The sequence below is a fragment of the Oreochromis niloticus genome, linkage group LG17 (assembly GCF_001858045.2).
Source record: "Oreochromis niloticus isolate F11D_XX linkage group LG17, O_niloticus_UMD_NMBU, whole genome shotgun sequence".
NCBI classification, from domain to species: Eukaryota; Metazoa; Chordata; class Actinopteri; order Cichliformes; family Cichlidae; genus Oreochromis; species Oreochromis niloticus.
The window spans coordinates 6,047,662-6,119,750 of record NC_031981.2 but is presented as its reverse complement, the minus strand read 5'-3'; the positions used below and the strand labels follow the sequence as shown (position 1 = coordinate 6,119,750).

The window sequence follows — 72,089 nt, the reverse complement described above, 5'->3', positions numbered from 1 at the left end:
GCAAAAGACCCTCAAAGCGGGAAGTGTAGATGATGACATGAAACAGCAATGATCCCCATGGGGAGATTGGTTTACCTCATCTACTAATCTATATGAGAGACATGGATTTTAATACAGCATTAGAGGAATAAAAAAATATAATGATAGTGAGGAATATCACAGCATAGGTCCAGTATAGCAAAGAGCATGTTAGAAAAAAACAAAAAAGATAAGGCTGACATGAAAAAATACCTGCTCTAACCATTCCCTCCCTTCTCTTTCTTTTTTCTCCGATGTAGTGAAGAGAATACTTGACTTTCAGCTAATTGTTGCCACTAGTTCTTTAAATGGTTTTACACACTGCCTTGTGACAGCATGGAGCTTTTTTGTAGATGCAAATAAACAGAATTCATTACAAAAACAATGGGAAAGCAGTAATTAGCCAGATCCACTACCCTAACAGAATGGTGTTGCATGTTAATATATTCAGCTCATGAATTACAAACAGCGAGGGGGTGGGCTAAAAATATCATCAAAATTCCTGCTTGAGTTCTAATCTGAATGACAACATCCTGATTGTCTGTGTGTTTAAAGACAAAATAGAAATATGTGGTAATAATTATTAGCTTATTTCTGAAAAGCCTTCTATTTTCTTATTTACGTGGAGAACAACTGACACATTTGCATATTTCTTCTTTTGGTCTGCATGTAATTTTCCATGTATTTAATAATATTGCTCAGATTTCCAATGAGCTGCAATCTACCACCTTTATTTTCCTCCCCTGCTGGTACTCATACATAAATTACAACACTACCTACAAGAGTTTTTCTGATTTATGTCTGGTAAAGGCTGGGCGCTGTCAGTTATTAGCAAAGTAAAGCAGATCATTACCATGACTGTATGAGATCCGTCGGATACACGGAAATCTTAATATTCTGCTGGTCTTGAATTTAATTAAAAGGCAGCACTGTAAAAAAGATACTTTTCGCTTTAACATAATAAGGTTAGCACAGGGCTGCCTTAAAAAATGTGTTAGCTGCACTTTGGTTGATTAGTTAGTTCAATGTGATTATGAGTTTTTAAATTATAAAGCTAGTAAAGTTACGTTAAATGACCGGGAGGGGCCTTCTTCAGTCATAAGTCAGTTTTCTTCTCTTCAGTGAATAAATGTATTTGAAACGATTGGGGGTTTTTCTCCCCATTTTTTATTAAGTAAACTACAAAAGAACATGTGGTTAAATTAAACACGTGTATAAGGTTTTACAGTGAATGCATTTGAAAACAGGGCTCAGCGTTTCCCTCATATGCAATTTTATGCAAAGTATGCAATAATGTAACCTGTCTGCTGCGCATGTGATTTCTATTTCGGTGCTGCAATAGAAGTGATATTTACGTTTCAATAAAAATCAGCAACACACAAGCACTTTTAGGTTTATAGTCCACATGGACCAATATGAGCCCCCGATATAATTTATTATTATGCCAATAAATGTGTACTATACAATAACCTGAGATCTTTGTAATCACAAGCACGGGGTTGATGGCTCTCATTTCAATTGCAACCCATCAGAGGATATTAGCACCCACATAATATTATGATGTGAGAGCTACACCCCAGGTCCTATAAAACTATTAGGAGGGTATCATGCTTATGATGCCTGCACCCCAAGGGGTGACAACATCTGTTTATATTTGTGTGTGTGTGTGCACTTGTGTTACTGACATTGTGGGGACATAAACCCAGTTAAACATCATTGTGAGGACCTCCCTCCCTTTGAGTGACAAAAAGCAATTTCCCCCAAAATTGAAATCATTACATTTTAGTGTAAACCAGATTTATTAATATACAATTTACAGTTATATAATTAGTATTTATGGTTGGGTTAAAGATAAGTCTACAGCAAATTAGTGTAAATCAGTGTAATGCTCTCTGAAGTGGTGTGTGTCAGGAAATGGGCAGAAGAAGGCAGACTGAAATAATAAAAGGCAAGCCTTTATTTAAGCTGTTAACAAAGCCCCAAAACCACAGGAGCTGTTGGAGGACAACACAGGGAAACATATCAGACACTGCAAACAGACAAACGTGAGACAAGGCTGTATATACACAGAGGGCTGATTAGACAACAGGTGACAGGTGGGGAATGAGGCACCACTAAACACAATTAACACGTGAGAATAATCGGGGAAGACCGACAAGAGGAAGTAAAACTAACACAGGCCATGAAAGAAACAAACCTTCAAATTAAAACAGGAAATAACCAAAGGAAACCGAAAATCCACATGATGACAAACACTTAACAGGTACGAGACAGAGAAGAAGCCAAAGGAAATGTCCTGAAGATGGACACAAGAAGTCTCACATTAAACAGAGAGAAGAGAACACTGGAGGAGAGGAAAGAGAAGACAGAGGGAGGACGAAATAGGGAAACACTTAAACCTGTACTACAACAACTAAACTGGGACATGAACCAAAACACTGAATGCAAAACTAAAACTCATCGCTAAAATAACCAACACAGGTCAGGGGTGTCATGGGACATAAAGCAGATAATCTGCTAGATTAAAAATAAACAACAATAAAAAAAAAAATACAGAAATTAAAAGTTGGAGGATGCCCAATCTCAAATAAATTCATGAAAATTTCAAAACACAATGGCAACAAAAATCCTAGGACCATGACGGGGGTGTGTGTGTGTGTGTGTGTGTGTGTGTGTGTGTGTGTGTGTGAGGCAAAAAGACAAAATGATAAAGCATCAAACAGACAGTGTGTGAAACAATGGAAGAAATTTTTCACATAGTAACTAATATTGGTCATGTCAGAGCTGGTGTCAACATCTGCACATGTGCAAGTATGTGAGACACACACACACACACACACACACGTGGAGGCATCTAGAGAAAGCCACATGGTTCCAAGCCTATTAAACTGCTCATTAGAGAGCTACTCACAGATGGTGCTGCTCTTTATACCACAGTGGAAATGGCCATAGAAAGCGTTTCATAGTGCCCTATGGCTATACAGTCACTACTCCACCCCCTACCACCACCAATCCTGAAACCTACTGCAAGATACAGCACAATAGGTACGCATGTTTGCAGGAGTGCATTCATACACATAAAGTGTGCCTCTGTAAAGAGAGTTTGCTATCTTTGACTTCAGTCTTACTGGCACTCGGCATGTTAATAACACAGCAGTCCTCGCTTTGTCAACCTTGTAGCGAACCTTGTAGGCATGACATCACCCAGGATTAAGTCTCTTTTTACTGGATTAAAGTTGATATCGGAACAGATTTTCTCCTTACTTTTAAAATACTCCTTACTCTGGCTCCAGCATTCATTTGTGTTCCTTTGAAGCCACACATAACTGCTCTTAACTTAAATCCCTGCAGCAGAACCCCATTAGCATTCCTAAAACACGAGGAGGCAGTGCATTTTCTGTGAGGAATAACACAACTCTGAAATAAAATGGTAATAGCAGAACACACCGATTGTTTGGCTGGTCTGTGACAGGCACCCTGTCACATGCACTGACATGCACTCTTTTCTGTTAGTATTACTGCATCTGAACCTGTCAGCTTCACACCTGAATGAGCACTCCCAGTTACTGTGATGGAACTCTTACTTAGTCTTATTCTGAAATATTTGCATATGACTGCACAAATCTGACCAGTGACACTAACGGTACTTTTCTCTTCAGCTCTCACGAATATTACCTTAAATAGCAACATATGTATACAGTAATACCATCTAATGGTATTCTAATTTGCAAAAGACCTTTTTCTGGGATGCGTTTTTGTTATTTCCAGTCCAGAAGAAAAATTTCTCTCAGTTCCTTTCTGCAAGGGGCAGGGTCAGCTCTCCCACATGCTGAAGCATCTTGCGGCACACATGCACCCACACACACCTAGACCTTTGTATAGAGTGAAAGGTGACATGCCTGTTGTTCCAAGCCAAAAAAAAAAAAAATAAGAAAAAATAAGAAAAACAACAGGGTCCTCAAAAGGCCTTAAAATTAGGTGAATACAGTCTCAGGTGAACTCCAAAAGATGGCATATTACAGAATGTCAAAATTAGGCCAAAATACAAAAGCAGTGTTTGAAAAATTAAGTACACCCCACTTTTACTAGCTATAACATGAAGGAATTTGAAGTAATGACTTTCTGTGTGACTATATCAGTCGCTCAGTTCGCCCACTCTTCTTTGCAGCACTGCTTCAGTTCACTGAGGTTCATGTACAGCTCTCTTAAGGTCCTGTCATAATCTGGAGCTTTATAGGGTCATTCCAACTCTTTGATTCTTTTCTTTTTTTCAGCCATTTTTTGTAGATTTGCTGCTATGCTTGGGATCATTGTCATGTTGCATGACCCAGTTTTGGCCCAGACTTAGCTGTTGGACAGACGGCCTCACATTTGACTCTAGAATACTTGGGTAATTCAGGGGACTTCATGGTCAACCACGAGATGCCCAGGTCCTGTGGCTGCAAAAGAAACCGTCACCTTTCCAGCACCGTGCTTACTATGAGGTGTTTTGTAGCGCTTTGCTGGTGCTGTGCATTAGAGCCAAACATGGCTCTAACATTCTTGAACCTTGCAGTTGTGAATAATCTTTCTTACTTCAGAATAATGGACCTTAAATGTACTAATATATACTGATAATTAACTGTTTTCTTTTTACTATGAATGCACCACACTCTTACTATCACATTACATTAGGCTGAAGCTATCAGGAGCATCAATATGTGATATAGGTTTAAATTTCTGACTTTACAGCACGTCTAAAAAGACCTATTGATTGGATTTATCTTTGTGTGTCTTTATTTGTATCTATTACACAAGATAATTTGGTTATTATATCATCTCTAAATGGCGAGAATAAACATGCTTAAAAAAGGATTAATGCATTTTATTTTGATAGTATCCTTCAGAGTCCTCAACAGATCCTCAAGTTGTTAAACTCTCGTGGCAGTTTAACTTAAATGCTAATACTTGTGAGTGGAAATGTGGTGCCGAAAGGACTTTGACAGAAGGAGAAAAAGAAAAGAGCTGTCAAGGGCTTAGAGGAGAAAATGGGACTAAACATCTTAACCTAGATTATTCCAGAGCCAAACAGCTGGCACCCGGTCTGCTGGCAGATTCCACTAGAATGGACGTACGCTCTCATTTATGTCACTGGCTGCTCTGTAGAGTTCGTCTATTGTTTTAGGGTTTGTATTTTGTTTAAATTACATGTTTTTTTTATGATTGTGCTCAGCTAAAGAGCTCTTCTGACAATACGGTATTCGGCTGTATTAACTTATCCACATGAATTTAAAAAAAATGCACTGTCAGAGTCCCTAAAAGGACTCAGGTGTGGACCGTGGGGAAAAGGAAGGGATCCAAACACGCTCCACTCCTCTCAAAATTACCCTCCACTCTCCCCTGCAGCCTCTCATCCTTCCCCACACTCGTTTGTGGGGTTTTCAGGTTTGCAGGGACAGGTCCAGGAAAGATCTACACACACAGAAGCTTCAGTTAGCAACAGACTCAAACGATAACTCACGAATTCAAGTTTTCAAGTAACAGGTTGACTGACGCAGATTGCTCAATGATCCAGCGATGAGTAACGTAGGACCATCGTCTTAAGTAGAACTCAGGATTACTGGGGATCAGCAGCAGGTGTGGTGATTGAACACAGGTGCGTGGGCCAGGGGCGGGAGCCCATAATGAGCACCGCCCCAGCAGAGGAGAGAGAGAGAGGGAGCAAAAAACAAAATAAAACATGTTGCCTAGCACGGGGTCAGCCGGCGAGGCACGGGGACCATGACATGCACGAAGAAATGTGAGAAATATAACAGTCACGCCACAAGAAGCAGACAACCATATGTGACAAACCTAAGCAACAAATTCCGTCAATTTTTCGGGTAGGGCTAACATGTTTGAGCTAACAAACACCAGGGTTTCCTTTCACTGTTAAAAAAAAAATCTCCATTTTGACCAGGCAGTGACCAGGGGGCAGTCTCAAAAATATGTGGAAGAATAGGTCTGTGAGCTGCCCATGCTAGCTCTGCTTTTTATCCTCCAGTCAACAGCTCAGGAGACCAAAGTCATATCTGAAGTGAAACCAAGTCTTTAAAAAATGAAAAGTTTTAGCGACTGTTTATACTTTTCACCCTGTTGTTTTAATCTTGATGTTTTTTTCCAGCTTCTCCCTTTATATAGTGAGCTTCCCTATTGCTCCGGTTCAAAATTCGACCCATGCATAGCGCCATCCTCTGCTGGTTTTGTAGGGGACCGCACACAAGCACATCTGTGTAAACTGCACTCCCATAATCCTTCAATTATGCAAACATGGTACCACGAATTCCTCACAAAGGGTGATGCGGTACAATTTTGCAAATTCACAGATTTTATACTTAACGAGGCAAAGGTGTGGAGTTACGCCTAAGCCACTGTAGGGCGTAGGGCATACAGATTATTTTAAATTATTATTACAAAATATTCTTTTAATTACATAATTTTGATGAACAGAAATGTTTCAGAAGAGAGACTCTTCTGAAATACTGAAGATTGTACAAGGTTGTTTCATGACTGTATTATAGATCCATCTTTTCTTCTTCTTCGTGTGTCAGAAATGAGACATTAAATGTTTTGATGAGACAATGAAGGGCTGATGTATGGTTGTCTGCCCTATGAGGAATGAAATTCCAATTTTGCTGCAGTTCTCCGCTTGAGAGCTCAGCAGTCGACTCTCTCTCTTATTTCATTGCCCCATATTTTCCTTCAGAGCCCCACCCTCTCTCAACCTGACCCATCTGCTCCCTTTTCTGTGATTGCCAGTTGTTTTCTTAGTTTTATTTACATTCTGTTCGTTTTTCTTCTTCTGTCTCTCTCCATTCTACAGGATTTTCTATGATTTTCCTGCCCCTTTCTCTGTCTCTCGCTTTCTTAATCAATATATCCATCACCGTCTCTTTCTCCACCTGTCTGTCTCTTTTCCAGTGTGAAAGAAAGGTCTAGAGAGCATTCTCAGCCCTCTGCTCCTCTTGTCTGTCTCCAGGGCAAGCAGCTGTGATGGGGCTTAATGCACTATTGATCCCTGTCATCCTTTAGAATTTACCTGCTGATGCACACATGGCACACCCACACACAAACACCCACCCATAGATACTATGATAATGCTATGTATACTTAAATGCATGCATATTCAATTCAATTCAATTGTATTTATATAGCACCAAATCACAACAACAGTCGCCTCAAGGCGCTTTATAATATATAATCACTTGCACCTCTAAGGGCAGAAACATACAAGGATACAGGTTTAAAAAGCCACATACACACAGAAGTGTCAAAGCACTTGACCCCACAAGTGCTTTGACATGTCACAGCAACAATAGCAGGACAACATTGCTCTTTAAAGTACATTAGCACAGCCACAGAGCTAAGAGCTTCTTAGAGAAAGTGAGAAACCATCAGATGTGTGAAGACTGCTATTGCTTTCCTTTTATCATTTCATTTATTTCTACTCTGTGTTTGCAGCCAGGAGAGAAGTGACTGGCAAAAGCATCAAGGCACATGCTAACATTAGCAAGCTATATAGCAGCACAGCAGCTACAGTAGACCACAATAAAGGTGGCATTGGTTTGGATTTTAATTCCTTTTGGAACTTGTCTTTTTATTCATTTATTTTTTTATTAATGACTCCATTTCCATCTTCTAACAGAAAAGATATTGGAAATGGTTTTCCCAATATCTTTCCATCAGTACCATCTTGGTTGTCAGTGACTTGTGATTAGCCGATGAGTTTGCAATTTCATACCACAAATAATACATGATTTCGAAACATGGTATGACTTAGCTTTCTAAAACAGATTTTTTAATCAGTATGACCCAAACTCAGTGACAGAGACCATAAACACATCAGGAAAGTGTTTGCTGCTTTCTCATAAACTTCTACAGGACTAGAAGACTTTAAGCAACCACAGCTAATCTAGTGGCTTTCAGACAGAACACAGCTTTAAGGAACTTTAGCATTAGCTTAATTTTCCTGACCTGGAGGGTATGTTTATGTTTTTATATTGTCTATGATGTCAATATATCTAGTAAGATAGTATAGTAAGAAAAACAAATGCACAAGTTGTAGTTTAATGCAGGCTTTCATATTGTGAAACTTCACTTTCTGAAAGCTTATTGCATTCTTGCCAACCTTGAGACCTCAGAATTAGGGAGACATTGAAAAGGGCTGTTGGCGGGGGCGGGGGGAGTGGTATACATATACATATATATAGAAAAAACTTGAATTTTACAGTGTTTATTTATCAGATAAAATAAGTTAATTGTAATAAGTGCACCGTTATTATTGTCCGGCCAGAAAACGTGGGGGTGTCCAAATTCAGAGGTTGGATCCGGCCTTCGCGGTCTAAGTGGGCGGGGTCCTCTGAAAGCCAGGTAGACCGGAAATGAGCGACTGTGAAATTGGACGGTCAGAATTACGTTATGAGCTCTCTCGGTGGAGTGAAACTCAGCTGTCTGCTCCTTGCTATCTAAAATATAACCGGCCACTGACGTAAATTTTCAACCATCTCACACTTCTGTTTAATCAGTTTTCTGTTTGACGTTTATTCAGCTGTGTGAAAACCCCTGGAGGAACCCTCCCGAGGGAAAGTTTTATTTAATCTAATCTAATAACTTTAATCTCAGCCAAACCGATTTACTCACGAACAAATAAAACACTGAAAAAAGCCAAACAATAACATGTTTAAGTTATCAAAGTGACCTATATATCATGTTTAACCTGAGTAGCGAAAGACAGCGAGGGTTTGAAACGATGTGCCGGGAGTTCGCTGTTCTCGCCGGCTCAGATATTTGAAGTTTACAAAGGGTTGGCATGTTTGGCTTATTGTGACATTTGTTTTCAATCGTTTAGCCTCAATAGCTGCCAAAACAGTTAACCTTGAAAAAGTATATACCTTTTTTTCCAACTATGGGAAATTTATGTAATTTAGTTTTATATTTTCTATCAGATTAATCTAATCTGATAATCATCAGATTACCTAAAATGTTATGGAGATATTTCCAGAAAATCTTTTTTTTTTTTTTTTTTTTTTCCCAGAAAATCTTTAAAAGGGGTGGAGCTAGGCATAAGTGAGAAGTGATTTACTTTTGGAGTCGATCCAAAGCCCAAAGTTGATGTAGTTCTGGGAATTTTTTTTCTTTTGGAAGTATTCCTTACTATTATGAGACTGGACAGAACTGGACATTTTGCATCAGGTCTTCAGAAGTATATATGAAATTGACACAAGATACAATTTGTGAGACATGATCTTAAAGTTCTTAAGGAAATATCACAAACAAGGACGTGACTGATTATTGTGTGAAGGGAATTTTCAGTCTTTAATGAAGTTATGCAATCAAACGTGCTTTTGTAGCACAAACCACCATTTTTTTCCTCAACCTAACTAAAATGTTACCTAAAGCTTACAAAACTGCAAATAATATAAATGAAAATAAATATTTCTGGCAGAGAAATCCTCCCTGTAGCTGTTTTCACCCCAAAACAGTGCTGTAGAAATACATTACATTAATAAAGAATACATGAAATCACAAAGATGATTCTATAAACCAGACAATTAGCTTACATCATTTAAAAGTCCATCATAGGAACACCTAATGTGCCATATGATCATTTTATATTCATTATAGCTTTGTGCTTAAACTGAAGTATAACCAATTTAAGGCTCCCTCGTAGCTACCCCAGGCTGATAAATTATTTCTCTAAACACCCCTCCAGTTAAAGAAACTATTTATCCATACAGAATGGTATCCATTTGCCTCATAGTGTATACAATAAAGGGGTATAGCTTCCAGAAAATATAAAACCTTGTGAAATTTGATGTGCTTGAGATTTACTGTGCTTTACTATTGTATGTTAAACATCTTTGATGGAGGCTGAATGCATAACTCCCGGTTAGGGAATAGGAGGTATATTAATTTTTGTCAGCACGCTGCTGTGCTGGTGAATGTAAGGCAAAGCCTGAGGTGCCTATGAAAGATATAGGGTTGAGAATCTAAACTGAACTGCAAGCTACAAGAAAATATAGCACAATGTCCCAATGCATTTCTTTGAATACCCCAGAGCTCACTGTAACATCTTAAAATTATTTGTTTTGCTTGACCAAGACATATAGCTGATATAGCGCAGCATCTGGACCAGAAACCACATTAAATGTATTGTTAACTTTTCTTAAATGTAGCAAATCGTTAAAAATAAAGTTTTGCGATTTTTGAATTCATGTGTTATGTGTTAATCAAATTTAAGGCTGATAAATACTATGTTGGTTACGTACTAGTGGGATTGGTGTGATTTTTTTTTATGCTGTTTTAAACCATTGCTGCAATTTCTCTCACAACACGTCACAACATGTAAACGAGCATTGCTTCATCTTTTTGCTCCCATAATGCTGTAAGTGTGCATTCTTATGTTTAATTAGAATCTGAAAAATAATGAGACTCGTTGTTTTGTTGCACTGTAGCATTATGACGAGGCCGCTAATGCACCCTGTTTGAGTAAAGTGCCTTTTTACATTTACAAGGAGTCTTTGTGTGATTATAAGACTCTAAGATTAGATTTTTATCTCACATACCGTTGCGTATTCTATCTCTGCTCTGTTACAGTTAAATACTTCTAAAATACATTCTTTATTCTTGTCTACATGTAAAATTTTAAAAGGATTTGTTTCTGTATGATTTATTTCTTTATTTCTGATTTGAGGGAACTTGGATGGCTGCAGTTACAGCCACACAGTGGTAATATCAGTGTAGAGGCTTACACATAACACTGCATTCACATTTGTCTTTCTTTAAATATAAGGTTTAATTTACAGGACAATAAATAACTGGTTTTGGTTTAGAATTAATTCACATACTCACATAACACTGTATTCTAAAATAAGTCCGCACATTTTAGTTTACAGTGTTATGTATGCTTTAGTGTCTTTGTTTTCTGAGTTACCTTAGTTGCAGCTGCTCCAGTCCATAATTGAGGAGCCAAGAGGTGGAAAATGGGCGGACCAAGCCTAGATGGAAAACTGCAAATTGGCTCATTCCATAACTCGGGATCATGGGGGGGAATTGGAGTTTGTTATATTAGCTCCAGTTAGGTTTTGTGTGTTTTACCGCTTTTTGTGTTTTTGTGGGCTGATCAGCGATTATTTAAGTTTCCCCTTTGTCTTGTTCAGGCAGGTCAGTTTGTTTGAGTTATCAGTATTATTTGTTGTTAACTTTGAGTAGAGTTCTGTTATTTTGGCCTCTTTTATTGGCCCAAGATTTTGATTTTTTTTTGTATGATTTAACCAACTGTGTTTTGGGGTTAAATAAAAAAATCTTTTTTTTGGACTTTAACCTGTGCCTGAGTTTCCTTTGCTGCTCGGTCCATCACAGGAACTTAAATATTAAAAACCATTAATAATCGTAATAATTTTCTTGTTGTGTTTTGGCAGGGAATACAGAACACAACTAATGCGATTAATACTGGCTTTATGTGACTGTGCTCCAGTAATCGACATCAGCAGGTCAGCGGATAAACAGAAATTGGTTGTTTGTTAGTGTCTTCTATGGGAAAGACTTCTCATTGAGGCGTCATACTGAAACAATACACTAAGGATGCCTTCTATCATTCTAGTTTGAACCATGTTACTTTTTATTATTTATAATTAAATAATTCATCTTGTGCATTGGCAGAAGAATAACGTTGAACTTGCTCTTTGAAATTATACCACATTGATGGGCCCCAACCCCATGTTAAAAAAAAGGCGTGAAATTCAGTCATACATGCATGTGAATATCTGTCTGGTCATGTGATAATTGGTTTAATTATGTATCATCTACACTCTCAGTATGTCTGTTTTTCATTCCCTGTCTGATGAATGACGCTTAGTCATCATCCGCAGAGATGCGTATACAGTCTGTTCCTCCCTTTGACTCAGTGAATTAATGGCTGCTGGGAGTGTAGCAGCAAAGCTCTGGGATCGATACATCAGGCCAATAGAAGACCCCCCCTCCCACCCCATGTTTGTGCTTCAAACTGTGTGAATATTTATTTGTCCCATCCTCTGCGCTTGTGTGTCTGCACTTATGTCTCTGGTCTGTAAATTTATGGGTGTGCTTGGATATCGCTGCATATCTGTGGTTTTGCGAGCCTATTGCAGGTCGAGACTGTTGACACAGACAAATCAAAAGCCTTGACTTCTCCTAATGCCTCCTTTCCCTCGTCAGCGTCTTCCAGGCAGTGACTGCAAATCATTACCTCTCTGTTTTTCTGCCCTCTCCTCTGCTGTTCGTCCTATTCTGCATTGCCAAAGTGCTGCTGCAGCAGTATGTGGGATTAATTAGTAAACACAAAGTGCTAAGTGGAAAATCTTTGCAACAACAGGAATAGTTTGGTTACAATGATTGATGGAGAAGAGGAAACCCACAAGACGTTTGCTTGTTAATGAACTTCAGAGATGACGCTGGGGGTGGATCGTGGAGCAAAAGATTTAATATTTTCCACTGAAAACACACTGGGGACCTGTTCATGACTACTGTTTATGGTTAGCAGAGCATTTAAAACCCACCAAAAAACAGGAGTCTAAGAAGAGCAAAACTGTTAAAATTCTAAAACAAAACTTTGCACTGAGTTCGCTTGGATAGACCATTAACTCCTTGCGGAAGAAATCTTTCATGATTTTACTATGGCTATGCATCGCATGTTTTCTGATGAGTAAATATGCAGCCATATTTACTCATCAAAAAAACAAAACAAAAAACAAACATTAAAAATGTTCGATAGACTCACAAATTCACCTAAGGCAAGCAAAACTGTTTTCTGAGGGTCACAGGCAAAACACAATGTATTATACAACCCCCTTGCTTTATAATGTGTGCTCAGGTAAGAAAGTTCTCGGCTTATTGATTTCTCTACAGCAGCCGTGAAAGAAAAGATGCAAGCAAACAGAATCCGTGGGGGACTTTTAAAGGTTTGAGAGAAATGTGATGTAGAAATGTATTCAGCTGAGTATGAACTCAATTTTTATCCATGAGAAATGGACCTTTGGTTTCACACATTAGTCTCATGTTTGATCAGATGTTACCACTAGACTCTAAGTTTCATTTCTGTGCTTTACAGTTAAATGTCTCAACGGTTACGGTAACAATTTGCTTAAAACATCATTGATCTTTTTACTTTTCATGTTGTACTTTAAATGATCTATAGCCAAATGTCTACAGCATTGAGAACCCATCATCTTCAAATATGCACATTTACACCCTAAACAGAAGAACTCTCTGTCATGTGTAACTTGTATTTATGGGGAATTCTGAATATGACTCCTTCATAGGAGTCAACATGTGTTTTTGTTTCTTTTTAATCATTGTGGGGTAACACTTTACTGTGGTAAATCCAGTATTTACATTACAGTTTGATTCACGTCAATGGGCTGATGGGCTGATAGAAATGGGCTGATAGAAAAACATTCAACATGATGTTTTTTTCACCACATTTGCAACAATTAGGTGATTTGAGGTTATGTACAGGAAATTGGGAAACTTGTGGATGGTCTACAACTTTTGAGGAGTGGAGATGCGAACTAAACTTTTATATTTATTGCATAAAAGGACAATGCCATGATGGTGTGTCCCGGACAGAAACAACTGCAGTGTGCAGCTAACAAAACGTGGGCTCTTTGGAAGCATCTGCACAGACCGCAAGCTAAGTCAAAGCTAGCAAAGAACCCACAGTGATGGTACAGTAAAGTTGAGTGCATGCCAATGCCAGCCCAGCAGCCTGAGTCTGATCTTCAGCGGGTAACAAAGGCAGTGATGTGGAGTCAGGCTTGTAACACTGTAACCTCAAATTTGACCTGCACATTTTTCTACATTAGCGTCACAGTGGCAATCTCATTGAAATTTCTTTGTGGTTTAAAACTTTGCTTTGTGTTGTCAGCTTGTGTTTTTATGCAAAGACTAAAAGAAAGATTACATGTCTGTCATCATTAGGATAGGGATTTGTGTCAGTGTGTGGGACTGTGACCTATGGTTATCTGGTAATCCTGTAAATCATATGTATCAGGACTTGTTACAGAGTAACACAACAGTAACTTTACAAGCAGTGTAACAAGTTAATTTCTCCAGACAGTAATTATGTAACCTAATACAATACTTTAAAAAGAACAGAAACAGATAATGTGCGATTAGCTACTTTTTTAAGTAACAAGTGCAGTATTGTCAATACATTAGAAAAAGATTCATTTAGATTTTCATGGGGTTTGGTTATATTTTATACTTTTTATTATCGTTTGTAATTTTTTGGAATATCATAGCATCACAAGCCACTTGGCTTTGAGCTCTTGGCTCAAGAGCTTGCTTACATTTTGAGTTCATGCACCAAACAAACAGTAGCCAGTTGATAACTATGAAACTGAACCACCACTACCAACTCTCTATTTACTTTGTTGGACCATCTAAATTACATGAGTATTTAGCAATTTCAGCTTAGACAATTAATCAATACCATATTTGAAAAAAACTAAAGAACAAAACTATGAGTTTTTTAATCTAGAGGGTGTATAAATCCTTCAACCATTTAGCTGAGCTCACTTATATATATTCATGACGCCTATCTTGTCAACACTATCTTCAAGAATTGCAACCAGGTTGAGTAGAGTAAGAGACGACCAGCCTCTGTAGATACTGAACCTAATAAAACCCTATAATTACTAAATGTGAGCACATTAGCTGTGTTATCGTTAGCATGTTAGCAAGCTAACATTAGAATCTAACTTTACGGTGCCATTTCTATATCTCACTTTCTCAAAGCCACTGCAGTGGGTTTGGACGCGTTAAATTCATAGTTTCAATTTTGGCAAGTTCCCCCTTATGACATGAAAATTTGTTGAATGCCTTTAATGTATCACTCCTGTGCTCCAGACAGCAAAAAATACATTACTGAATGATTAAATTTATCAATCAACTGTTGTCACTAATTCAGCCAGTTGACAACACTTGTTTGACTTTTTATGATTACTGTTTCCACTGTTTTCCAGCTAGCATTTAAGCAAAGCAATAGGTTTTATATATATATATACATAAAAACAACAACACCCAGCACACCCCTGCAGGCGGTTTTATCCTTCAAGCTCGGGTCCTCTACCAGAGGCCTGGGAGCTTGAGGGTCCTGCGCAGTATCTTAGCTGTTCTCAGGACTGCGCTCTTCTGGACAGAGATCTCCGATGTTGTTCCCGGGATCTGCTGGAGCCACTCGCCTAGCTTGGGAGTCACCGCACCTAGTGCTCCGATTACCACGGGGACCACCGTTACCTTCACCCTCCACATCCTCTCGAGCTCTTCTCTGAGCCCTTGGTATTTCTCCAGCTTCTCATGTTCCTTCTTTCTGATGTTGCTGTCATTCGGAACCGCTACATCGATCACTACGGCCGTCTTCTTCTGTTTGTCTACCACCACTATGTCCGGTTGGTTAGCCACCACCAATTTGTCCGTCTGTATCTGGAAGTCCCACAGGATCTTAGCTCGGTCATTCTCCACCACCCTTGGGGGCGTCTCCCATTTTGACCTCGGAACTTCCAGGCCATATTCGGCACAGATGTTTCTGTATACTACGCCGGCCACTTGGTTATGGCGTTCCATGTATGCCTTGCCTGCTAGCATCTTGCACCCTGCTGTTATGTGCTGGATTGTCTCAGGGGCATCTTTACACAGCCTGCACCTGGGGTCTTGCCTGGTGTGATAGACCCCAGCCTCTATGGATCTTGTGCTCAGAGCTTGTTCTTGTGCTGCCATGATTAGTGCCTCTGTGCTGTCTTTCAGTCCAGCTTTGTCCAGCCACTGGTAGGATTTCTGGATATCAGCCACCTCCTCTATCTGCCGGTGGTACATACCGTGCAGGGGCCTGTCCTTCCATGATGGTTCCTCGTCTCCCTCCTCTTTCTTGGGTTTCTGCTGCCTGAGGTATTCACTGAGCACTCGGTCAGTTGGGGCCATCTTCCCAATGTATTCTTGGATGTTCGTTGTCTCATCCTGGACTGTGGTGCTGACACTCACCAGTCCCCGCCCCCTTCCTTCTGCTTAGCGTACAGCCTCAGGGTGCTGGACTTGGGGTGAAACCCTCCATGCATGGTAAGGAGCTTTCTTGTCTTTATGTCAGTGGCTTCTATCTCCTCCTTTGGCCAACTTATTATACCAGCTGGGTACCTGATCACGGGCAGGGCATAGGTGTTGATAGCCCGGGTCTTGTTCTTACCGTTCAGTTGACTCCTCAGGACTTGCCTGACCCTCTGCAGGTACTTGGTGGTTGCAGCTTTCCTAGCTGCCTCTTCATGGTTCCCATTCGCCTGCGGGATCCCCAGGTACTTGTAACTGTCCTCTATGTCTGCAATGTTGCCTTCTGGTAGCTCGATCCCCTCAGTTCTGACTACCTTCCCTCTCTTTGTTATCATCCGACTACACTTCTCCAGCCCGAATGACATCCCGATGTCATTGCTGTATATCCTGGTAGTGTGGATCAGTGAATCGATGTCTCGTTCACTCTTGGCATACAGCTTGATGTCATCCATGTACAGGAGGTGGCTGACAACTGCTCCGTTCCGTAGTCGGTATCCGTAGCCAGTCTTGTTAATGATCTCACTGAGGGGGTTCAGGCCTATGCAGAACAGCAGTGGGGACAGAGCATCTCCTTGGTAGATCCCGCACTTGATGGTGACTTGTGCTATGGGCTTGGAGTTGGCCTCTAGTGTTGTACGCCACATCCCCATTGAGTTCCTGATGAAGGCTCTTAGGGTCCTGTTGATCTTGTACAATTCTAGGCATTCCAGTATCCAGCTGTGGGGCATTGAGTCATAGGCCTTCTTGTAATCAATCCAGGCAGTGCACAGGTTGGTCAGCCTGGTCTTGCAGTCTCGGCTGACTGTTCTGTCTACCAGTAGCTGGTGTTTTGCGCCAGCTACTGGTAGCTGGCATACATATATAAAAACACCCAGCACGCCCCTGCGGGCGGTTTATCCTTCAAGCTTGGGTCCTCTACCAGAGGCCTGGGAGCTTGAGGGTCCTGCGCAGTATCTTATCTCTGCCTCCTGACATCTGACCCACGTTAAACTCATGGACTGAACATAAACACACCCACAACCACTAGCACTTTACCACTACTGTATAGTTCTGTGTAGATAATCATTCTGTACATACGATAATTTTTAATCCCACAACTGTTTATAACTTATACAGTTATACAGAATGTGAACTATGTATCTCAGATTTCTGTATAGTTTTTATTTCATATTTATATCCTGTTCATAGCCTGTACATAGCTTGTACTCACTACAGCCTGTACATACTTATAGTTATAGAATATTCATAACATACTTCACACTGTGTACATTATGACATACCATAATAGACCCATTTCTGTAATATACTTACACATCTCTATTATTGCTAATTTATATTGTAATATATCTATATCACGACTGAAGCACTTTCTGGATGGATGCAAACTGCATTTCGTTGCCCTGTACCTGTGACATGTGCAATGACAATAAAGTTGAATTCTATTCTATTCTATCTTAGCTGTTCCCAGGACTGCGCTCTTCTGGACAGAGATCTCTGATGTTGTTCCCGGGATCTACTGGAACCACTCGCCTAGCTTGGGAGTCACCGCGCCTAGTGCTCCGATTACCACGGGGACCACCGTTACCTTCGGTGGTATATATATATATACAAAAATACAGCACATGCGTCTCCTTAATCTTTTGGTTTATATGTCATTTGTATATTAATGTTGTGCCATACTATGTAAAAATTAAAGAAACATCAGGTATCTCACACATTTGGGGCCATAATAAAAACTTAATGCTTGTACGGTGGAGACACACCCACAGTTGTTCTAATATAAACTGCTATTGAGATGCTAGAGATATGACTCAGAGGACCCAGAGGGAGGGTCAGTATTTTCTCATGCGCCTCCTTAGTTGTTCCAGTGCTTGGAGAAGGGATATCCTTGTACACGAGCATACTGGCAAACACACAAGTATTTGAATGTGAGGTGCAAGTGTGTTTACATTTCCACTTTCCAAGTGTTTGTGCACTGCTGCTCTGTGAAGCTTCCCGGTGATGAGGGAGTGGCGGAAAATGCTACTGAGCACGTGCAGTAGTGTTTTCTCTCTTTCTGTGCTTACTATCTCACTCCTATAGATACACAAACAGATGCATCCCAGAAGGGAGTTTGGATGCTTGGATAAATACAGGCTTCTTAAACATGCACAAAAGTAATTAATGCACACAAATGCACACATACGCCTCCGCCCGCTGCCTGGTAGAGCGCTCGGGTTCCAGCTACAATGGGCTTGTTTGTTTGATTTCCACTGCAGATTAAATCAAGTTCAAATGCTAAGAGGTGCTGATTGTTTAACTGCACACATGTTCAAACACAGGGGAGAAGAAATGTGTGTAATTATCCATACACACATACATGCACACAAAGGCAAACACATATTTTATATGGTCAGTGAACCTGAACTACTATTAAGCACGGCTGCTATGAGGGGGGCTTTTGTCTGAAAAACTGAATAATTAGGAGCCGTTTGAATTTTAGAAAAATCGTATAGAAAATGAAAGAAACTAAAAATGCAGTGTGGCCTGACGTCCTGAAGATCACGGTCATCCAACAGTGAATTTTAGCCTTGCCTCTTGCGCACAGAGATTTCTCTCTCTGAATCTATTGATATTATGTACTGCAGATGACGAGCTATTCAAAGTCTTCAAAATTTGATGTTTGATGTTGATGTTTTCTTCTGCCTTTCTAAGCTGCTCTAACCTAATAACTGCAATGTGTCCCTGTAGCTGTTTCCTTTAGCACCACTTACTTTTTTTCAGCCTTTTGTTGCCCCCGTCCCAACTTTTTTGGGGGCCCGTCTTAATGAAATAGCGAAATGTCTCAGTTTAAAAATCTGATGTTCTGTTGTAAATGGCTGTAAATTGGGTTGAGGTTATCAGGTTTGCAAATCATTGCATTCTGTTTTTATTTATAACTATACAGCTCCCAAAAATAGGTTATAAATAAGTGTTCGTATTTATCTGGGGAATAATTTTGGCTCGCTGCTATGGTTTCACTTGTATATACACCTTTGCTACATCCCAGAATGCAAAGCATACCTCGAAGGTGTTTAGTTCAAACACACAGCATAGAACTACCTGTTAGTTGGGCCAGAACACGGTTGGATTATGCACCATAAATGAGCCACTCTGGACTTCATTTGGAACAACCTCCTCCAGAGGGACTTGGTGTGGTTGTTCGGATCTGCACGCAAGTATGATTACCGTATTCACATCTGCACCTGAGTTCAACTTAAACAGACTTCCAGTTCAACTGTCCAGTTCAAATATCTATTTTAGAGAACAATAAAAATAATAAGCCCAATTCCTGCATATGTTTAATGGAGGCTTCAAGTTTTTAAAGTGGTTGTGATGGTACGAAGTGACACGTGTGTTAAATTCAAGTGACACTGGAAATTTTGGTATCGATCCAGTATGGGTGAAATCAATACCAAGATTGATTTTCATTACTCATTAGATGAATCATCATCAATTTATTCTAATTCTGAACACATTTTATTGACCGCATAATTACACCTTTCAGTTTTTCACATATTTCGAAACCTGGAACCTTAATGTATCTGTCTCTAAAGCTCTTTGGGTGAACGTCTGTTGTTTAGATATACTGTGGGTTATAAATAAAATAGACACAAAATGTTCAGACATTTGATAGTGCATATTTGAGGTGTATTTTTTCATTTCATTCAAAAAAACACCATTAATTTAACATAATTTAGTGGACCTGAGCTTAGATGAAATATCGATCCAATCGTGCTAGTATCGATCTGATATCAATACCAGGGCTAATGTCGATATTATCGATCTACCCACTGCTAGTGTTTATTCAGTCTTAACAGAAAATCTAATAGAAATGATGCCCTAGAATTGAAAGGGTTAAAGAAAGTTTCAACTTTCTGTGTACTTACAGGAACTGTTTAGCTACTTTTGATTAGTTGTGTTTGGCAGAGTGTGTCCTTCTCTAAGCACAATATGTGACAATCCACAAACACTTGTCTCAGCTTGTGTGTGTGCTTACATGAGTCTGTGTGTGTGGGTTGAGGTGACTGTGTCTCACTGTGTTTGTGTTTGCATGCTGTTTTACTGACCTGTGGGTGACTTGGGTCTAGGCCACGGTGACACCGCATTGATGTCCCAGTCGGGAGTTCCTGTCCTCCCCTCTGGTATCACCCACTGTTGATGTTACGTGACCCTCACCTCACCACCTCTGTCTCTTTCATCCACACCTTGTTACCATCCCCTACTAGTTTCCGCTCTTTTTATTGCCTTTGCTTTTTTTTAACCCACCTTGTTACATTTGAACATTTGTCTTTCCCCCCTTCTCTTCTAATTACTCCCACTTTTTGATTTCATCCCTTTTCTCCCTCCCTCCACTGAGGATGGCTGCAGTTCATTTCTCCGATAAACTTTACCCTTTCTCTCTTTCATCTCCTACCGTTGCCAAATAAAAGACAAACAGAACTGAACTGAGGGGGAGCCAGTTCGAATTTACAGGCAGACACAAATATTTTTTGCCGTAAATGTTTGTTCAGTCGCTGGCAGACTCTGATGGACTGACCTCATCAGACTCTCTCTCTCAAGCGCAGACACACACACCTTATACAGTCACCACTTTTAATATGTCCTCGGTTACTTTTCGCAGCATCTGTTCTGTGTAAACATGGTTCACGTAATCCAATTATATGTAATATGTTATATGACTACGCTTGAGTAACAGCTCCACCCATGCACACACAACCACCAACCATGTTTTCTAACAGCACATGGGTCTAGAGCAGTCGTGGGTCATTGTTATGAACACACAAGCTGTGGCGCACTCACTGAACCAGAAAAACAACTGGCTCTGACTTCCTGCTGGCTTCCTCTGTAGTGGGGCAGGCCCCTAACACTTCTACTTTCTCCCTAACGTACGCACATATACACAAAGACAATGCAAGGATGACAAGCCCCAGTGTATTCCTGCCATCCTGTTTTCTAGCCGGAGCTTATTTTGGTCGCGTGCCGGATCCGTATTTGACAGGAAGGAGTTGCCTCTGCTTTTGTGTGTGTGTGGCTGAGTGTCTGTGTGGAGCATGGGGGAAATTCAGAGGAAAATTCCTGTCTGTCATAATATCAACAAGTCCATATTTGGGACTTGTGCTGCATGGGGCTCAGTATAAATACACATATCAGTATAACTCATTTTCCAGCACTGTTTTTCTACTTATAGTGTTCAGGAAGGTTCCAAGATATTCTATAAAAAAGTCACAGAGACGTCTTCACTCTTGGATGCTCAGTCTAGAACTACTTCCATGCATTTCCACTCAAAGAAGACTGGTGCTGGGGACAAAAAGCCAGAATCAATATATCAGATTATTTTGGAAATTAGCCCCAACTTAACCTTCACGAGCCTGTTATGAAGATGCAAAGATGTGGTTGAACTGTCGAAAAGCACAAATGGAGAACTGGCACTGCTCTGGATTAAATGTTTGTGTTTATTTAAAATGGATAATGGTATGTTAATTAACATAACATTCTTCTGCTGTCCCAGGCAATCTGAAGGCATTTTAATTAACCAACTAAACCAAACATACAGAGGCATTTGAACACAATAATGCACATACCAGTATAACGTATTAAAGATCGAACTTATATAAGCTTTTCACTCTTTTCAGTCTCTATGTGTTTTTGTACCATTCTGTGTCCTGTCTCCCTCCCCTCACCTCCTCCCTGAGCATGCTTCTGAGGTTTCTTCCTGTTAAAATGGAGTTTTTCCTTTCCACTGTCGCCAAGTGCTTTCTTATAGGGGTTTGTCTGATTGTTTGGGGTTTTCTCTGTATCATTGTAGAATCTTTGCTTTACAATATAAAGCTCCATGAGGCAACTGTTTCTGTCATATGGAACTATGTAAATAAAATCGAAATGAACTGAAACTTGTTTTTAGTGACTCTACTTCAAATCTTGATAGCATGTTTGATTATCCAACAACCGCCGATTTAGAGAAACAAGTAAAAAAATGTTATGTTGCTTATTACTGTGCGTATTATAACATGTGTAACATATAACACTGCACTGACCTATTGCTTGAACTGGACCTCCTAGTGTGTTCTTTCTCAAACAGTCACAGTCCTGGCACACGGTCACACTTGAACCAAATCATTAGAAACTGATTTGGGTGAAATAAGCCTTAAAAACAAAACCTATCTCATTGGTGATCTTCCTAGTTTTAAAAGCAGGAATATTCACACTAGTCTCATTTTAATATCGATTTACTGTCTTCTTTAAACACCCTGGCTTTCTACACACTTATAGTTACTGAGGGAATCTCGAAATAATTTCAATTCAAGGTGCTTGAGATTGTAAGGTAAAGACTATACAATAATACAGAGAAAACCCCAACAATCATCCATCCATCCATCCATCTTCATCCGCTTTATCCGAGGCCGGGTCGCGGGGGCAGCAGCCTAAGCAGAGAAGCCCAGACCTCCCTCTCCCCAGCCACCTCCTCCAGCTTATCCGGGGGAATACCAAGGCATTCCCAGGCCAGCCGAGAGATATAATCTCTCCAGCGTGTCCTGGGTCTGCCCCGGGGCCTCCTCCCGGTGGGACATGCCCGGAACACCTCACCCAGGAGGCGCCCAGGAGGCATCCTTGTCAGATGCCCGAACCACCTCAACTGGCTCCTTTCGATGTGGAGGAGCAGCGGCTCTACTCTGAGCCCCTCCCGGATGGCCGAACTTCTCACCCTATCTCTAAGGGAGAGGCCAGCCACCCTTCGGAGGAAGCTCATTTCTGCCACTTGTATCCGCGATCTCGTTCTTTCGGTCACTACCCACAGCTCGTGGCCATAGGTGAGGGTAGGGACGTAGATCGACCGGTAAATTGAGAGCTTCGCTTTTACACTCAGCTCCCTCTTCACCACGACGGACCGGTGCAGCGTCCGCATCACTGCAGCCGCATAAGGAGTCATCTGATTGTTGGGGGGGGGGTGCAGTGACCCCAACAATCAGATGACTCCTTATGAGCATTTGGCAACAGTGATAAAGATAAACTCCCATTTAACAGGAAGAAACCTCCGGCAGAGTCAGGCTCAGCAAGGGACAGCGATCTACAGCGATTGGTTGGGGATGGCGGTGGGACACAGGAGAGCCGAATATTGTAAAATATCAGTTTGCATCCCCATTTCTGTCTCGGATAGTAAAGCCACAAATCGGATAGTCCAATTCAAAACTGGCCACGAGGCAGCTTGTACTTTTTACATGGCTGCTACTACTACTGTTCAAGCAGCTGTTACAACAGTGCCCACTACAACTAAAATAGCTACTAGCGGGATAATTACTATTAGCTAACAAGTTATCTGACTGCATCAACAGACACAGCTAAAATCATGCTGGTTCCTGTGCCTGCGGCTGTTGCTGTGTTTGCATAGAGTGAATTAAAAATGACTAATACACACACAAAAAGCCTTCTGTCTTTTAGCATGACTCAGCATTCAGTCAATGTTGAGAATGATTCATTCACAGAGCGCAATGGTCTGTGTTTGTTTGATGCCCTTTCTACTGAGCTTCTCTTAGTCACTATGTTTAATTAGCAGAGAGAGCTCTGAATAGATAGAAGAGTTTATGTAAGAAATACAGCATCTTGGCCGCCTACAGTTTGTCACAAAGTGAGGCTGCACACCAGAATGCTCCATCTCTCTTCATTAAGACTAAGTAGATTTGCTATAATTTCCCAAATTAAATTATGGGTATACTTCAGCCTAAAATTGAAATCCAAACAGTCTCTTAAACAGGACTAAGTGGGAGCTTTGTCTAAAAGAAGCTGGTGTCACAACGATGACTCCTTCAATGATACACTTTGATGCAAAGTAAAAGAGATGGGGCTTATTAAAGTTTGCTCATGTAAACTATATGCATCTTTACCTCACTACAGGAGGTTACAGAGGCTTTAGAGAAGAAAGTTGACATTTCGAATTGGAATTTAGATAAAAGTGATTCCACACCTATGTTTGTCTGGTAAATTTGAGCCTGGTTTAGCTTAGCTTAGAATAAATACTGGAAGGGAGGGGAAACACCTTGCCAGTTTTTAATGATAAGCTAAGCTAAGCTAAAGAGCTACTGGATTTAGCTTCATATTAGGAGAAGTATCAGTTTTTTCATCACACTCTAGGCAAGAAAGTGTGTTTCACAAACAAACAAATTACAATGGTTTTAATTTCAAATGAAGACACTTCATTATTCTGTGTATATTTATCCATTTTAATGAGCGCTGGCAGGCAGTATCTAGTGCGAATGCTCATCACAGTCTCCACAGCTGCTGTAGCACATAAGCATTCAGGGGGAAATGCTAGCGTGATATACACTTGGGCTTAGTTGCTCCATGGTTGGGCAGTCAGCAGTGTGGTGACCTCACACCATGCTCCATTTCCTGTTTGCCCCAGAGCCTGTTTCTGTATTGGGGGTAATCTATAGTAGTCATGCATGCATTTAAAATACAGATTTTCTCCTGTGTCTAGCATACTCTTTTTGCTAGGGTGTCAAATACTGATGCTCTCCTAAAGCCACTGCGGTCTCAAAGATGTAGACTTTGGCCATCTTTTGGTATCAGAATTTTGACACTCCAGATTATGAAAGTCTTACTCTTAAATTTGAAATCAGAATTCTTATTACGGAGTCATATTCAAACGCGCAGGCTAAGTGTAATTTTTCAACATGCAGGATTGATCTTCATGTCATCAAACTGAGGGTTTTCTAACTAACCACCCATCCTTCGGTTTTTGATAGCTGTGTAACTAATATTGGCATGTCTTGGGCATCAAGGCACTAACACTAAAGGACAGTTTGTGCATTTGCTATGTCTGTGAATTTGTTGATTTCTTGATGGTTCGTCTATAAGAATGCAATAAGCAGTTAGCCTATGATGAGCTAATTAGCAACCAGGGGTAGCTCTGTATTTATGATATGGATAATTTAGCATCGCTATTAGACAATTCATTAATAATAGATACAAAGTGATAGAGGTGTCACGATTTTTTTTATTTGAGTATATATTGGCACATAATATACTTTATTTGAGTATATATTGGCACATAAGCCCCTTTTCCATTAGTAACCTACCTGCTAGGATCGACTTGGCACGGTTTGCAACGGTTTTCAGGGTTTTCCATTGGGTCATAGTACCTGGTACAAGACACTTTGTTAGTACCTGCTTGGCCGGGAATCTGAGCGATTTGAGCAAGTACTAAAATGTGATGTGGCCACACTGCATGCTACACTGATCAATAGTGTCACTCATATGTCATGAGAGTGTCTCGTTCACTAAAATCAAAACTGCCATAGTGGCAGACTGTTGGTCATCATCATCATCTGACAATGATTTGGGGCATAAACAGATAAAGTTGAATTTGGAGGATATGAAATGAAGAAAGACAATAAGCTTTTCACAAGAATCCAAGTGCTGCATAAAATACGTAACATATTCATTTTCCTCCTGTCTTCCTTAATCTAAGTCATGTTTCTGATGACTAATGAATGACAGGGTAATTAGTTTTCACATTGCTATACTTTCCAGCCCTAATGTGTTTGTGTGTATTGTGGGTTGTTACAGTATACGCCTTATGAGTGTGTATTTGATCTCCATCAAACTGCAAGTGTCATCATAGTTCAAATGGCTGACGTTCCATGGGACTTTCTGGAGCCCACACTATTGTCTCAGCTCATTGTTCAGTACATACCCACCCACCTTATGCACACGCACTCATGTTCAGCTTGTTCCCATTTGCCTTTTGTTAACCTTCTGAGTTATCAGAGACCCTTCTTTAAATACCTTGTCTAACACTTACACAAATATAAATGGTCTATGAACACTTTTACAATCGCAAACACACAAAGTTAAAGCCTAGGAACATGGGGTGTCATGCACAGAGCACTAATGAAGTCAGTATTTTCTGGTGTCACATCCCAAACTTCCCTATGCTATAGGAAGATTAAAAAAACACACAAATTTGTTTCAAGGTCTTCAGCTTGCCTTGGAGAGGCGCCATACAGATTGTAACCATGGATAAAAGTTTAAATGGTTTTGCTTCTTTCGTGGTCTTTTTTTTTTTTACCAATGTCGTCAGCACCATTCATGTCAACTTATTCAAGGAAAAAGTGAATGGAATGCAGCTGAGATTTCTTTGAATGGCCCTGAAGGTTTAACTTTAGCAACACAATTTGGATAAACGAATGAAGTTATCAAACATGTTTTCACCTTTTTTCTTGGTGTTTTATTTCTTTCTGTTAGCACAGAAGAAGACACTTTTGGAGACAAGGACAAGTCTAGAAAAATCATAACGATAATGCATTTACATTGCATTATTTTCATTTTTTCTATGGAAGCTTACATTTTTTGACAAATAAGTAAAGCAAAGTTCACATGAACACGTTTAACTCCACAATAAACGCTGAGAATGTTTAACTTTACTTATTGCAAGATATCACAAGACCCACTGATTTCTCACCATTTGATCTTGAAAAGATAACAATGAATTTCCATTGTACAGCTACACCAATATTTCACAACTAGAGACAGTGGGTAGCAAAAAGTACCAAGTGAACTGCTGGGTAACCTAAGTTTGAAAACTGAACACATGAATCAGACCAACCAATATATAAAAAGGTACTGAAGAGACTTACCTCGGCCTACCCAAGACCAACGATCTTATTTACTGTAGATGTGTTATGGTCACATTGAGGAATATTATTCTGAAATGTGTAGTTATGGGTTTTATTACACATTGGTAACCTCTACCAATCTTTTCTTCTGAAAAGGCTTAAGATGTTCTTTTTATTCGCAGTAATGTTATTGACGTTTTGCCAACTAATCTAATTAGCTGCAAAATCTTCCTCTAGCTGTCTCTTTTTGGTGTCACTTATTCTTCCAGCCTTTTATAAACCCCAACCCAACTGCTTTGAGATGTACAGAGCACTAGTGGATGACTGTGTGGAGTGGTCTGCTGTTGAATATGAGTGAGCTAAGAGAAGGGAAGCAGAAGGCTATATGACCGGTGTCTGTCCTTGGACAAGATGTTGATGTGGGGCAGAAATACGAGTACTTGGGCATCCACATCGACAATGTGGTGAATATAGGCTTTTATAGATCCCCCCAACCAATGCGCTCTGACACACCAAAAAAATAGAGGAATAAAACAATGAATGTGAGACGGTAACATGGCAGGCAGATTGATAGGAGCAAACCAGATCCACAAAAGGCCCCACCTACATGTCTCAAAAGATGCTTTGCCAGTGTTGCAATGCCAGACACCACAAATCCCCAGAGGTGCCATGTCTACAGGGTCAGAGCTGTTTTGCTGGCATGATTTTTTAAATCATTTTAAAAAATTGGTTTTAACGTTGTTGCTGATCAGTGAATGCTACACTATGACAGCTTTCACATTTAAGATGCTTTAACAGGGTGTGTGCACAAGATACCATGATATGCCGATTGTCGTCACTTACCTTTCAATCAAAATGAGTCACGAGAGAAGCGGGAACAGCAAATAAAACTGTACAGTACACTGACTTCCACAAATAGTACACTCACAGTTCTCTGTGATTAAAGAGGAAAGGTGCTGTTGAAAATGAAAAGCCAAAATTTCTTCTTTTAGAACTAACACGAGTTTCACAATAACAGCCCTGCACATTCAGCTTACTAATCAAGAGGCTCTGGCGGAGTGAAAGCGGTGCATTAAAAATAGCTGCTGCTTTTGTTGAAGTGTCCTTGTACAAAAAAAAAAAATGAAGCTGCAAGTGGCATTGGCTTAATATTAAAAAATGCTCTCTAGTTTCGAAGTAAATAAGAAAAAAAAAACTAATGAAAACATAGAACTAACCAACTTTTGGGTTTAGGCCTGACTGCAAAGTAGTATTCTTTTGACTTGTCCACGGCTGCCCTCAAGGCCTGTTTAGCCCTCGGTAATGTTTGGCAGGGAGGTGGCGGCTTTACTGGAATACAGGTCTTGTGTAACTATTGGCCTTTCCTCTGTTGACGTGTTCTGGGATAAGGCCGTATTTTCCTCACCAGGCAAACATGTGGGCTAAAGGTGGGAGGTCAACAGCACGGAACTGATAAGAACCTTACAAGAAAAGTGAGGCAGAATTAAAAAATGTGCAGTATGTTGAAAGTTTGGGACTTTAATCAGATAATCCACCTGTTTGGGTTTTGTTTGTGTGTGTGTGTTTTTCTAAACATAGAACAAAAAGATTAGTATTTAATCATACATTTCATTTTGGATTATGAGTTTTGAAAAACCCATTCACATTTTACGTGCTGAATACATTGCTAAACTAAACACACAGGCCTCTGCATCTGGTGCTGGCTAGCATTGATCCAATCACTGGTTCAGACACAGAGAAAGTCCCACGGGGTCGCTATAGCAACTGGAGCCAAAATAAAGCAGCCGTCGAGACAGCAGCGGCAGCTTCAGCTGGCACACACACGCCCGACGCACAACCCCCCTCTGGCCTGGCACCTAGAAACAGACACAAAATGAGCTCTATATTAGACTGCGGAGGGAGAGAGCCGAGGGAGAAACGTCGAGACGGAGCGGCAGAGGAGGGGAAGAGTGTGTCCTCGAATAACCCCTGTTAGCTCAGCTTGGTGTTCCAAAGAGGACACATTTAGCAGCATCTCTGACTCTGTCTCCTTTTCTCACACACACACACACACATGCACAGATACACAGCTCAGGTACGGCTCGCACTTACAGGTTTGGCTAGCTCTTCTTAATATAGTTCCACTGACTCATTTGCTCACTATATAGCTTTATGTGCATGTGTTGTCCATGCCAAGGGGCACACAGGCCGGCTGTTCATACTGATGCACTATGAAGACTGAAACCTCCCCCTTGTCTTCCTCCTCCTCCTCCTTTGGGCCTCTGCTACAGTGTTCCAGGAGCTCACAGAGAGGCTCAGCAGGGCCAAGCTGGCACCCCAAACGCCTGCAGAGATGACCAGTCCTTGTTGGTGAGCAGAAGCCACAAAGGGATAGTAGTGGCAGGCCAGAGTGATTACATTTGTGGGTCTAAAAGCAGAGGCCAAAGTACTTTACTATTTTCTTATGTCATTTACATTACGAGTTGCCGCTAACATGTATATTTAGCTAGGCTACTACTACTACTACTACTTAGCTTAGTGTAGCATAAAGACTAAAAGCAGGTAAACAGAAGCTTCAGGTAATGCGTGACTAATTGTGCCAGCAATATGGTTCAGAGGAATTTCTAATATTTTTCCTATGACAAGAGAAATTTATGCCACAGAGAAATTAGCTGAACTAATACCCTGCCACTTGGCAGTGGTAGGGTATTTTCATATCTAAAGTTTCATTACTTATCAGCTGATGACTTTGCAAAGTTGTAGATTTTCTCAATGATTTGGTTTCTTTTTACACAGAGTAAAATCCCAGTGAACTCTGAGGGAACCAAAATACACCACTACAAACCACGTATGTAACCAAGTATGTTCAGTCTGCTTACTGGCCAGATGTGTCTGCTGCAGGAGCAACAAAAGTAAATACAGAAAGAAGATGCTGTGTTCTGGACTATTTGAGAACATGGAGAATTTATATTCATTACACTGCTACTTGCTAAACGGTACAGGCCTTTGCGCATCTATGGTACCTTGCCACTTCCCAGAATACAAAGCATACGTTGATATGGGCATTTGCTCAAACTTGCAACATACACTTTGTAGTTGGTTTGGGTCGAGGTCAGATCTTGTTCACACCATAAACGAACTACACTGGAGAGACAGACCAAGACCACCACCTCCAAAGGGTCTTTGTGTGGTTGTTTTGGTCAACATCCGAGAACCATTAACATGTTCACATCTGCACAAATGAACCGCACCAAGAAAGAAATTAGTTTATTTTAAATAAATTTGGTGACAAGCTCCTCATTTTTTAAATCTGCCTGGCTGTAATGGTGATGCGGAAAATGTATCAAATGTTTTTATTAAATATTGGTCCCAATATGCCAATAAGTCTTTAGTTCTGTGTTCTTTTTCTTTTATCTTCACAAGCTCTATTATGATGATGAAATCACCAAAATATCAATATTCTACAGCAGCGGTCCCCACAGCGTTCCCCCACCCCTGGTCCGTGGCCCTGGGGGGGGGACTGCTGTTCTCTATTGTTATTACAGCACCAGTGTTGCATATTTTGTTATATTTTCAATATGTATTGTAACCCACCAGTTCCTCTGATAATGTCTGCGACTGAAGTAGGCGGCACTCAATGAATGCATTTGACAAAAGTATCAAATTCCGTGTCAAACACCCTTTCTAACATGACCACGCACAAACCCTGAAGCAGCTTAACAAAGAAAGTTGATAACCACCATTGTGATATTGCTAATGTGTATCACATGTAACCTTTAAACCTAGATTATACGGACACTGTGGCCAAGTTGCTATTCCTACTATACTTGTTTGATATCAGCTTGAAATTCTCCACCTGGGTAGCATGGGTAGTTGGTAAATTGTAATGTAAATCATCCTTGAACGACTCAGCACGTTCACAAAAAACAGGCAGTCATGCTGATGTCTGCGCAAAGCTTTACGCTAACAATCCAACAACAATCCAGCACTAACATCCATCAGTGGAGCCTAAGTCAGACCCTAGCAGACTCACAGATATGAAAAGTAAAATCCGTGGCAGAAGACTTTTTAACCAGTTTATATTTATTCTAGTGTTGTCACCGTTAATCTCATTAAAATGATGCAAATCTCCGTTAGCGAGTTACCGCGGTGGGGCTGCATGGCGTCAACGTGTTAACAAGCTAACCGCGCTAACGCGTTGATGTCGTGCAGCCCCACGCATGGAACGATCCGCGTTAACGTCATTTTAACGAGATTAACGCTGACAGCACTAATTTTTTGTGCTTAGCTAATCAGCTGCTAGCTGGCTCTTTAGTATAATGATAAAATGGTATTAAACTTTACATCTAGCTGTTAGAATTTGAATTTAGTATACTTCACATAAATGTAAAACTATTCCTTTAAGTGACAATGCAGGACGACATTTGAAAAAGTTCCATGGGACTTTCTGGAGCCCTCTCGGCCCGGAGCTCGGTCACTCAGGCACAGCTGGCTGCCAGCGGAGCTCACGGGCACGTCACTGCAACCCCCCCTGGCTTCTGCTCCGCGGCTGCTGAGTGACACCTCATCTGGGACTCTCCTCAGCTCTTTCTGGGATAGTGACGCGGCTGCCCCTCTGTTGGTCTTCCTTGGTCTCTTGTGTTCTGGGGGCCTCTGGATGTCTAGAGTTTTGATCTCCTCCATACCTGCGTCATGCCCTGGAGGACGGGGCAGTGGCCCCCACACCCTCTAGCCGATCATTACATGAAGGAACCTTTTAAAAAAAAAAAAACAAGCGCGTCCATGCTCACAGGTGTACACACAGGTGATCACACACACAAACTACACCCTTTTTGGCTCCTACCTCAAAGCACACTGTGCGCTGTCGATCTTACGTGCTGCATAATAATGTTTAATATTTAGTATTTACTGTCATATTCCCATAGATCATTGTGATGATGTTTATTACTCTCGTTTTCTTCTGCTTGCTTTCATCTTTCTTTCTCAACAGGTGATCCAGGTGATCGATATATGTATTTTTTGTCTGCTTATTCTGTTGGTTTTTGGTTTTTTGCCCTTTTTCCCCGTCCCTCTTCCCCGCTGTTTTTCTTTCCCTCTTTCTTTCTCCCCTTTCCTTCCCCCAGTCAAGTCTGTCCCGTATTCAGCAAGTGAAAATAAAATAAACAATAAAAGGTGAATCAAATGGACCATTACGGCAAGGCTGGGATGGTCCATTTGGTAAAGTAAATCCGTTGGGCATCTTTCTTCGCCTTTAGACAATAATTCTGATGGCAAAAGAACCAAACGGGACAGGTTAAAAAAAATAAATAAATTAAAAAAAAAAAAAGAAAGAAAAAAAAAAGAAAAAGTTTTATTTTCTGTTTTATTTTCTGCACAGTCTGCACTGAAATCTTCCAGGCATCAGCAGGCCTTGATCAAAAATACGGCTGCACTGACTCACGGTTGGGTCTGACTCAGTCTCACTGAATCATTTGCCAGTTAAAATAAATGTAAAGAAATGTTTTGCCTGGCTAAAATATCTATTGTGGAAGAAAATGAAAACAGCAACAGAGTGAGGTCACAGTCAGCGCAGAAGTCTGCGAGACATTTAATAGAAGTAGACTATACATATCGCCCCACACGTATACACAGTGCAGTCGCCTTTGTATATTCATTCATCATAATCTAAACATGATGGTCACAGCGGTGGAAAGACAGTGTTGCGAGTCCAGCAGAGCTCTGGAACAGTGTAGCAGGGGCAGTCATGTTGAATTTACATTTCAAGCTGATGCTGTGATTCAGAGTGGCCTGGCTGAAGAAGTGTATAAGATTCATGAGCTCGTACCTGTGCCAGCATCAGATGTTTGACACGTCAGTCACGCCTCACACTATAAATACCCCCACTCCCTCACCACCACCAACGCCACCCCTGATCCCCACATGCCAAGCCATGGCAGCTGCCTGTGGGATGTTATAAATCGAGCACGTGACTTTGTAATCTTAGACGGATTAGCTGGAACGCCACGTGTTGTATGTTTACACGTTTAATCATTCTAAGATGTTACGTAGCCGCTAAGAAAACAATGGCATGTCTGTTTTTGTGTTAAGAGTTAAAATGCATTGAAACCCACCATAATAGCAGCCATTCAAACACTCAGTTTATATTCAGTCACTCTTCGGTGAGGATACTGCACTACAGACTACTTAAAGTGACTAATGAACTCATAAACCTTACAAGACAGCATAAAGACTTAAACAATGGGAGAGTAATAAGCATGAGAATAAACATATAACAAAAAAACACATTAAGGGAGACAGATCACAATTTTTTGGACTGCATCCTGGAACGCAGATGACATCAAAATGGCTGCGACGTTAAAAAATTGATGCTCACACGTGGGCCATTTCCCTCTTAGGCAGTGGAGCTTTCTAAAGGTTCATACTGCATTTGAAGGTGAAAAACTGTGTAAGTATATCCAAATCACAAGACTGGTGGAAGGAGACTGATAATTTAGTCTTGAACCAAGACTCAAAATTTTAATATTGAGGTAATGTATGAAAAACTGTGTTAAATTGTGCTAAAGAAAGACGTTCAGCAGCTGTAATCCTGCAAATAATTTGGGCAAGACACTAACCTACCTGTACCTGAGAGAAGGTAGGCTCATTATCAAGAATACAGGAACTTTTATTTAATAAAAGAAAAAACATGTAGAAGATGGAGAAAGGTATTTTTAGATTACAAAGATTTTAAGATATGCAAGTGTTTTAATAATATTCTTTTATTCCAAGAGTTTTACACCTAGAGTTTGTTTACTGTGGTTTGAATCAGTTGGTGAGTTTCTACACTTGTAGTTTTTTTTTCCTGTGGTTTGAATTTTCCTAACCCTAAGAAGGAAAGGAGGATAAAAAAACCCAGGAGGCTGTGTTGGAGGTGGCTGAGCTGAAGCTACGACAGCTCAGGTTGAGTCGTTTGGACATGTGCAGAGGAGGGATAGTGGATATACTGGGCAAATGGTTTTGAAGAAGGAGCTGCCAGGCAGGAGGAGAAGAGGAAGATCTCATAGATGTGGCTAAGGAGGACATGCAGAGGGATGGTGTGAAAGGGATGGTAGCGACAGGGTCAGAAGGAGGAAGATGATTAGCTGTGGCGATCCAAGCAGATGAAAGAAGCTATTCTGAGAGTACCGTATTTTCCGCACTATAAGGCGCACTTAAAATGCTTGAATTTTCTCAAAAATCGACAGTGCGCCTTATAATCCGGTGCGCTTTATGTATGAATTCTGGTTGTGCTTACTGACCTCGAACCGATTTTATGTGGAACCTCGCTGACTCAGAGTAATCTGGGTCCAAAATTCCATTCGCTTCAGGTCCCAAAGTCAAACGAACACTGCGGCATCACTGAGGGTTAGAAACTGTCTAAATTCTTTCATCATTAATAAAATGATCAGCGTTGCTGCTCTACCAGGTGTAACAATTAAGTTTAACATCCAGGCATCCATTAAAACAGAATTCATTAAATTTAACAGAGTTGGAAGTTAGCAGGTAGTTAGCTTGCTAGTTTCCACCTAAACATGATGTAGCATGTTCTGACTGAGAGATTTCTGGAAAAAAAAGAATGAATAAAGACAAAAAACTAAACAGCAGTGACGTTTGTAGGGTTACTGAAGTTGGACTAGCTGGTATATAATGATTTGCTACATGATCACTAGCGAAACAGTTATGTTAGCATTATATAAACACAGTGAAGCTGGAGGATGAATGCTAACTTTTTTCCACTCGATAAAAGTTAACGTGATGGTTTCCTGATGGTTAGGGACAAATGCAATTGCATGGCAGGATGCTGTAAACGGACCAAACTTCAGTCAGGAGAACAACTGAGATAATCCATCCACAGTACGAGGTTAGTCATTAATATACTGCAACAACATGGGAATAAAGCAGCTGCAAGAGAATTCAACATTAATGAATCAATGGTACGGAAGTGGAGGAAGCAAGAAGAATGAGTTGAGTAAAGTTTGACTTATCTGACTGTTTTGTTTCGCTTAATGCGCCTTATAATCAAGTGCAAAAACAGACCTGCTCATCGAACGGAAATTCACATCCTGAGTTTACTATCATTACAATACTGGCGTGTTTGCATAATTTCAAGTTAAATGTAACCAGTGTGGCAGTAATATGCATTTGCACAATGTTGCATCTTGGAAAATCCTAACATCACTCTGAAACTGCAAATCACATCACACTCACTTAGCTTTACAAAACCAGGAGACACAGCGAGTTTGAAACAGATTCATTTGCACGCATGCACTGACACACACACACACACACACACACACACACACACACATACAGAGGCGAGAAAAACAAGTGGCAAGTCTGTCAAGGACAAGCCCCCAGAGAGGTCTCCCTTCCTGCCAGTTCGGTACCTGATCTGCGAACCCTGACAACCACACATACACACAGGGACACATGCACATGCTTTCTAGGCAAAATTTGTAGCATCTACATCGAGTTATTCCGACACAGCACTGTGTGCATGTGCAAGAGAGAAAGAGGAAGAGCATATGTGCATGTGTGTGTAAATATGCATGTGCCTTTTAACCCAGCATCATCTTGCATCGCTGCCATCTCCCTCCTATCAAAGCAATGAAATGATCTTTGTGCCACACATTCACGTGTCTGCAGGGCTCGTAAAGCGCTCCCTCCCATCCTCTTTCTCTTTCACATGCCCATAAACACACACACAACTATCCCTCAAGGGTTGGGCAGCTCAATGACTCCAGTAAACAATCCTTTCAACCGTCCACGTTAACAGTAAACACACATAGAGCGGCCAAGAAGAGCAGAGCAAAACATACCACTGTAATAAACTAATAATAATAATGATGATGTAATAACTAATAGTGTGCAGATTTAGGCAGATTAGGCATGCAGGCACTTTTTTTTATAGCTTGCATTATGTAAACACTACCCACACATCTACTGCGCACACACACATTTTATTGACAGTGCTAATTGCTCTTGTTCATACTGTTGAGTGATACAGACCATGGTTTACATATAAATGAATCCCCAGTGATGGACTCAAGGAAGCAGTGATCCTGCCTTCTGCCCACGCTCGGAGCACTTAAAGCTGGTGGTCACTGCACGCCACTCTCTGACTCACTCACTCTCCATATCTTCTGTCAACTCCGGGAATTAATGGTGACTGTTAAACGGGAGCAATCAGTTTTTTAATTTTAATGGTTTTTGCTCTGTCCCCATGCCATTCTGCTCTCCTTTTAAATCCCAAGTGACCTGCACTTAAAGCCCCGCCTCCTTGGATAATGTTACGATCTTTTTTAGACTTACTGTTCTCCCTTTGACACAAGGAAATTTTGAAAAACGAGGTCTTTATTTTGACAAAAGCATCTTCTCATTTTATGAATCATTTTGTAAGCTGAAATGTGATCGTCCGATGCAGTTTTCATCATCTACCATCAACTCTATAAGTTGAAAGTACACTCATCTTCAGGTGTCTGTTTAATGTACCTTGCTCTCACTTTTAAAACACTATTTTTGAAAAACAGGTCTTAATCATAGACTGTATATAAAAGATGCACACACCTTCTGTGCTGCTGGACTTAGCATTGTGAACCTCAATTTTAGCCTTTTGCCTTCAACCATGTTGCGTTTTTGGAACCAGACCTCACCATACTTACAATAGAAGGCGGAGTGCTATGTTATGTTATTACCTCATGCTAGCAAACTTGATTAGCATGCTGTGTACAGAGAGTTTTACTGCTAATCAGTGAAATCATGAAAAAATTGCCTCAGTGGCATGTGAATGCCTACAGCTTATCTTCTCTTCTGCCTTTGGTCTACTACATCCAGTCTCTAGCCAGATAAATAAAACGGAAAGGCGAAGGGCACATGGTGACATCCACAAACCAACATCTGTTCTATGTGTTTTTTATGGATCTTTATGAAAGTTTATGCGGATACATTCATTTTATTAAACATTAATAATGTGTAATGTGTAAAAAAACGACTGCATTAATCTGGTGCAGTTGATCTATTTGTATACTTGTTTGTATTTCCTATCAATACCATCCCAGCATTGTCACCTCACAGTAACAAGCTCCTGATTTTGGATCCTTTTTTGTGTGGAGTCGGTATGCTTCTTCCTGTGGCTGTGTAGGTTCTTTCCTGGTACTACCTCTTCTTAACTGGTTAACTGGTGATATTGAATCAGCAGTAGGTGTGACTGTGAGCATGAGCCATTGTCTTTTTGTATTATCCCTTTCTAGGGATCTCTCCAGGGTGGACCCTGTCTCTCAACCTATCATAGTTGGAACAGGGGTTCATCTACCCACAAAGCCATATGAGGGTTAAACATCTACAAAGAGGCAAACATTTTATCCTAACGTTTACCATTACAAAAGATAACGTATATATTTGACAGTGCTATCTCAGCAATGCTGTATAATGTTACATTAACAGTCTAAACGTTTCTAAATACAAGAGAATGACACAGCTGCTAATGTTAGCCTGGCACTAAATGCTATAAATGTATCCAGAACTGGATTCTACACACAGGATTAATATGTAACAGATTATTAGTCTAAATGAGTTTTTTTTTTTAAAGATTTCAGTAAAAATCTATACAATTCCTGTGTTTAATTTTCGTCACACATCCCAAAAAAACATGGCATTACAGCATAATGTCCAGATATGACAAATGAGCCCATTTGCCGCCAACGACAGCAATGATCAACATTTAGCTGTCTTTGTCTCTTAGGTTCCGGCGTGTAAATGCATTTGACTGTACACAAGCGTCTTTGTGCACAGTTCCCAAGGGACAAGTGAAGCTCTGATAAATATTTTACACTGAGACAGTCCCCTTCCAAATGTAATGGCCGGCCATCCTTGTCACACCGGGGGGGATGGACTAGCTTGATGAGGCTGTAGCCTGCTGAGACCAGCAGGGAGCTGGGTCAATTTCTCTCTAATGGCTTCTCATCCAGTGGCTCTAATGATAAAAGATGATGCACAGAGACAGCGAGATGATAAACTTCAGGAAGAAAATGGGAGAAAAAAGGGAGCAGTAGATGTTTTTTAAAGGAAAAAAATCTAATTTTGTAATTTATTTATTGTTAGCGCTTGCTTTAAAAAAAAAATATATATATATATATATATACATATATATATCAAATTTACTCTGACATGTGTCGGGGCTCAATCAACAGGCAGTAAGTAACATTAAAAGCACATTTGAAATCCACTTTATGACTTCCTGCTTCCACTTGAGCTCTGTACACGCTAGTGGGCACGCGGCACTCGCAGTTTCAGCCACTTGTCTTAATAGTCCCGTATCTTTCCCCGTTTCTGGCCTTCTGTCATAACAAATCAGAAACAGAGCAGTTCTGTTAAAGCCAAATTGCCACAAAGTGAGCGGCACATGTTATCACGTCAAGCCAGGCAGAAGCACTTGAATGATTTCAGTGCAGGTAGAAGTGAGCTGTTCTCACATGACTCACATGGTATAAGAAAACATTATTGGGATTGCAGTAAAAAAAGGATTAGATTGCGTGTGCATGAATTACCCTGGGGTATATCTGTGTACATTTGTATTTAATAGTATTTAATGCATTCTTACCAGTTATCCCACATATGTAGTGTGTGTTTAAGAAGCGTGTATGTGTGTGTGTAAGTGATTTGAAAACTATGTACAGGCAAAGTGACAAATGGCACTCTTAGGAAGGCAGTTAAATGATTGGGTCTATCCTTTGGATCCTTGACTGTTTGTTTATGGGTCAATTAATATTGAGCTTTTTGTTTTTGGGACAGTGAATGTTGTAAAAGCTGCTGCAGAGATCCAACTAGCAATATGTCTCCTTAAGTGTTTTTTGCTGCTGCCCATCTGTCCCATACATGCACAGAAAACCCATTCTAAATGATGGAAGGTATAAAATCTCTGGTATTGCTGCAGGGCAAACACGCTTTGCAAAAACCTTGCACGGAGGCTGCGGCAGCCTCAAAAATGGTAGAAAAATTATGCAAAGCTGCAAGAGAAACAAAGGTCAAAAGAATGAAAAAGTCAATCCTCGCCTCTATTCAAATGCCCTCGAGCAACACAATTTCCTTTCATGTCTGCAACCCGTTCTCTCTCCGGGGCATCAAACAACCCAAGCTCTTACTGTAAATATGAATTTGCTCTTAGTCATCTCAGGCTGTTAAATAAGGCTTTTTTAGGTCTTAGCCATAACATAGTAAATTACCATTATCATGTTGCAAAACATTATCATTACTGCCACAGCTACGGTATGCATGCACTTTGGTAATTATGCCATCAACGTAATGTTCACTGTCTCACCAGATATACGATTAAAAATGTTTGAGTCAGCCGACTAACAGAAAATAAAAGAGACAAATGATTCTGCTCACTCGAGCCGCAGGATTGATTGTATCTTCATACTTGTCCTTTTTTTTTTTCGCTTTCATAAACTGGTTGAGCTGCCGGCGCTTTTCAGCTGATGGTAAATTTACCGTGAAAGGAAAGCAGTCATAAAGGGAAGAAAGCGAGAGGGAAAACGTTCATTCATTTTGCTGGTGGAGGAGACCGAGTTTACTGTATGCTAATGGCTAATGACACTCCGTGTTTGGGATAAGAGCAGCTTGTTGTCACAGGAATAACTGCACTGGTGCAAACTACACCCACCACCCACCCTTCCAGAATTTTTTCGAAGGCTTCAACACAAACACAGAGCCAGCCACAAGCCTATTGACTGGAAATGTTTCTCGCAGATAAAAACAAGTTGGGAAAACTTGGTTGTAAATCCAGTGACAGCAAGTGGACTCACAGAGCAGTCAGCAGCAAAACATTCAAATTCTGTATAATACCTGAGATAATGCAAACAATATGTACATTTCCTGAAAGTATGGTTATTCAAATGCTAAGCTGGATACTTTAGAAATGACTATTGTATGGCGACTGCTACTCTTGATTCTGCTTGAAGTATTTCAAAGTATTACTACTTAGGGTGGCACGGTGGTGTAGTGGTTAGCCTCAAAGCAAGAAGATATGTTTCTTTATGGAGTTGCATGTTGTTCCTGTTCTGGCTCCTTTAGCTTCCTCCCACACTCTAAACACATGTGTGTGGCTAGGTTAATTGGTTAGGTTAATTGGTGTGAATGTGAGCATGAATAATAGTCTGTCTCCTTGTGTTAGCCCTGCAACAGACTGATGAAGAGTCTATGGTATACTCTGCCTCTTGCCCTAAGACAGCTGGGATAGGCTCCAGCAAAACTGAATTGGATAAGTGGAAGAAAATGGACGGATTAAAATTAATACTGTGTACTAATGTTACACAATATATTATAGTTCAGTCAAACTAGGAAAAGTTGCATTGAATTTTTTTCACATTCAGGTACCATTTGCAAGTAGTTTTCTGGTCAACTGGTCAGCCCGAGGTTGAGCGTGCAACACTACCAGCATGCATGAATAACCACGTTCAGTCGCAAGGAAATTGCACAGGTCACCAGGTGGGAAGCAACCCGTCTCCAAAAAAGTCAGACTGAATACGGTCACTATTTTGATGTCCACAACCTGTGTTGGAGGTTTCTTCCTATTAAAAGGGGGTTCATCTGGGTGCTTGTTTAGCTTACTGCGATGAACAGGGCAGCTGAGAGCGGCCCAGGTTTGAATCCTACCTGTGGCCCTTTGTCGTATCTCTTCCCCTCAATCTCCTTCTGCTTTCCTATCACTCTTCACTGCATCTATCTAATAAGCCAGAAAAAGGCAAAAAAAAAAAAAAAAAGCCATGTAATTTATGAATGCAGGCAGGTTGCCAACATTTTGATATTAAGGTGAGTTAGTCTGAGCCACACACACACTTGCCACACAGCCAATCTGCAAACTGGTTTATGTCATTTTGCAGTTAAAGTCTGAAGTTAAATTGCTGTCCTGCAGCAACTATTTATGAAGAAATTCCTGTTTCATAAGGTTTTGTCTAGACTGTAAATGTAAATAGTTAATGTGAATTTCCTTGGACGTGGACAGATCTCCAACAGATGCCAAGTAGATGGTAGATTGCATGTAAATGCCAACCTGACCACCTTCAGTCGCAAATGTATTGGAGACTGGTTTTGCATTTTACTTCCAACTTGATGCGCCAAAGTTCAAATTTTGAACATTGCAAGTGACTGCAAGCGGTTGGAGACCTGGTCCCTATCTTTGAAGCAACCATTTGAAAGACAACAGTTTCAGAAGTTCATTGCACACAGAAATCATTTCCCCCCCTAGTGTGACTGTAGCATTATCTTCTTAATTCAACTCAATTCAAGTCAAGTCAATTCATCCATCCGTTTTCTTCCGCTTATCCTTGTCAGGGTCGCAGGGGGGCTACCATAGGGCGAGAGGCAGGGTACACCCTGGACAGGTCACCAGTCTGTCAACGGGCTAACAGACAGAGACAGACTATTCACACTCACATTCACACCAACATTCATACCTATGGGCAATATAGAATTACCAAACAACCTAACCCCATGAACTGATTCAACTCAATTCAATTTCTATAGCGCCAAATCACAACAGTTGTCTCAAGGAGCTTTTAATAGTAATAATCAAACAGCCTGCCTATAAGCAAGCACCTGGTGACAGTGGGAAAACAGGGGCAGCTATCTGTCATGAAAGGTTGGGAGTGGAGCGAGGGCGACAGCACACAAGACAGACTGTGGAAGCGAGCCAGAGATTAATAATGAATTATTAATAACATTCTGCTCCTGCAATTTGGTACAAAAAACAGTTTTCTAATAAAATAAATGGGGAATTCTGCAGCCCCAAAAATTTCTCCAAACTGCCCAATGATTGAAAGTGAAAGTCCTTTGACACACAGTTGTGAGAATGTGTCTAATGCAGGCAGTCTCTTGTTGTGCACTGCACGTGAGAAAGGGCAGTCTCGGAAAATACCCTGATATAAATCTTCCACCATTTCCTGGAGTTCATGTGCATGAATGCTTTCTGTAACACTGCAACCAGATTCAAACTACGAAACCTAAAAAAAAACAGAATGCCAAATGTTTCTAAAGGCATTTCATGGAGTTGTTTTAGAGCCCTCAGCATTGTGCTTGTGATAAGTTGGACTCATAAAAGGGGCCATTCACGTGATACATCACTGACCTCCTTGTGCATTCAAATTTGTCTTTTTTTCCTTTTTTTATGTGTAACTTTGTAACCTCAAACAACATCTCAGCTGAGTATCAGCATATAATCAGCTTTACTGTTCCCCAGAGAAGAGTAAATCCCTATTTCAGGTAGTCTTAAAGTCATAGTAACGTATTGGACCAGTTGACCCTGAACTTGGTCTTACATAACTTAATGACCCTTCCTTGTTTTTGACTTCCATTTGAAAGGGTAAATAACACCCACCACAACATTTATTACATAATTTCAAACACCTAGAGCAAAGCCGCTGGTAAATCTGATTATGCACAAATGAGAATCATTCGATGCTTATCTTAAGTGTCTCTTGAGTAAAGCACTATAAAGCTACAGGTATCAGTGGAGCCGGATTGTGTTTCCAAAGACATGTCAGTCATTTCAAGGGTAATCTTTATCCTTGACACACAAAGACTGATAAGAGCCGCTTGTCCTCTACTGCTCCTCCCCCCCCCCAAAAAGAAAAAAGAAGCATATGTTTCTAAACAGTTAAGCTGCAGATTCTGACTTTTACTCATTTTATAGGGTACACAGCAAAATTAAAACATTCTTCAGCCGGTCAGTCAGCCAGTCTCACTGTCTGTGTTTTGACAACTGGACGGTGAGACCTTTAGAAAGGTCAGTGGTTGAAGTGAGGTGGCTAAAGATAAAACACACCCTCATACACACACACACACACACACACTGGAGAGCTTAAGGGAGCAGCAGAAATGCTGAGTCACAGAGCAAAGGTACGAAAATGTGGCTGGTGCTATGGTCACATGCTTCACACACACACTTTATTTTCCCCTTTTCCTGTCTGTTGTCCAGACACACACACACACACACACACACATACAGTGTTAGGGATAACTGGGATAACTGTTACCTGTCACCGGGGTCACTATTCTCACTGATATGGATTAAGCTGCTGTGTTATGGTAGCTCCAAACCTGAAGTGACCTCTCAACGGTGTCTCTTAAGATGGTACAACATGTACACCTCCAAATACTATCAGACACACACCGCTAATCGCTTCTCGGCTTACACACAGTGGCCTTAAAGTTACAGAAGCTTGTGACTGGGAGGCCAAAGTAGCAGCTGTTCATGATCATGGTGAGCTGGGTTTCCAGATCGTTTTCGCTTCCAGGGATACCTAAAGGTTGAAATAAAGATTCCTCCTGGTCACGTGATAGCGGGTGATTGCGTGTGGGGGGGAGGAGCCCGTCCTCATTCCCAGGGCGTCAAATTCTGACCAACTGGCATCTGAGAGATTTAGAGATTGTGTCCTTTGAGCTTGAGCCTCATCCTAATGGCATCAGAGATAAATGACTCCATTATTTTTCTCAAGTGACTTTGGTTGATGACATTGACTTCCTCCCAAAGAAAGCTTTGCCTGGTTTTGTTGGAGTTTTTAGTCTCTTCCATTTTCATAAACACATATGCATCTTAGAGTTGCTGGGCGGGCTTGAGCCAGTCCGAGGGGCGATAGGCTACAAGGCAGGTTACAGCTTGGACAGGCTGGCAGTACGGGAGTCCTTAAGTCCTCAGGGGGCAAAAGACCTACTCTTTTTTGAGCACTGGCACAGGGCCCACCTCTGTTTGATTGCAAAGTAAGCAACAGAAGCAGTTTATTTAGCATAACATTAGTTATACAGAGATAAGGAAAAGAACCAAGAGTAGAAACCCCCTCCCCTTTAAAAAAAAAAAAGAAGAAATCAACAGAAAACAAGGAAACTGTGCATTTCCACCTTAAACAAGCCAAACATTTGGAAAAGCTGAAAATTGCAGAAGATTAACATTACTCTCAAAATCAGCAAGAATGGAGCTAGAGCCAGGATTCACCAAGCATAACATAAATACTGCAACAGGTCTACTTTATGTACGTTAAACTGAATGTGATTACAACTCTACTCCACTCTTCCCATCTTCAAATAAAGGAATTTCATGCAGTGCATTATAGGATGTGGCTTTGTTACTCACCTGTGTCGACTTCAAACAGGTAGGATATTTACATTCTTAAGGTGCTTAGGCGTGTATCGTCTTATCTGGGTTGAGTTGCTTTGCTTAACAATGGCTAATCCCATTCTCTGTGTTAGCCATGTTCACGTGCACACGGGAGCGTGCATGTGTGTCTCTGGGTATGTGTTTGTGAGCTCGTGTGTGGTAAGCTCACTCATATGACACAGTTGTGCTAATGCATGCCCATGCGCGCTCACATTCCTGTCATAGTTAGCATTTAACCAGATGATTATCAAAGAATGCTTGGTTTTTTTGTTGTTGTCAGGAAAAGCATGTGACCTGGAAGTAAGTGTGTGTGTGTTTGTCTATTTGTGCTTCAAGGACAATTAAGCTCAAATGACTGCATGGCACAGATGTAAATGAATGGCTTTCATTCATGGTGTTTTAAAACAGAAGTCCTTGCATCCAGTATCCTGTATTTACAGACTACATTTCTCTTATTGAAAGGCAGTGCTAGAGGGCGCATTCACGGCATTAGGTTTTGTATAACATCATGAGGCCTGCAAACCACTTCCCAAGGTTTTATTTAACATGTAAAACTGCTGTGTATTATACAAACTGGAATAAAAAGCTATTCCACTTGATTGGTGTGTGTTCTGTGACTGGATTTGGTTGCTCAAGTTGTTGGTAGTTGCTAGGTGACACTGGTTGCAAAGATGTATATGGCACTTCACCAAAAACTTTGGATGCTAGAAGGTTGCCACTGTCACCCCCAGCTTGCATCAAAGATGCTGACTTGTCTGGAAACACTCACCAACTATTGAATGAGTGAGAATGAGGACGAAGAGGAATGAGGAAAAACTGGAAACAGATAGCCTTTGCCTTCCAAGTAAAAGTTTTGACCGTTTTGAAATGCATTTATTCCAGAGGCAAATTTGACTTTGAAGGCGTGCATTCTCAAGTTTCACCACCTCCCAATGAGTAGTGAGATTTTGCAAAAAAATGCAAACTACAGGCGACATCAGCAACCTGCGAGGAACTAAAGCAATCACAAGGAGGTTTTTGACACAGCGCCCTTTTTGTTACTGATTTCACCTAGTGACCTCCAGTAACCACACTTTTGGTTGCAAGAGGGCCACCAACTGGTCTCCAAGCCTGTGTGACTGAGGCCTAATTTTCTTATCTATCCACTATTTTTGAATTTCCTTGAACACTCTTTTTATAACTTTCAGAAATAAAGACACAATCAGAAGTAGGGCTGTTCGATATAACAAATATATTGGATGTTGATATGAAAACGTCTATCGTTTCATATTACACCATCGTTTGTTTCGTGGTGTCGCAAAAAATAATGTTTACCATTTTTCAGTGTTTTGATGGTCACTGTAGTATTAATTTCTTAAAGATCTCTCTTCCCCTTTATTTAAAATAACCACACTACGGACGGACAAACGACTGTTTTTATGCGGTGTCATTAGCAACAACAAATGTATAACCATCGTGTGGCTCCACTGTCCGCTTGTTTATTTTCCACATAAACCTTTAACAATAAAGCTGAAGATCTTGTTGAGATTTTTCAAAATAAACTGAATCACGTGAAAGAGTACGCAGAGTGTTTACGGATGAGAAGCAAAAAAGAGCCGTCAGGTGCTAAAAATAATCCTTAGAATCAAACATTAGAACAGGCTTTTCCCCGCAGCACGTCATGTAATAAATACAAAGAAAATGTCTAAAAATGTTTGATTTAATGCATCGGTCAAAACATCTGATTCCAGGTACGTGACCAGCTAAAAAAAAAAAACTTCATGCAAATCGAGTTGCTTGAGATTCACAGAATTTACAGAAAATGTAAAATTTTTGTGATGTGTATCGTTGTCGGGACGATAAATGTCTTATATCGGGATATGAGATTTTGGTCATATCACAAAGCTCTTTTCAGAACTATACTAACCTTGTTTTTACTGAACCACCACTGATCCTCCTTTTAACCTCAAGTGCAATTTCGTGGCACAAACACACAACGTGACCTGTAAAATATTTGCACTATTTGTGAAGGCCAGCAAAAAAACTGTTACATTTGCCCACCTAATTATTAGATGGCAATCAAGATCCAAAAAGCAATTTAACCTTTAAGTTTGAAGAATCATGCAGTTACTGAGGTTTGCTGAATTTGGCTGGCAAACACTGTAGAACTGAACTTTTCTAGACTGCAAATAAAGTCTAGAAACATTTAATGGTCTTTAACCCGACAACTCCCTTGCACAAAGTCCATGTGATAGCCAGTTACACTGATGTAAGAGTAGGTGGTTAGGGAGTGGGTGTCTCACGTGTTTCCTCAGAAAACACCCCCATCTAAAAGAATGCGTATTTCCAGAAATGGGAATGCATCTGAAGCGGACTTATATAGTGGCGCATAGAACTAAATATTATATGCCAGCGATATGTCATCAGGCCCCCTATTGAGAACTGTTCACTCACTCAGTCACCATGTCTTCAATTTCACCCATCCAGAAATATGACCGTTGTCCTCGCAAGCATTTATTGCATGGACATTTTTCATTCTCTAAAGGTATATAAATGGCTTCGCAGCAGAAACTCGACATCACTATAAACAAATGCTTTACTAGCTTGACACAGTAGCAATTCCATGAAGGGTGCGTTGAATGCCCGTGTGCAAGAGTGCTTTGCACTTGTCTCTGTCCTTTGCTTTGATATTCACGTGCCTCGTCCAGCATGACCTGCATTTATTAGCCTGATGAGTGTGCGTGTGTGTGTGTTTGTGTGTGTGTTTGGTTTCTGGCTTGGGGGTGGTGTTGAATAATCCTCATGACGCACAGCATCATAAGACACAAGTGCAATGGCAGGAATGGTTTAGGTGACAGAGGAGAGGGTGTGTGTGGGTGTGTGTTTATGGGGAAGGGGATCTGACAGGAGGAGAAGCGAGGCCACAGGTGGTCAAGTGGAGGAGATGAAGCATAGAAAAAGGTTTTGGGGGTGGGGATTCCATTTGGAATAAAAATGGGGGAGGGAATGGTAGGGAGTCCAGTGAAATATTATTCCGTTTCAGAAAAATAACACTTCAATTTCAGTTCTAACAAACTGACCCATTATTCCTGATGTATGTGGCTGCTTCTTTTGAAAAGCAGCTTGATCTCATGAAAGTAGGGCACATATGAGTTTAGAATGAAGGCTGTGAGGTAATGTGGCAGGCGAAATGAAGGAGAGGGAAGATGGATAAAACAAACAAAAAAACTGAATGTAAATATCCCTCTGAAATATCTCACTATGATGTCACACTGTAAGAATCTGGGGTTTGCCTGTCTTAAATTTGGTCAGGATCCATGATGTTAGAGGGAGTGTGTGCAGGGTTTCAACTTTCAGAGCCGTCACCTTATACTGTATGTGTTGTTAGCAGGATGATTTATGTGCAGTGGAGACTCACCAAGCTGGGCTTTGATGTCTGACACAGCTGCCTGACTCTGTCAGTATATGTCTCTGTTTTTGTATCATTCATGATTCTGTCAATGCCTCACTGACTTCTAACCAGGCATCAAATCTGAGGGGGGGTTGATAAAAAAAGGACATTTTAATGTAATGTGTGTGTAGTGATTACGGATTTGAGTGCAAAGTAAGGTGAAGTAGTTAACAAGCTAGCAGATTCAGTAAATCTAAACAGATAAAAATTATAAAATAGTTAAAAGCAGCGGATAGGGAATAGAAATAATTAGCATTAAGTAGGCGATAAAGTGGGCAGGAAGGATCCAGAGCAACGTTCTGGAACCTTCAGGTAATGAGCAATTAAATCTGATAGGCAGGTTAATGCATGATACTGTTGAGTGAATTAATTTTTCTTGTGCTGCAGTCTGGTGTTGCTTACACCTGACTCCATGTAGAGACTTGCTCACTAATAAGACAATAATCACATCCCACAGTCCCATCCTCTGTGCTCATGGTGTAGATGTCAATAAAGCTGCTGTTGTGGTACTCCAGCATGTAGCTAGAATTACACAAGAGGCATAAATGGAGCAATGTTTGGCATAATGAATGCCAGGTCATTTCAAAAGCAACTGTTCAAACAGCTTCACACGTATCACTAAACACAAACTGTTTTTGTGGTGTTACACGATATGCTACTGAAGTTGTCAGCGAAACATCTTACAAAACAAATAACAGTAATACGCCATGTTGGACTCGATGCAGAGCGGGCTGAGGTCTTTCTGTGCAATCTAAGGTTAGATCAAAGGTAGAATCCTTCAAATTAAATTCAAGTGAAAGATACTAATTAGAAACACCAAATTCTACCCCCTTACTTTATATTGTTTAAGGGTTTTTAAAAATCAGCCAAATATTTAATCTGCTTATATCTTGTTGAATTAATTTGGCTACATCCATAAACAGCAGAAAACCTCGATGCAGCAGCAGCACAGGTCAGTTGATCAGGGCCTGCACACAAAGAAAAATCAACTTATTGTGATTTATGTTTAAGTGGTTCTTTTAGTGTGTCATGTTGAACCCAACAAGAACCCACCAATGATTTTGCAGTGTGATTTTCAGTTAGATGTTTCGTGCTCCAGTCTGGCAATTTGAGGCTGGAGCAAGTCAGTCGCCATTTACCCCCATGTTTAAATGTCCAATAGCAGAAATAAACATGTTTTTACAGCCTGATACAAAAATGCTGTTTTGTCTTTAGAGCAAGCGTGTCCCATTCCTGAAAATACAGATAAGATTCCTGTTGGGAGCAGTGTTGGTCAATTTACTTGAAAAAGTAATTAGTAACTAATTACTGATTACTTCTCCAAAAAAGTAATCCTGTTACGTTACTGATTACTTATTTTCTAAAGTACTTAGTTACTTAGTTACTTTTTAAAAACATGATACGCAACCTGAATACGTAATAAAGGAATAGACCTTTCAGCCCAATTCTATTTTTTATGCATAATCCATCACAAAAAATTGAATCAAATGGAAAGCCTCTTTTTAAAAATTGTTTTATTAGTTTTAATCTTTTAATTTTATGCACATTGCATCAAGCAAAAATGTAATTATATGCAACTGTCTGTGACTTGAAGAAATTCTTTAACATTTAAACCTTTTTTCTGTATATTCCAGCATTTAAAATAAAATAATGTTTGTGTTTACACTCACTCTTTCAAATAGATGCAAGTAAAACACAGCAAAAATAAATACAATCAAAGATTCAGCGGCACTGACTCCTGCCGCTCTTAAATCTATTTTCACCTGTTTAGCAGGAGTGGGGCCGGTGGAGGTTCTCCCGGTGCGGCAGCGGTCATGTATGTGGGAGGATCCGGCCAGTTCTCTGTGAGTTTCACATTCCCGTGGCAGCGTGCTCGGTGCTTGCTGAGATTTGAAGTTTAATTTTTCCCTATAGAAAGAAGTTTGTGTACAGTGGACACTAATGTTTTTGTCAATTTTTACGGACTAAAACTTAAAGTAATGTAAGTACGTCCACGCTTTAAACGCTGCATGGTCGTACTCTCTCCCGCGCTCCATATTATCCACTGTTGATCCACAAACGTCTGTTGCTGCTACGGACGTAGCACGCTTGTACGTCATTGTCATGAGAAACTCTCACAAACAAAATCACGATGGTTTAGTAATGCAGCATGCTTACGGGAAAGTAACAGTAATCTAATTACTTCTTTTGCAATAGTAATCCCTTACATTTATCGTTACTTGAAAAAAGTAATCGAATTACAGTAACGTGTTACTGCCCATCTCTGATTGGGAGTGACCAGGAGGGACAGGATTAGAAATGAGTACACTGTCAGAGGGACAGGTTCAGGCAGTCAAAGTCAGAGAGGCAAGGCTGAGACGTTTCGGACACATGCAGAGGACAGATAGAGGATATATTACACAAAGGTTGCTGAAGATGGAGGCAGGAAGGAGGAAAAGCGGCACCCAGGTCATGCAGAGAGTAGGGTGAATAGGATGAGATGGAGGCAGATGATCCACAGTGGCAATCCCTAAAGGGAACAGTCAAAAGAAGCAGCAGATACATAAGGTATGATTTTATATAACTCACTCCCATCATCTCGAGTGTTTGCCAAATTTAATTTCCAGTTAATATCAAAGCAAAGTAAGGATGCACCATCTTCAGCTTCTGACCTCTAACCTCAAAAAGTGGTCACATCTGGAAAAGCAGCAAATTTGACTCTACAGAACAGTAGCCCACAAACCAAAGGGAGTCATCACAGTGACACACACTACATTAGTGGTAGTCTGCGATGAGTCCATCGCGGCTCTTATGCACTCATTCACCCAACCAGAGGTTACCAAGACAATCTCGGGTACTTTGAGTTTATCAATCAACAATGGAAGATGACGCACCTCCTGGCCTTCTAGTGAGAGGGCCTGTACTAGCTACATCCACTGGAGGGATTATAATTGATAACAGCCATATAATGGGTAGTTAAGGGGCTGGCAGAGTCCAAAAATGGAGGTAAAAAAAATAAAAATATTGGAAACATTACTCACAATAAATGCTCATATGCATTCATGGGATAAAAAGATTGGGAAGCACTGCCTGTTCACCATCTGTCTTTGAGTACCATTAGGGGTAGATGGAGATCCGGGTGAAGAAAGAGAGGAACGATTGTAAGAGACAGTAATAAGAAAGGGAAGAGAGTGCCATTAAATTTAAAAAATGCAGGGAAGTGAACAGATTGGAGTGTGTCTGTGTAATTTTCTCTCTTCCTGTGGCATGTGGGTGACCATGTGAAGCAGTTTGTACTTTATCCATTAATATATTCACTGCGTAAAATGTCGAATAGTGTGTTCCGCGGCACTCGCAGCGCTACTGATTCTTAGTCTCGCAGGGGAGGGGAGGGCGATGCAGGAGAGCACAGGAGAGGGGGAGAAGAGGGAAAGGGGACATGATAAGCTGTGAAAAGCAGGGGAGGGAGAAAACTCTCGATGTCAATGATGAAGTGAGAGGAAAGAGAAAGAGAGAGAGAGAGAGACAGTGGGTGGCAAGTTGGGATGGAGTCAGAGCCGACAGGGTAGCGTGACATTTTCCTGTGAGGACAAATTGTTCCAAAAAAAAAAAAACAACAAAGAGGCAAAAGAGAGGCAGGGTGACACTGCGGCACCAAACTGCAGAAATTCAGCTTTTCTGAATGTGCATCATTTCCTGTCTGTCCCGCCTTTTGATTGGCTCGCTTCGCATCTGTTCTCTGCACACAAACTGAACCTAATCAAGGATTTCCTAATTGGCTCATGAGCTCGTGATCATATGTTGGAGCAAAAACGGCACAATTCATGTGCGCCTCTTCCACGTCGCACTAAAACCATCATATGCGCTGGATTTGCACACACGCACACGAGATTAAATCACCGCCATCTGTCCCCAGACATATCTCGGTTAATCTCCTATTTTCATTCACTGAGCTCTCGATATGTGAAACTGTGGCGATGCAGGGAGACTGTTATCCAATTTCAACTGGTTTACTAACCTCTTTCTCAGCCACGCCGCACTGCTCATCCTCTCTTCTTATCCACTCACTCTCTCTCTCTGTCTCCACTTCCTCTGAGGCTTTTTAAGGACACGGCGTACCCAGTGCCCTCCTGTCTCTGCTCGCCACTCATCCTCCCTCCCTCTCTCCCTCCTTCCTCTTCCTCCACTTTCTTCACTTTCTCTTCTCCTCTTCTCACCTGCCTTATTGTTTCAGCTCTTCTGCTCACCTAACCCTTGTTTTCCTTTCCTTTTCTTTAGCAGTATAGCATAGTAATGCCAAGCTACTCTGCATAGCTGGCATACCGTGGCCAAACATCTGGGCCCCAGAAAAAAAAAGAAAAGAAACAAGGAGACGAGAGAGAGCTGTTCTTCTTTCTTGTGAATATTACACCCACAGAAAGGGGTGAGGTGGTAAGTGGCAGAAAATAGACCCTTGCACAAACGTGTGAAAAGAGTCGGTCATGTGGAAGTGGCTGTGCACATGCATATTCGAGTGCGCGAGGATTCACGCACACGCCTCACACACGTATGGAATCCTTACTATGTGTACAATCGCGCATGTACAGCTGGCGGGATAAACCTGCTCTCACACAGGTGTATATTTATAAAGAAGTGCTTGAACTGACTGGTATTTGGCACCTTCCTGACAGAAAACCTCGCAAGACGGGTCAGCTGACACGCACAGAAGAGATGGGGGTAACGGGGAGAATCGAACAGACAGCCAGAGTGTCACATGGAAGAAAACCAAACAATGTATCGCTACTAAATCTGATGGGGTTTTTGGGGGATTTATTTTGTTTTACAAAGGACAACCATTTATGACTAAACAAGTAAATAAATCAATAAAAAATTCTGGAAATCTTGAATGTCTTTTCTTCTGTTGGGTGTAAAATGATGTAGAGACCTGCTGTAAAACGGAGCATTTATTGAACCATCTGATAAATTTGTTTGAAAAAATTAGCTTAATTTTAATTTCCAATTGTGACTTAATTTGTATCGTATTTGTTACATTTGTATGGTGGCCCTGAGAGGCCAAACGGACTCCAACTTAAGAAAACACCAGCAATAAGAAAAACACAGCAAAAACACACAAAACACAACGGAAATAGGAAAAAACAAAACAGAAATAGGAAAAAACAGATTTCGAAAAGCACAAGGGAAGTGTTTCTGGGGAGACAATAACCTGTCACATTGATGTAGAAATGTCAAAAACCCTACAAAAACTGTATGTATCAAATGTGATACAAGAGGCATTAATTGACTAAAACAGTTAAAAGTGGGGAATGGAGTTCTTCATTTAGGAGGTGAGGGGAAGACGGATTTGACGGCCTCTGGGTGGAAGCTTTTATTGTCTTTGACATGAGTGACCTGTTTTCCAGAAGGGAGGGGGTAAAAAAGGGAGTGTTCAGGGGTGAGAGGGGTCATTGATTATACCACTGCTGGAGTCTGCCAGCATACATGTCCCTGATGGGGGTTAGTGAGTTCCTGCTCTCACCACCCACTGCAGGTTTACTCTGTAAATTTTGTAAATTTGTTGTTGCTCTACTCAAAACAGACACAGGTGGGCATAACTTGAGCCAGACCAGCTGGGGGATTGAGATTTAAATGGTCTTTTACAAGCATATGGGCAACTTTTGTGTTTGTGTCATTTTAGTAAGATGATAATGAGACACCACAAGGTATCATAAGGTGCTGATTCCAGTGTAGTTGGCAGATATCTGGACCAATAATTCCTCTTCTGGGTGCCAGCCTTTCTTATGATAATACTAAGTATGCAGATTAAAGGAAAAAAAGCCTAATAAAAACTGCGATTGCCTTCATCATATTGCCACATGTTAGCCAGCGCTTTGAGAAATATTTTCCATTTTGTTCCTCTTTCGCGTTCCACATGCATAATTTACGGAGCCAAAGCCTGCTCAGATGAGACTGAGCACTAATACTTGGTCTGCAAAACAGAGAGCTTCCTGCACCAAAAGGCTTGGGCCTTGCCTATAACTTACAATTAATCAGTTATTAATAACCTAAATTCAACCTGATGCAAAATGAACTGACTTCACCTATTGAATGTTTAGTCAGTTTCTATATAGTGCCAACGATAGCTTTTACTCACAGTTAGCAGCACACACAGATAAATTGTAGCTTTCTCTTTAGAGAAACCAAACACAGCAATCACTGTTTGATATTAAATTGGAACCCACCCCCAATATGAGAAGTTTCCTGACAGTAGCACAGTGTCTGGCAGATGGCTGAATCCACTCAGATTAAAATGGACATAGCATTCTTTGATTTATTTCTTTTGGATTTATTTGGCTGGAGCTTATGAGCACGGTGTACCCATATTCTGATGGCTGATAGCAAGGTGTACCTAATGAAGTGATGGGTGAGTGTATGTGATCTGTTTTCAACAGCACTGGTCTCTACTGACTTGTTAAAAGCTGGTATTGACGCTTCTACCTTAGATTTACCATTAGTAAGTAGTAAAACTACCCTTTCAGTTTTTGCTAATCTCACTTTGACCTGGAGACAAAAATAGCCCGAGGTTTAAAAGGATGCTGAAAGGATGTTTCTTAACAAACTGCACCTCAAGCGTTGGAGTTGACTCCTTTCCCTAAACTCACACATACACAAGCTTTGTTCATTCAGCTTTTTACAGCTATTTACCAGTACACCTACTAATCGCATATGCTGGAAGGATTTGATGTTCATTTACCGTCAGAATCTCTCCAGCCTGTTGACGCGTGACCTACCTTTCAAATCTTTTAACAAGGTCTAAAGAATGTGTATGGAGGAAAGAAAGCTCCAATGACGCAGAGAACAACAAGGGGGGGGGTAACCAAACAATACGTGACTATCTACACGTCTCATGGGGATGAACTCTCTATCAAGTTGCATGGAATGCAAACATTTTAAGTAGAACTGCCTAAGTGATTGCAGGAGTATGTATAGAGCGGAGGTAGTATCACATTATGAGGCCCTTTGGCTATCTGTATTTGAGTGTGATTTGGATGTGGAAGCACTGAGAGCAAAAAGAGAGAAAATGAGTGGAAGGTAAGGGAGTCGCAGAGAAGACAGGTAAAAAGACAAATGGAAAGAAGGAGATGCACTGTGCTGAACAACCTGCAGGGTGTAATGTATTCCTTGGAGAGCCATTTATGTAACACAATCATGCAGACACACATGGAGCATGTTATCAATATTGTGTCTTGCAGTGGTAGCTATCATAGTGGTTGGAACCAATTACTCAGCCCGGAGCAGCAAATGTGTGGTCGCAAAAGCAGAGAAAAGCTGCATGGCTCATGAGACTATTGATCAAAACTTGTCACCCTCACCTTTGTATGTATAGCTTCGGTGTGTTTTCTGTGTGTGCATGTTTTTGCCATTTGCGCTCATGTGTTTATTTGGTGAATGTGTTTGTTCGGGCGAATACGGCACTAGCGAGAGCAGGCAAAGGCGCTGTTTAAAAAAATTGGTATCATTTATCTTGGATGTGGTGGAGGGTGGAGTGCGCTGCTGGTGAAGTCTACAAAGCTTCCAGCTGATGGTAGAGTGGGCTGGATTTTTAAAAGGAAGCATATCCTCTATGCTCCAGTAGCATAACGACAACCAAGCCTACAATACGTTTTAATGATTCATTAAATTACCTTTTTTTTAAGGAAAATGTTAGAATTGAACAAATTTTAAAGTCTTATTTCCGAATGAAGCTAAACTAAAGTTAAAAAAAAAATTGTTGGTGTTCGGCTAGCAAGCTAGTTAGCTATCTAACAAGAAATAGCTATAAAATCAAATTTTTCGTGCTTAGCTAGCTGTTAGCCTCTGTTAGATGTTGTTAGCCACTGTTAGCTGCTGTTAACTTGTGTTAGTGAAACTATCTTTGAAGTGGATGTAACATTGTTGAACTCGGAGGCTTAGGAAATAAACTCTTAACTGTTTATCAAAGGGAAGTGTGATTTTTAACAACACTTGAGCCTAACGTTACCTGGTATAATGTTTATATGCTTATACCCAGCTGTTGTTGTTGTTTAGCCAGCTGGCTGTAAGCTGCTAGCGCTGTCGCACATGTCTAATCACCGGACCGCAAGTAATTGCAACAATATCAGAAATAAATCAGTAGATTTATGAACTTCAGTTCAGGAAGTGATGGCATTTTATCCAGGTGCTAGTGGCATTGATACTTTCTTTTGCGTTTTTGCATCTTTGGTGAGTCAAGAAAACATACATATAAGACTTTATATCTTGAGTCTGAAAGAGCAGACACCAATTAAAATTCGACTTCAGGCCGCTCAAAGTCTTTGCTTCTCCTCCACCTCCACTGCGTATGTGGCCGGGCTCTAGCATTAAAAATGGCAGAGGTTTCCACAAACTGGTGCCCGGTCCTACATATTTTCAATGGATTAATTCTAAGTCTATGAGACATTGTTTTGTTGTAATATGTAATTACACAATAATCAATGTATATTTATGAGAACAAAATTTGTCTATTAAAAATAACTAAAAAAATAACTGACTGTACCTTTAATAGTCCATTACTTGAATTGAAAAAAGGCTTGTCACACATTACAATGAAAAAGTACTGTGAATGTGTGCTACATCCAACACTTTCTGACAGCAGTGAACGGGGTCAAACACAGATTTATAGAACTGTCAGTATTCCCAGATCTTCATGGGCCCAATATTAAACAGGCCAAAAATTTTTTGTTTAGCTCGGCATCCCTCTGTTAGTCTTGTTTAGCCTTTAAGTATCACTCAAGGAAAAAACTGCCGGTCTGTCTGCTCCCGAAAATACATTTTGGATAACAACATCAACAAACTGGCAAGCAAATGAGGATCTTTGGGTGAATTTCATATGGTTGCTGGCAAAACTCTGGTTAAACAGGAAGCACAAAATGTATTCATTCAAAGACAGCAACTTGAGGTTTATTTTAAGTAATATATTGTAATATATAGGTTTTTATTTTTATTTTGTTTTATTTTTCAGTTGTTGATTTGATGGTGATGTGATGCTATATTACATGTTTTTAAGATTCAGTTGAATTTAATATTTGTAATATAGCATCAAATCACAACTGTCTCCTCAAGTTGCTTTATACTGTAAGATAGAGACCCTACAGTAGCAGCAAGAAAACCCCAATTAATTAATAATCCCTTATGAGCAAGCACTTGGCGACAGTGGGGAGGAAAAACTACCTGTAACAGGCAGAAACCTCCGGCAGAACCAGGCTCAGAAGGGACGACCATCTGCCGCGGCCGGTGGGGGTGATGGTAACCGATAATGAGGAGACACGATGAAGAATATTTCTCAGTCTAATTAAAGTCGAATGAAATAGTTTTAAAATAAAATATACCTCAGATGTTAACTCTGAGGCCAGACTGCTTTAAGATTTTAAAAGAGGTATTTGAAAAAAATCAAGATGACAATTTAGTCATCAGTACTGCCTTTAAAGCAGCAGCTGAACGGCTTCTTAAAAGCTTTTAACACTGCTGAAAAAAACCTGGCGAGTTTGGATTTCTTTGGAGGATTCATGAAGACACCGAGATTGATTGCTAGGTGATTCAGAATAGTGTCGTAAAAAGATGAATCTTCTGATATCATTACATCGAAGAACTTGTCTGAAGATCCAAACTCCTTGATAAGGCCTTTAGCTGTGGCCTTGACTAATTTAACCCTGTTATTTTTAAGAATTTCCAGGGATTTGGTCCGTCTCACTTCAGAAAGTACCAACTCTGTCAGATGGTTGGTAGCTAAGTCTATTTTTTCTGTATCCAGAAGATTTATGATGTTTTGGGGCAATTTGCGTGAGAGTCTCATGACTAGAAGAGTGCTAAATTGATTGGCAATTAGCCTATCATCAGGTGACACTAATGTTTCTGACAGTTCTTCCTCTGTTTTTTCAGAGGTTGCTGGCTGACTTTGACCCTCTGTGGGTTCAGTGTGAGACACTGATGCCTGATCATTGCTTGTATTTGAAACCAGGTCCGGGTGTTCTGCACTCACACAGACTGGTTGATTGGTGAGATCAGTAACTGGACTTGACTGTGAGGTAAACAGTCTGTCACTTGTTTCACCAGCATCTGGTCCAACCATAACTTCTTCCTTTGATGGGGTCAGCACTCTTACTATATCTTCCACGGCACCAGAAATTTTGTCATTTATAATAGTTTGGGTTAAAGTTTCATTCTCTAACCAGAAAAGAAGGTTTTGTAAGAACCTTTCCACTGAATCTCCTACGAGCACATATGGCACCTCAGGAGCAGAGGGTACGTTACAGTCACCCTGTGAAGTCTTAGACATGTCAGACTCTGAGAGACTTTTACCCATTTGCATCGTGGGAGCTGGATATGTTGACTCAACATGGTCGTACACTTTATCTGTCAACTCCCTTGAAAACATCTCGATTTCCTTACTTGTCAGGTCAAGGTGTCCTGCCTGGGTTAATTTACTAAACAGTTTATCCATAACCGGCATGACTGTTCTAAATTTGAGTGGAGAAGAACTTTTAACTGTGGTTTCTAAGGTTGGTGACTTTCTGGGAACTTCTGAGGGATTCATGTGTACGCTTTTCCTGGCGTCAGCTCTCTCACTCTCAGCGGAGTTTGCCTGTTGTCTCTGAAAGGTGAAAAATCCTTTGCTTTTCTTCACCTGATCTTTCAGCTCACTGTTCATTTTTTCAAATTCCTTTTTAGCAAACCTGAAGAAGTGTTGTTTTACTTCATCTGGTTTTATAATTAGGGAACATGATGCAAAAAAGTCTTTCACCTTTTTGATCACCAGGTCCACATCAAAAGCAGGCTTGGGTGAGCTACACTTCTCACTTAATGTGATATCTTCTGCATCAGGATACTGAATGTTAGCAATTAACACATTTACAATATCAGCTGCAGCTTTATCTGCATCATCTTCATCATGTAAATAATTCAGATTGTTGAGGATTGTTTCAACATCACTTTGAGCTTTCTCCTCAGCTTCTGCAAACTCATCACTTTCTTTTTCCTCCATGGGTTGCAGTTCTATGTGACAGTCCTCGTCATCTTTACTTATCTCTCTGTCTGTACTCCACCTCATGAGAGCCATACTTATTTCTTTAATTGTGCCCATCTCAGAGAGCTTGGATTCAAGACTCTCATTGCTTGAACTAAAGGAGCTGGGTAAAGTCCTCATGCACAGGCAGCTCAGCTTACCTTTATATCTCTTCAGATATGAGAAAGCATGAGAAACCATGGATCTGAGGTTTTTTATGTTTGTTATTTTTCTGGTGACATAAATAGAATCAGGGTTTTCTGGGACTAGAACCCAACCCGAGTTGACTTTATTTGAGATCTCCTCCTCAACCATCTGTGTCAGCTCCACAGCGCTGTCACACTCCTCATGGGTGACATTAAGAGCAGCAGCAAAGCTGGTTGAGAGAGTGTTTCCCAATATGGGGCTTATTTTTGTCACGGCTATGCTAAGGCTTGTCTGGAATGACGCATCATTTAATTGGTCCTGACCTCCTAGAATTTTAGTTTTTATGGTGCTTGCGCTAACTGACTGTATGACATCAGTAATCATATCAGCCAGTGCTACTTGGACATCGGAGTCCCAGATCCCATTTTCTATCAAGCCCCACTGTAATCCAGAGAGCCTATCGAAACACCCGCTGATAGCAGGTAAAATATCCTCTGAATTAATGGGGGTAGGGGTTCTAACACAGGATAAAGACATTGTCAATGACTTAGCTTCGCTACAATTACGTTGGAAATCCGTTTTCAGAAAGCTTTCAGAAAGGGAAGATCGCGGTCTCTACATTTAACGTACGACGTTAATGTAAAATGCAAAATGCAAGATTCAGGTATAAAGCCCGCTGTCTCACCCCTATTTATGGCTTCAGGTGGAGGTCACGTGCTGCAAGATCGAAGGCACGTACCGCAAGATCAAAGCAGAAAGGAACTGAGCTGTGTGACGTCATGCGGTGAGCGTTCACGTGCACAGAAGTGAGCGATCTCACGCATGCGAACATAAAACGCTTTGAAAGCTGCAACTGCATTGAAATCAGAATCATTTTGATGGAGAAGCCCCTCGCTAATAAATCACAGACGCATAAACAGTGTTTTAGTTTCAACGTCGGTGTTGTCAATCTTTCAATCATACCTGTAGCCAGTTCTTTGAATCTCTCAAATGGGTTGAATGGCGGTTGTTTTCCACCATCATCGCAGAGCATTCCTCCAGCAGGTCCAACGCCTGATTCAAGAAAACCCGCGACTCCGTCAGCTGTGCTCCGAAGCAGTTTGCTAATGTGATGGCTAACTAGCTAAAGAATCCCAACATATATGAGGTACTTAAAAAACCAAGGGAACGAAGAAGGATGAGGAGAAGTCGAGACAGCGATCTGACTTATTGGTTAATCTGAGGCTCTCAGTGGTTCCTCTTCTCGGATTCACACACAAATGTACCATCGATTTCCTCAAATATCAAGCGTGGTCCGGTGCACGCTGTCACTACCGATCGGTGCCAATGCCATTCCCAATATGCGCTGGCATGACGTCGGGGCAGCATGAGTACGATCATTTTTTTTTTTTTTTTTTTTTTTTGCCGATGCCCGTCATGCCGGCCCCCACCACGATGCTGCCCTGGGCAACCGTCCGTGTCGCCCGTATCATAAACCGCTACTGTACACCTGTGTAAATAATGCTTCCCGAAGATATTTAGGACATTTTTAATTCACCCTGTAAATAGATAATGAAGAACTGAGGTACATGAATGAAATTAGTTACTGCTAAAAACCTGCTTAGCTTATGAAAACAGTATTTTGAGCACAGTAAAAATGGCTTTTTGATTTTTTCAAATATGCAAATATATTCAGTTATCAGGTTTAATAAATTATTACAAAAAATATAAAACCTTGAAAATTCACACAATGTTGGAAAAAGAAAGCAATAAGCATTTATTTTATTTTCTGATCATTACGGAAACGTGAAGACTTTAGAGGCTATTGGAAAACTTTAGATCCTCGGTCCGGGGCTGAAAGCCGACAGCTCGCTGATTCTGATGTTTCGGCGGGTCCGCGCTTTGTGTTCACGCCCTTTTTGCGCTGATTCTAAAGCTGTTAGTTTTATCTCTCTCCAAACAATATTGACCAAACCAGCAGCAAAAGAAGATCCAAACTACGCTTCACATAAACATCGTCATGAAATCACTCTGACTTTTACTGTTTTGCTTCTGTAACCCAGTGTTACTTTGGTTATCTGATATTCAGTATATATGTATATATCTATATTGGGTGTTCAGTTATAAAATGTTCTTTAATGATTTTGAGTTTTTTTATTGCTATTGGTTTGCGGCTGCTTTACGACAGTCGACTGTGATAGTACATCCTAGCGGCAGGGGCTATGAGCTCACATGGCTTGTAGCTGTGCCAGAGAGCAAGCTTGGGTGAGCTAGCGGGGACTATCTCCTTCTGCAGTAGCCTTAAAAAAAGACTATTGTTCGTTCTCCTGCCAGACGCCTCGCTGCTGTGCTGCCTTACTGCTGCGCTGCCTCGCTGCTGTACTGCCTTACTGCTGTGCTGCCTCGTTGTCGGGCTGTCTCGCGGGTGCCATTAAGGATCGGCAGCTGCCATTCATTCATCCATCCGGACCTCGATTATTTGGACCGAAGTACTCACACACACGCCCGCACTCAGTGCCATACACTCTCTTTATTTTGCTGGCCAGCTAACACCATTGTTTTATTTTCTTGTTGCATTCGCAAAGACTATCCGAAGACATTTTGGTTATTGTCAAATAGACACTCTCTGATTACAGACTGAGGAGGTTGTGGTGTTACAACCCCAGGACTGAGAAAAAAGACTCTTTACACAATATATTCACTTGCCACCTGGTTAGAAGTGGCCATTGATGAAAATATATTTTACTTCCTCTTGTCTTTGTTTGTATTGTACCCCAGGGAAGTTCTAAGTTGTTCAGGTTGAAACATTTGCACTTAGAGTCGGTTAAGTTTCCTTTGATGTATCAGTATCGAGCTGATGTTTATGAGTGTATGTTAAGGACGGATGTGCTCCAGTCCATCAAAACTTTAAAGTGCTGGACACTGATGGTAAATTGCCATCAGACCCTAAATAAATTGTCCTCTGCTGTTATCCATATTGCTTCACTCATTCTTTGGTGAGTAGACGTATTGGTTACAACTAAAAGTAGTAGGAAAAATTGGCGCCCGAACAGGGACTGGAGCGCATCACTAACTTTATCCTGAAGCACATGCATAGACATCTGTGAATTCATCTACTGCTTTGCAGAGAGAGACAATGGAGTTTTGTGACAGGTATGGTTTTGATCCAGAGTACACTGTTTTGTTAAAAGGGGTTAAAGCCAAGATTAAACTACAAGAGGTGCAAAGAGCATTCGCTTTGCTGGATCACATTGTCAAAATTCAACAAATAGATACTCTCCCAGACACTATTTTGTGTCAATTCACTGAGTCCATTACCCCAATGCTCTTAGATGGAGAACATTCAGCAGATGGGGAGTGTTGGGAGGTTATTCAGATAGATGAGTACTGTCCTCAGGGACCTGACAGTTTTCACCTGACGCATGATGTGATCCCCCTTGCTCGAGCAATTGATGATGTGACTGCTAGTTTCAGAGAACAAGTAAACGAACTGGCATTAGCATATAATGTGAGCCCCATGACTTTAAATCAGGCTGCAGTGAGCCACATGTGTGGGAAAAATGATACATATAAGGGGTTAGCTACCTCAACTCCTGCCTTGGGAGTTAAAACTCAGTCCACACCCGGTCCCAGGTCAACTGCCGCCTGTGATGATAGCCATGCGCCCAAGGCTAAACAGGCACTTGATGCGGACTCCCTGCTTGTTGATCCTGTGCCAGCGGAGGTTCAGAGAGTCATTGTGGAGCACATTGTAAAACATGACTCGCCCATGCACACTCCCTCTGCTTTTGAGTTCCGCTCATTTTCTGGAAACTCTCCAAAACCCCCTGATGAGGTAGAGTACAGGGTATGGCGACTTAGAGCTAAACAGGTGCTAAATGACTCTGCCCTTTCTGAAGGGCAGCAGCGCCGTGTTTTCCTCGATAGCTTGGCTAGCCCTGCTTTGAATGTGGCCCTTTCTATTGGGTCTCAAGCACCACCAAAAGACTACCTCGATGAGCTCGACAAGGCTTATGGCAATGTCACTGGAGGTGAAGAGCTGTATATCCAGTACCTAGAGACTCATCAGAATAGTGGAGAAAAGGCATCTGATTACTTGCGCCGACTCCAAACGTTGCTGCAGGAGGTAGTTGACGGTAATGGCATACCTAGAAGTGATTTTGATGTTCAGCTACTAAAGCAGTTCCTCAGAGGTTGCTGGGATGACTCTCTAATTGCCGCTCTGCATCTAAAAGAAATAGTGGGATCTGCACATCATGTTATTCCCACTTTCTCAGAGCTGCTTTTTAAAATCAGAACTTATGAGAAAGAGAGTCAATTAAAAGAAATGCGCAGGAGACGTTACATGAGCGGCACCTCAACTAAAGTGCAGGCTCGAACCCTTGTAGCCACAGATGACTGCAGGCCTTCTGGCATACCTCCCACAGCCCTGGATGCTTGTACCAGAGAGCAACTGGAGGAGAGAATCAGGCAGCTAGAAGCAGAGCTAATGAACAGCTCATCTGCAGCAAATTCTCAATCTCCCAAAAGTGATAAAACTAGGCAGAAGCTATCGCACAGGACCAAAATCCACAATCCAGCTCCACCAACTCCTGCTAGGCTACCTGGTGATCATAAAAGGGTTGGGAAATGTAAGGAGTAAATATTTAAACAAGATATTCTTCAGGCGAAATAAAGACACTCAAGACAGTTTAGATGGTAACAACGTGCGCACGCTGGGTGAGCGCTGCTGTCTCAGGCTCACAACCAGCGTATGCGGCAGTTCTTTATTTATAGCGTTTCAGAGTATGTGTGTGTGTGTGTGTGTGTGTATGATCTCAGAGTGTGTGTGTGTGTGTGGCTGTATGATCTCAGAGTGTGTGTGTGTGTGTGTGGCTGTATGATCTCAGAGTGTGTGTGTGTGTGATTCTGAAGAATGGGCCCCTCTTGGTATTTGGGAGTGTATAGATAAGAACGTCCTGCTCTCCCCTTCCTGGGAGTGAAACGGCTCGTAGAGAGCCAGGTACAGAGGAGATGTCCTGGGTAAATCATATCTGAGAACACTATGCTTTTGTCTTTACTTCAGCTTCACTTCTAGTGAAGCAGTAAAATACGATTAAATGGAAAGAATAAATGGGTAAACAACTATTAACACTGAAATTAAAGATAAACTTTCAATAACATATGAATAGAAGTGGGAATAATACTTGAAACATTTGAAAATCTCTTAACAGGAAATTTTGCTATAATTGTGGGGAGGATTCACATATGCTGCCACAATGTTCAAACCCCACCAATGCCATATTAGTGCAAAAGAAATTGTGTGAAAGGCACAGTGCTGGGCAAAGCCAGTGTTCAATGGCTCAACGACAGAATGATCCACAGTCCAACTTGCCTTTAAACCAGTAGGAGCTCCTGCTGTGGAACGAGCAGGAGCTGATGGTCAGAGTAGTTCCAAGCCTTCAAGCCAGTGCATGTACGAAGCCCCAGCTCCAACAGTGCCTTCCCAGTTTCCCCAGGGTCTAATTGGGGAGCCTTGTGATGGTTTAGCATGGTTAGATCAAGTTCCATGTCAGTGTTTAATTGATACCGGGTCCCAAGTGTCAATAATATCAGTCATTCTACTCTCGCTATCTTTCTCATAGAGAGCTGTTCTCTATAAAAGAGGTACTAGACATCGAAGGTGCGGCTGGACAAAAGGTACCATATGTTGGGTACATTGAGGCTAAAGTTCAGTTCCCTGAAAGTGCTTGTGGCACAGACAAGTGTTTCAACATCCTAGCATTAGTTAGTCCAGATCAATCATACAATGATAAATTTTCTCTTCTTGTGGACACAAATGTGTTAGGTCCCATGATACAAGACTGTCAAAAAAAGGGTGGAGCAAAGTTCCTGCAAACTCTACCCATTGACACCAACTGGGTCATGGCATACACCGAATGTTTCAAACAGGCTGACCCCCAAGCAGACGAGGTCAAAGCCCTCCGTGTTGCACTCTCCAGCAAGGTACCGGTGCATTTGAAACCAGGTGAGGTGTATACTTTGAAAGCCATCTGCCACACTAAGCCTGGGAGCGATAAATTTCAAGCTGTTGTGTGTAGCTCGGAGGACACACCCACACCAGGTGGGCTTATCATCTATGACCAGATAGTCGATGTACAACCTATGTCCCACTGTAAGTTTAAAGTTGCGGTCAAAAATGCCTCTCGGCGGGGCATCACACTGTATCCTGGGACAGCTTTTGCTGAGTGCTCCCCCATTGATTGGGCAGTTCCCGTTGCACTCTCTGATCTGAACCCCCAGCCCAAAGATGCTCCTTTGCAGGCACATTCCCTGCTAGCTTCTCACAGCGAAGACGGTAGCCAATCTGCTGTGCCTCTTGGCCTTGATTTTGGGGACAGCCCGATATCGCCACAATATAAAGAGCACATACAGGCTAGAATTGCCAAAGAAGCATCAAACGCTTTTTCAAAACATGATCTTGATGTTGGTATTGTGACTGGGGTCACTCATCGCATCGAGCTGGAACCTCATGTCCCATTCAAAGAGCGGACAAGACGCGTTTCACCCGCTGATTTCAATGACTTGAAAAGACACCTCCAAGACCTTTTGGCAGCAGGCATTATAGAGGAGTCACATAGCCCCTATGCCTCTCCAGTAGTGCTTGTTAGGAAAAAGAATGGGGAACTGCGAATGGTTGTAGATTATCGGAGACTAAACAACCTCACCAAAAAGGACGCTTATCCATTGCCTCGTATAGAGGAGACGTTCACTCTGCTCTCTGGTTCAAAATGGTTCACTGTTTTAGATCTCAAGAGCGGGTACTATCAACTTGAAGTCGAGCCATGTGATCGACCGAAGACAGCATTCACAACGCCGTTCGGAACATGGCAATTTCGGAGGATGCCTCAAGGCTTGACTAACTCCCCTGCCACATTTCAACAGACCATGGAGAAAGTGATGGAGGGAATTAATCTCCAGGAGGTTGTTGCATTTCTAGATGACCTCATAATCTTCTCAAACTCACTGGAAGAGCATGAAGAGCGGGTGATGAAGGTCCTTAAGCACATTGCTGAGTTTGGTCTGAAGTTATCCCCTTCTAAATGCAAGTTCTTCCAAACCTCCGTGAAGTATCTGGGGCATGTAATATCTGCCCAGGGGATCCAGCCTGACCCAGACAAAATTGTTGCTGTGAAAGACTGGCCATGCCCACAAACTGCCAAAGAGCTTCGGTCATTTCTAGGTTTCACGGGGTATTACAGGCGGTTTGTGAGGGATTATTCTTGCATTGTCAGGCCACTCAATGACTTGTTAAAGGGAGAACTAGCCCCCAGGCATAAAGGCCAAAAACATTGGCCATGAACAAGGTCACCCCCACTTGGGGCAAAATGGACCCCTGCCTGCCAGGCTGCTTTTGACCTTATTGTTGAAAAGCTGATTTCAGCACCGGTTCTGGCTTTCGCCAACTGGCAGCTCCCGTATGTACTACACACAGATGCCAGTATGTCAGGCCTGGGGGCAGCACTGTATCAGGTTCAAGATGGCCAGACTCGAGTAGTAGCTTATGCTAGTCGTGGCCTCTCCAAAAGCGAAAAGAATTACCCTGTACATAAATTAGAATTTCTCGCCCTCAAGTGGGCAGTAAGTGAGAAGTTCCATGATTATTTGTATGGGGCTAATTTCAAGGTGCTGATGGATAACAACCCTTTGACATATGTGTTGACCAGTGCGAAGCTTGATGCTACAAGTCACAGATGGCTTGCTGCTCTGTCGCTTTATAACTTTGACATACACTACAAATCTGGCCAACATAACACTGACGCTGACGGGCTCTCTAGGAGGCCTCATGGACCCTCAGAGGAGGACGAGGAGTCCCTGGAGACAGACAGAAAAATCTCCAGCATGCTGGAATGTGCTAGCTTGTCCCCTGAGGAGTTTAAAGTTCTCGATGGGGAGGCAATGAGTACTGTGTGTAAGCGTCATAGTGTCAATGTCAACACGATCTTAGGTGAAGGCACACAGACAGTCGGCACTGTAATCCCTGCCGTGGAAACACTCTTGTGCAATGACAGTGCGGTTCCTGATGACCTTGAGGATCCGGTCCCCATACCTGGCCAATCAGCTCTACCAGGAATGTCTATGGCGGACTGGTATCAGTTACAGAGAAATGATAGCTCTTTAGCCCGCGTCATAGGCATTCTGGAGACTGGGGATGAGACTTTTGACAGAAGGTCTGAGGAACCTGAGGTGGTTCTGTTTTTACGGGAGAAATCCAAGTTATGTCTAGTTGAGGGAGTACTATACCGCAAAGTTTTCGATCAAAAAGGGGAGGCCTTCCATCAACTTGTCATTCCTGACAGCCACAGAGAGAGAGCCTTCCAAGGAGTTCATGACGAGACAGGCCACATGGGTATTGAGAGAACCTTAGAACTGGCCAGAGCGAGGTTTTACTGGCCAAAAATGGCTAGCTATATTGAGAACAAATGTAAAACATGTGAGAGGTGTGTAAGGCGAAAGGCACGAGTGCAGAAAGCTTCCAAACTTGTCAACATCAAAGTCAGTGGTCCCCTTGAATTAGTTTGCATAGACTTTCTGACAATAGAACCCGATTCGAGGGACACCAGGAACATCCTAGTACTAACTGATCATTTTACAAAATATGCACAGGCATATCCCACGAGAGATCAGACAGCGAAAACGGTGTCCACAGTTTTGTGGGAGAACTTCATCAGTCACTACGGGTTTCCTCGCAGAATCCATAGTGATCAAGGTGCTTGTTTCGAATCGGAAATAGTGGCAGAGCTTTGTAAACTAGCAGGGATTACAAAGTCCCGTACAACACCTTACCATCCACGTGGAAATCCGGTGGAAAGATTCAACAGGACTCTGTTGGACCTCCTCGGAACTCTGGAGGATAAGAAAAAAGAGGAGTGAAGGAAGTATGTTCGCCCCCTTGTACATGCTTATAACTGTACAAAACATGACGCAACTGGAGAAGCGCCCTTCCTTCTGATGTTTGGTAGAGAGCCACGCCTTCCGATTGACCTCTGTTTTGGACTTAGTCCACGTGGCCACAGCACCAGAACACATATTCAGTATGTACGAGAACTAAAGAGTAGGCTGAAGTATGCATACGACCTAGCCTCAAGAAATGCTGAGAAGAGACAATTGTTGAACAAAAGACGCTGGGATGCTAAGGTTACTGCCCTTCCATTGGAAGTGGGTGACAGAGTCCTGGTAAGGAATCTGAGCCTCAGAAAGAAACACAAAATCTCTGATAAGTGGGAGCCTATTGTGCACATCGTTGTTAAGCAGCCGGATGAGTCTATCCCAGTTTATGTGATTAGGCCAGAGGATGCAGAGGGCAGAGAGCGAGTTCTGCATCGTGACATGCTTCTTCCCTGTGGGTTCCTACCGGTTAACCTGCAATGTGACAGTCAGCATGTGCTAACCAGTTCAGTTCAACGTCTCATGAGAGCGGATGCAGGGAGCAACACAGAAGAAACTGAGCTGGAGGAGGAGTTTGAGCAAAACGAGGAAATAACCTTAACATCCAGCCAATTTCCTGACAGTGACTTGATGGCGGATCAAAGGGATGTTCTGGGAGAACAGGAGGCGTCCCAGCCACAGTATCCTCTGAATCCTGGGCCACCTGAATTCATTCTAGATCTGACAGGATCGGAGACAGCAAACGCTGAGGAGGTGCTGAGCCCAGCCCTGACATGTGGTAGGCCACAAAGGAGGAGAGTGCCACCGGCTTACCTCAGTGACTATCAGGTCGGCTACAAAGTCAGTTGTAAGCATCACAGTTTCAATGCGCCGATGGCACTTGCATTGCTCAATAACTTTTTCATGTCATTACAGCAACAGATTGCTGGGTTAGTGCACTCTCTGTCAGGTGATAATGACGGGGACGTCACACTTTAAGCAGGGGTGGATGTAATCCAGTGTTACTTTGGTTATCTGATATTCAGTATATATGTATATATCTATATTGGGTGTTCAGTTATAAAATGTTCTTTAATGATTTTGAGTTTTTTTATTGCTATTGGTTTGCGGCTGCTTTACGACAGTCGACTGTGATAGTACATCCTAGCGGCAGGGGCTATGAGCTCACATGGCTTGTAGCTGTGCCAGAGAGCAAGCTTGGGTGAGCTAGCGGGGAATATCTCCTTCTGCAGTAGCCTTAAAAAAAAAAGACTATTGTTCATTCTCCTGCCAGGTAAAAATCTGTTTCATATGTATATTGTACTATTCCATGTGTTATCATGTGTTTGCTATGATGTGATGTGTAGTAATGGTTATTAAGGTGCTAATCGCTAATCGGGGATAAGCTAGCAAGCTCGACAATTAGCCGCCATGCTAAGCGGACTTTGGTAGCCAAGTTCGTATGTCACTGTGGGGTTATGAGCTCACATGGCTTGTAGCTGTGCCAGAGAGCAAGCTTGGGTGAGCTAGCGGGGAATATCTCCTTCTGCAGGAGCCTTAAAAAAAAAAGACTATTGTTCGTTCTCCTGCCAGACGCCTCGCTGCTGTGCTGCCTTACTGCTGCGCTGCCTCGCTGCTGTACTGCCTTACTGCTGTGCTGCCTCGTTGTCGGGCTGTCTCGCGGGTGCCATTAAGGATCGGCAGCTGCCATTCATTCATCCATCCGGACCTCGATTATTTGGACCGAAGTACTCTCACACACGCCCGCACTCAGTGCCATACACTCTCTTTATTTTGCTGGCCAGCTAACACCATTGTTTTATTTTCTTGTTGCATTCGCAAAGACTATCCGAAGACATTTTGGTTATTGTCAAATAGACACTCTCTGATTACAGACTGAGGAGGTTGTGGTGTTACAACCCCAGGACTGAGAAAAAAGACTCTTTACACAATATATTCACTTGCCACCTGGTTAGAAGTGGCCATTGATGAAAATATATTTTACTTCCTCTTGTCTTTGTTTGTATTGTACCCCAGGGAAGTTCTAAGTTGTTCAGGTTGAAACATTTGCACTTAGAGTCGGTTAAGTTTCCTTTGATGTATCAGTATCGAGCTGATGTTTATGAGTGTATGTTAAGGACGGATGTGCTCCAGTCCATCAAAACTTTAAAGTGCTGGACACCGATGGTAAATTGCCATCAGACCCTAAATAAATTGTCCTCTGCTGTTATCCATATTGCTTCACTCATTCTTTGGTGAGTAGACGTATTGGTTACACTTCCACCACGATAAAAATCACACTTCATGCACAGCGCACTCTCTCTCTCTCTCTCTCTCTCTGTACTTCAAGAACAGTTTCCCGTCTAAAAATCTGTTTTCTGCATTATTCGCTTGCTTGTTACGCACAAGTCTACCGTTGTTTACAGTGCTGTTGGCCGCTGTTTTTTCCTTTTTTTCGTTTTACATACTTCCGAAAAGAAAACCTAATTTCTGCCGTTCAATACTGAACAAATTTAAACTTTTTAAAATTATGCAAAATGCAAAACACTTAGCCGTGTCTCTAATAAAACCACTGTAATGTCAGAGGTAACGTTCATATGTTGATTAATGGTTTTCTTTTGTTTTTGATGTACTGCAGAATATTTTTATAAAATCCCAGGCCAGGAAAACCACCTTCATGTTTTTCTGTGTTTTATCTTCAGCTACTTTGACACAAAGGCATCTGATGTGATGCTCACACCTTTGATAAAGTCTTGCGTGTGTCAGCTTCCTTTTTATAGATACAAAAATGTGTAAATGTACTGATCTGAATTATAATATTTCTGACTGTCAAAATTTCCCAGATTTAAATCGAATTTAATTGAATCGAATCGAATCGTGGATCGAATCGATTCGGGACCTTGTGAATCGGAAACGAATCGATTCTAGAAATCAGTGATGATACCCAGCCCTAGTTAGATGTTGTTAGCCACTGTTAGTTTCACTAACACAAGTTAACAGCAGCTATCTTTGAAGTGGATGTAACATTGTTGAACTCGGAGGCTTCGGAAATAAACTCTTAGGTTTTGTAATCAAACTGTTTATCAAAGGGAAGTGTGATTTTTAACAACACTTGAGCCTAACGTTACCTGGCATAATGTTTATATGCTTATACCCAGCTGTTGTTGTTGTTTAGCCAGCTGGCTGTAAGCTGCTGGCGCTGTCGCACATGTCTAATCACTGGATCGCAAGTAATTGCAACAATATCAGAAATAAATCAGTAGATTTATCACTTCCTGAACTTCAGTTCAGGAAGTGATGGCATTTTATCCAGGTGCTAGTGGCGTTGATGCTTTCTTTTGCGTTTTTGCATCTTTGGTGAGACAAGAAAACATACGTATAAGACTTTATATCTTGAGTCTAAAAGAGCAGACACCAATTACAATTCGACTTCAGGCCGCTCAAAGTCTTTGCTTCTCCTCCACCTCCACTGCGTATGTGGCCGGGCTCTAGCATTAAAAATGGCAGCGGTTTCCACAAACTGGTGCCCGGTTCTACATATTTTCAATGGATTAATTCTAAGTCTATGAGACATTGTTTTGTTGTAATATGTAATTACACAATAATCAATGTATATTTATGAGAACAAAATTTTTCTATTAAAAATAACTAAAAAAATAACTGACTGTACCTTTAATAGTCCATTACTTGAATTGAAAAAAGGCTTGTCACACATTACAATGAAAAAGTACTGTGAATGTGTGCTACATCCAACACTTTCTGACAGCCTCTGACAGCAGCGAACGGGGTCAAACACAGATTTATAGAACTGTCAGTATTCCCAGATCTTCATGGGCCCAATATTAAACAGGCCAAAAATTTTTTGTTTAGCTCGGCATCCCTCTGTTAGTCTTGTTTAGCCTTTAAGTATCATTCAAGGAAAAAACTGCCGGTCTGTCTGCTCCCAAAAATACATTTTGGATAACAACATCAACAAACTGGCAAGCAAATGAGGATCTTTGGGTGAATTTCATATGGTTGCTGGCAAAACTCTGCTTAAACAGGAAGCACAAAATGTATTCATTCAAAGGCAACTTGAGGTTTATTTTAAGCAACACTGACTACTTGGGCTGTTTTCATTTAAACAAAATGACAAATAATTTGAAAATGCTTTTCCCCTTAGTGCACCAGGGGATTTCGGAACAGAATTTCTACAAAGGATAAAGCAGATTATAAAGAGGACTTAATTGAATGTATAGAGGAGTATATGCTTTAGCCGGAGCACTGGAAACCAAATTCAGTTTCCAACGGGAAACAGATCCGGACCCAGATCGTCCTTTCATTTGTGTTGATGTATGCAATCGGTCATTCACTCCCCAGACCGCATGTAATTTGATAGGTAGTGATCTCGGATGAACGTCGCCTCTGCCTCTAACAATGATTAAAGTGGAGAGCGCCGTTGTAGTTGCGGCACACTCAGATGATTGACAGAACAATGTCATTCAGACAGTGTGTGTTTGTGTGCATTTTGCTGTGTGTGCGCGCATGAAAAACGACCGCATGCATGCACGAACATTTGCATGGACACGTTTGCTCTGCAAAGTCGCCTTGTGTAGGAGATTTGTGTATATGCGTTTGTGCAAATGTGTTTGTGCTGGCGTGTTTTGAAATGTGTGGGGCGGGCATTAATGAGTTCAGATGGCTCTGGTCTTGCCTACTCTTTACCATAAGTCTTGCTCT

At 41.3% G+C, this 72,089-nt stretch overlaps 1 protein-coding gene and 2 long non-coding RNA genes across 3 annotated transcripts; 1 reads left to right on the top strand and 2 right to left on the bottom strand.

Moving 5' to 3' along the window:
- Positions 1-1,952: 1,952 nt before the first annotated feature.
- LOC112842673 (uncharacterized) lies at positions 1,953-6,271 on the bottom strand. Its single transcript, XR_003214622.1, has 2 exons — positions 5,552-6,271; positions 1,953-5,469 (listed from the first exon to the last, which is right to left on the bottom strand). It is a non-coding gene; the product is annotated as an uncharacterized LOC112842673 (long non-coding RNA).
- A 21,976-nt stretch (positions 6,272-28,247) lies between these two features.
- LOC102076211 (uncharacterized) lies at positions 28,248-60,105 on the bottom strand. The gene is made up of 2 exons (XR_003214623.1): positions 59,448-60,105; positions 28,248-28,603 (listed from the first exon to the last, which is right to left on the bottom strand). It is a non-coding gene; the product is annotated as an uncharacterized LOC102076211 (long non-coding RNA).
- Positions 60,106-61,980: 1,875 nt separating this feature from the next.
- On the top strand, positions 61,981-69,604 carry LOC112842685 (paraneoplastic antigen Ma3-like). The gene is made up of 2 exons (XM_025899837.1): positions 61,981-63,089; positions 63,677-69,604. The coding sequence occupies exons 1-2, from the start codon at positions 61,981-61,983 to the stop codon at positions 63,849-63,851; spliced, it is 1,284 nt and encodes a 427-aa protein (XP_025755622.1). The 3' UTR covers positions 63,852-69,604.
- The last annotated feature ends 2,485 nt before the right edge of the window (positions 69,605-72,089 follow it).

What these genes read in the sequence shown, in the direction of transcription:
- LOC112842685 (XM_025899837.1), top strand. Translation starts at nt 61,981, where the DNA reads ATGACTTTAAATCAGGCTGCAGTGAGCCACATGTGTGGGAAAAATGAT. An exon ending in GGTGATCATAAAAGGGTTGG is followed by an intron (nt 63,090 to 63,676) that starts GAAATGTAAGGA and finishes ATCTCTTAACAG; the next exon opens with GAAATTTTGCTATAATTGTG.